This window comes from Mercurialis annua, linkage group LG5 (genome assembly GCF_937616625.2).
Source record: "Mercurialis annua linkage group LG5, ddMerAnnu1.2, whole genome shotgun sequence".
In the NCBI taxonomy this organism is placed as follows: Eukaryota; Viridiplantae; Streptophyta; class Magnoliopsida; order Malpighiales; family Euphorbiaceae; genus Mercurialis; species Mercurialis annua.
In genome coordinates this window covers 16,552,720-16,613,667 of record NC_065574.1, presented here as the reverse complement: position 1 = coordinate 16,613,667, position 60,948 = coordinate 16,552,720, and the positions used below count along the sequence as shown (strand labels likewise).

At 32.5% G+C, this 60,948-nt stretch overlaps 3 protein-coding genes across 4 annotated transcripts in view; 1 reads left to right on the top strand and 2 right to left on the bottom strand.

Moving 5' to 3' along the window:
- The first annotated feature begins 508 nt into the window (after nucleotides 1–508).
- On the top strand, nucleotides 509–34,543 carry LOC126681137 (serine/threonine-protein kinase TOR). Of its 2 annotated transcripts, none has more exons than XM_050376549.2 (57): nucleotides 509–794; nucleotides 927–1,265; nucleotides 1,363–1,437; nucleotides 1,627–1,799; nucleotides 2,928–3,026; nucleotides 7,815–7,974; nucleotides 8,125–8,268; nucleotides 8,391–8,560; nucleotides 8,644–8,848; nucleotides 8,923–9,117; nucleotides 12,064–12,216; nucleotides 13,610–13,731; nucleotides 13,872–13,971; nucleotides 14,049–14,144; nucleotides 14,999–15,129; nucleotides 15,721–15,823; nucleotides 15,909–16,091; nucleotides 16,164–16,256; nucleotides 16,386–16,421; nucleotides 16,900–16,998; nucleotides 17,085–17,183; nucleotides 17,320–17,482; nucleotides 18,462–18,586; nucleotides 19,040–19,092; nucleotides 20,011–20,134; nucleotides 20,267–20,452; nucleotides 21,820–21,972; nucleotides 22,040–22,192; nucleotides 22,271–22,342; nucleotides 22,465–22,599; nucleotides 22,711–22,772; nucleotides 22,881–22,978; nucleotides 23,492–23,601; nucleotides 23,678–23,851; nucleotides 23,946–24,011; nucleotides 24,387–24,455; nucleotides 24,555–24,665; nucleotides 25,133–25,273; nucleotides 25,348–25,476; nucleotides 25,603–25,768; nucleotides 25,890–26,104; nucleotides 26,620–26,826; nucleotides 27,561–27,674; nucleotides 27,749–27,952; nucleotides 28,613–28,693; nucleotides 30,249–30,323; nucleotides 30,400–30,466; nucleotides 30,554–30,714; nucleotides 31,222–31,395; nucleotides 31,853–31,981; nucleotides 32,066–32,149; nucleotides 32,848–32,909; nucleotides 32,983–33,055; nucleotides 33,138–33,272; nucleotides 33,607–33,780; nucleotides 33,862–34,127; nucleotides 34,380–34,543. In XM_050376549.2, exons 1-57 carry the CDS (start codon nucleotides 666–668, stop codon nucleotides 34,396–34,398), a joined length of 7,434 nt encoding a protein of 2,477 aa, XP_050232506.1. In that variant the 5' UTR covers nucleotides 509–665; the 3' UTR covers nucleotides 34,399–34,543. The 2 variants fall into 2 exon arrangements, with proteins under 2 accessions (XP_050232506.1, XP_050232505.1); XM_050376548.2 differs by having other exon boundaries at nucleotides 13,869–13,971.
- Nucleotides 34,544–46,709: 12,166 nt separating this feature from the next.
- On the bottom strand, nucleotides 46,710–51,250 carry LOC126683102 (protection of telomeres protein 1b). Its single transcript, XM_050378937.2, has 10 exons — nucleotides 51,038–51,250; nucleotides 50,823–50,959; nucleotides 50,041–50,230; nucleotides 49,241–49,305; nucleotides 48,981–49,069; nucleotides 48,366–48,647; nucleotides 48,169–48,245; nucleotides 47,913–47,971; nucleotides 47,196–47,348; nucleotides 46,710–47,058 (listed from the first exon to the last, which is right to left on the bottom strand). Exons 1-10 carry the CDS (start codon nucleotides 51,156–51,158, stop codon nucleotides 46,843–46,845), a joined length of 1,389 nt encoding a protein of 462 aa, XP_050234894.1. The 5' UTR covers nucleotides 51,159–51,250; the 3' UTR covers nucleotides 46,710–46,842.
- A 452-nt stretch (nucleotides 51,251–51,702) lies between these two features.
- The window catches only part of LOC126682595 (terpene synthase 10-like), a 10,981-nt gene continuing 1,735 nt past the window's right edge, over nucleotides 51,703–60,948 (bottom strand). Inside the window, exons 2-7 of the mRNA XM_050378320.2 lie at nucleotides 60,898–60,948; nucleotides 59,982–60,375; nucleotides 59,009–59,227; nucleotides 56,982–57,120; nucleotides 53,401–53,649; nucleotides 51,703–52,420 (exon numbers count right to left, since the gene is read on the bottom strand). The exon at nucleotides 60,898–60,948 is cut by the window's right edge and continues 220 nt beyond it. Of these exons, the coding sequence (XP_050234277.1) occupies nucleotides 52,121–52,420; nucleotides 53,401–53,649; nucleotides 56,982–57,120; nucleotides 59,009–59,227; nucleotides 59,982–60,375; nucleotides 60,898–60,948 (1,352 nt within the window). The 3' untranslated portion in view covers nucleotides 51,703–52,120. The remainder of the gene's footprint in view (nucleotides 52,421–53,400; nucleotides 53,650–56,981; nucleotides 57,121–59,008; nucleotides 59,228–59,981; nucleotides 60,376–60,897) is intronic.

Below are 60,948 nucleotides of genomic sequence, written 5' to 3'. Positions count from 1 at the left end.
AATTTATAAACAAGACGATATTTGGCTTTTGTGTTATTGTATTTATTAAATTGTGTCCCTTTATTGTAGTTTGTATAAATTAAGTCCCTACACTTTAAAACATATAAACATTAGATTCCTCTGTAATAAAACGTATTAATAGTGTCGAGTTAGATAAAAAAACCGATTGAAAGACTTATTTTTAACAAAAATTAAACTACAAAGATTCAATTTAAAATATCAAAGTAAAAAGATGAATCAAAAATTTATTTCAATCGCATTAACGGTATGGGAAGTATATGCACTTTATTTTCATGACGGAGGAATCTTAACGCTATAGAAAAGTATAGTGATTTAATGTCGACAAACAATAATAAAGGACTCAATTTAAAATAGTGTGATAGGACAAGATCCAACTATGCTTTTTGCCTAATTTATGTCCTTTTAATATTTTGGGGGCTATATATTGTTAATTCTCAGAAGTTTACGGCTTTATTTGGACCTTTCACCACGACCCAAGCTCTATCGTCTCTGTTCTAATTAGGCATACTTCATTCTTAAACCCTTCTCCAATAAAATTACACTCTCATAATTGCTGTATACAAAAATTCATAAGCTAAAATTATTCCATCAACCGTACAAGATTCCAGGTTTTGTATGGAGTTTGACCCAAATTGATAACGACAATGGCTTCTACTTCGCAATCGCTCCGCTTTCTAGGTCCGGCCTCCGTCGTTGCCGGTGGCAGCACCAGCAGTAGCTTCGATGCTCTCAATCGCATACTCTCCGACCTCTGCACGCGTGGAAACCCTAAGGTATTTATTTTTCTTCAAAGCCGCGGTTCATTGGATTAAGTTTCTATAGTTCATTACTGAGTCATATATTTTGTTGATTGATTCGTTTAATTTTAGGTTTTTAATAGACATTTTTTATTTTTGTATGTACAGGAAGGTGCGGCGTTCGCTTTGAGAAAACATTTGGAGGAAGCAGCTCGTGATCTTAGCGTTGAAGCTTTTTCGCGCTTTATGGACCAGTTATACGAGAGGATTTCTCATCTGTTGGAGAGTAATGAAGTTGCTGAAAATTTGGGAGCTTTACGAGCTATTGATGAGTTGATAGATGTGGCAGTTGGTGAAAATGCCTCTAAAATCTCTAAGTTTTCTAATTATATAAGAAATGTGTTTGAGGTTAAACGTGATCGCGATATATTGACCCTTGCCAGTAGAGTACTTGGCCATCTGGTTAGGGCGGGTGGAACAATGGCTGCAGATGAAGTGGAATTTCAGGTTTTACTTGATTACTTGTTTGTATTACCGTTTCAGCTGTTAGGTTAATAATATACTTCTCTTTGTAGTGGTTTCTGACTTTTCTTTGTCATTGTAGGTGAAAATGGCTCTAGATTGGCTCCGCAATGATAGAGCAGAGCATCGTCTTTTTGCTGCTGTCTCAATCTTGAAAGTATGGCATTCTTTTCCTTCTTTGCTGTCAGCAGTTACTTACTGTATTCTGTTTCTTAAATAACATTTTTGTTCAGTAACCTAGTTTGTAAGAGTAGCATGTACCATCCTGGGGAAATTAAGTTTGTTTTCACTACTTTCATGAATTTCTCATTCCTTAGATGTACTATTTGCATTTTGACCATGGCAGGAAATGGCTGAAAATGTTTCCACAGTATTCAATGTTCATGTTCCTGAATTTGTTGACGCCATCTGGGTTGCTTTGAGGCATCCTACACTAGAAGTTAGAGAGCGGGCAGTGGAGGCATTGCGTGCTTGTCTTCGTGTTATTGAAAAGCGCGAGACACGTTGGCGTGTGCAATGGTCAGTGCATTATGTCTTACAAAAAAAACTTAGTTTTATGGATGTAATTTAGAATTAGCAGGGTTTTAGATGATTGCTTAACTTGTGGTATTCCATTTGGCCTCTCTTTAGGGACAGAATACAAAACTAAGATCTTTGAAAGCCTAGTGTGAAGGCTGAAAGAAGCTACTATGTGAAAGAGGCAATTTGCCAAATCGTAATGATTTACTTTCATAGGAAGTTCTATGTTAATTTCTATCTTTATTCTGCAACCTGAAAGCTGAAGCTAGGATAGATAACAATTAAGAACCTTAGGAATATCAACATAGACATCCTTAGGGAGTGGATTTGAAGATGTTCGACTGTGTAGGGGAATTATTTACAAGATTGTGAATTTGTGACAGTGATTAGTTATGGTGTAGAAGACAATTATTGGTTTTGTAGACCTTTTAGTAATCTGTGTGATTTTGAGTTAAAGGTTTATAGATTGGGTGTTAAATAATGCATTATGTAATTCACAATAGAAATTTTTCCTTCATTACTTTTTTGCCATACTGATTGTGTGAATATTCATTTTTAGTTATATGCCATATTGTTATTTCAGCGGTTCAAGTTTTTGAAATGGGTGCGACTTTAGAGTTTATACTTCAATTTCACTTGTGCTGTCAGGGCTATATTATTCTTTTAAAAGAAATGGGTTTATATGTTGGTACCTTTCAATACATAAAATAATTTCTATATTCACATATGGAACATATAGAATTATTTCAATTTTATTGTTAATGAAAATGAGTACAAGACTATAAGTGCATTAGTACAATTTTGCCCTTTGTAGTTGAGCTAGCTAGAAAATTACACAGTCAAAGGTAAACTATAGTGGTTTTTGGTGTTCGATGGAAAATAATAGTAGTTGCTGGTTGCTTTCCCTTCTAGTGAATGGAGTTTTATGCAGGTTCATGGATCTTATGAGAAAATGTGAGCCATTAGCTTTCCTATTCTTGACATGATTGGTGGAACTGGGTTCCATGAATTATACTTTATGTTTCAGATCTGTCAATTCATTACAGTGATATATTATATGCCATTTTTTATCACTGTTTTTTTTTCATTATGTGCATTCAACGGTAAATTTCTTTTTGTTTTTGACAGGTACTATCGTATGTTTGAGGCCACACAAGATGGCTTGGGTAAAAATGCTCCTATTCATAGCATACATGGTTCTCTACTTGCAGTTGGGGAGCTTTTAAGGTTGGTGGATACCTCTAAATTTCTTTCTTTGGTTAAAATTTTGTCATGACTCAATCTGAGCCATGACTGACATGTGGAAATGAGAACTATCGGTTTCTAACCTATAGTTCCAACCCAAACTTATTTTATAAGCTAGCACTAATATTACTACAATAATCCATAGTTAAATATAGGTAACAAATAAAATCCAAGGACGACAACATAGACATACATATTGCTTCAGTTTTCATAGTATCTTGCTTCTACAACTACTGTGGTGCGTGCTATAGTTAATTTAGAATAAGACTGTAGAAAAGTGCCATACGTTAGCTACCTGCAAAAGAAGGGATAGGGATTAAAAGAAAGAAAGTTGAGAGATCCTCAAAGAATACCGTCTGAAATATAAGTTGGGAGTAGTACCCCATTAAGTGAATTAATACTATATCATGTAATGCATTATGCACAAACAATTACAATTACAAGCAATAACATATAACATATTGTAATTCATAATATAGATCATGTATGCACCCTGATGAGCAAACAATATATTGAGAACTGAAGTGGGGTCCGAATCCTCAATCCCCAACTAACTCAATAAGCCATTAGACTCCCTTGAATCCAGAGCTAACATATAAATCATATAAACATGTTGATAAACAAACATTGTGGGACCCTAATCCTCAATCCCCAACCAACTCATTAGGCCATTAGACTCCCTTGAATCCAAGGCCATCACCCTAAGAGCATACAACTCCACCGAGAATGTCTATAGGTCACTTATCTAAGTGCTAACACCAAGATTTTTAATAAGGCTCAACTGATTACCATGTGAAGAGCATTAAAATAAATTTTAACGGGTCAACTAGTGAATCATAATACATATTCTGAGAGCATATAACTTAACCGAGAGTTTTTCATTATTCGTAAATTTAAAATATATACTCGAGTCCTAATGAGATATTAACATGTACACAGTCCTAACGTTACCTAACTGGTAGCACGTTCCATGAGCGTATTCAACCATATTATAACATATAGTATGCATTATCCAAATATATGTGTATATAAAATTATTTATACGTACTATGTGCATTGTGCACAAAGGTATACGATTTAATTACAATGATTATGTCCTAAAATAAGAAAATAAATTTATATATGTGCAACATGATTGCACGCTAAATGCAATGTAGAATATGATATAAAATTAACTAACTGTGATAAGAAGGATAAAATCACCTATTATTGTGAAGCTACAGCCAGTTGTTTGAAATTGATGAATTTATATGTAACTAAAATAAAGAGATTCAAAATTCTAACAAGATATTCAAATAATTTAACGTACATGTAAAATTAATTAAGTAAGAGTATCTCCAATAAACTCTTTAAAAGAGTGTTAACTTTTTTATTTTAAAGAGTTTTATAGGTAAATAAAGGTCTAATGGACTCTTAATAATACAATTTAAAATTAAGAGTGAACTTGGCTCTCTACATGTGAAGAGCCAAACTCACTATCTATATCTTATTTCTTAAATAAAATTTTAAATTCAAAACACATTGACTATCCTTTTGGTTTTAAAAATATGTATTTTGATTTTCTTTTTCAACATAAACAAGTTAAAAAAAATTAAGTTATAACAATAGCAAATATTTATAATAATTAAATTAATTAGTAATTATAAAAATAATAAGGCCTAACTATTTTTAAAAATTCTTGCGTATTATATCAATTACAACCTAACCTTTCAATTTTTATAATTTTGTCCAATTTGAAAACTTTTTTTACAATTACGAACCTAAACTTTAAATTTTAGTTTTTAAATTCAGACCTTTGTGTTATTTATTAAGTGCGACCAAATGTTTATATTAACTCTTTTTAGAAGTTATACAAAAAATTTAAAAGAGTTAATATAAACGTTTGGTCGCAATTGGGACCCGGTCAAGGGGTGGTAATTGATTTCCATTAGGGAACACTTTTTGTGTATGTTAACTAAACTATTAACTCTACTTGTTTGGATGGATATTCACCCCAAAGTGTTCCCACCAGAAATCAATTACCACCCCTTGTGCTACTTGGGGCCGGTCCCGATCAAGGTGGTAATTGATTTCTGGTGGGAACACTTTGGGGTGAATACCCATCCAAACAAGTAGAGTTAATAGTTAAGCATTTAGACCGCAACAGTTAGCAACAAAAAAATCTTTAACCCAACATGTGTCTCTTCGAACCAAGCTAGGAGAGATTCGGAAGGAGGGCAGGGAAAAGAGTCGAGTCGATCAGGTTCGACGATCGGGAGAAGGAAAACGAAATTATTGATTCTTGAAATAAAGATAAATTTTGGAAAACTAAAATTATAATATTTTCTTTTGGTTAAAGTGATTATTAATAATGAATAAGAGAATATAATAGAAGTGTTTGAAATTAATGATGGACAAAATTGGTATTTTAACTAGACTAATCAGATTAAGATAGCAAGTTTGCCTATATTATGTAGGATGAATGGTTATACATTAATATATTTAAAAAAAACATACGTTTAAATTCATTGTTATGTCAAATTTCACAAAAACAGTCTTGAAACTCAATTTGAACCTCCAAGTTACACAATTGTACTTCCAATTTATCATACTGAAAATTAAATATTAATTATTTCATAACTCCAGTATTTCAAAATGTTCTTACTCTTTTCATACACTTTCAAGTTCAAACTTTCAAAATTAAAATACAATTGAATAGTTCAAAAATTAATATCAATATTACTCAATTAATACATCAAGTTCAATTTGTTTTCCATCTTAAAACCAATTGGTATCAAGTGGAGAGGGTCAACTGATATATAAACACATGTACATTCACACTTATAGCAGATGTGGGATTATCCCACTTTAACACTTCCCGTCACGCATTGCGTGGCTTGGCCAGATACAGATTTCAGATTATGTGAATGGACAAGGCTCTGATACCATGTTAGATTCCATCTTAAAACCAATTGGTATCAAGTGGAGAGGGCCAACTGATATATAAACACATGTCCATTCACACTTATAGCATACGTGGGATTATCCCACTTTAACACAATTAAACTCAAAATCATTTTTTATCAACTAAATTAATTAAAGTAATTTTTTAAACATTAATAACTTCAAAAATTCTTATAAAATTATTAGAGGATAATCTCAATAAATGTTAAGTTTTGAAGTTGCCTAAATTAATCCCTAGAATATCTTGGAAATTTCAGATTGGTTGAAACAAACTCACCAAAGTTGTCTCACTCTTTGGCAAAGCGTGGCTTAACCACTATCCTTGCGAGCGAGCTCTGGTGGTGGTCACGCGCTAGAATGTGCTATGGTTTGGACAAAATTGGCTATCAGAAGTTTTAGGTGGCCAAAACTCCTTTACTGCCGATCAGAATGATGTCGGAGCGGCGCCTCCGGACTCCTTTCGTCACGCTGGAGTTGGTGGTGGTGGCTATGTGCCTCACCTTCCTCTAGAAATGGTTGGTTTGGTAAAATAATCTGAATATGCTTAAATTTCAAATTTCATTAAGTTAACCCTAGTAATTCTCTCTAAGTAATGCTTCAAACATTATTCATAGGTGATGTTGATATGTTTAGTGATGTTAATTAAGATCAGGTGTAGTTAAAATTGAATGTTTACAAAAGGAAATGTGTATGTGTAAAAAAAAGGAGGAAAATAAAAATGAGAAGAAGAGGTGAAGAAGAAAAATATGTAGTGGAGAACTGGAGATGGCATTTTGGTCATTTGACCAAAATTCCAGCTTGAAGTTTCCTTTTCTTTTTTTTTTTGGGTAAAAAGATAATTGATAAAGTTTTGGGTTTAACTGTAAAATCTTCCAACTCTAGAAATTGACTTTATAGTTTAATGACTAAATTAATTAATATACTACCGGACTTATTAAAATATTAATAAAACAAATGGGGAATTACATTTTTTCCTCCCACAAGGAAAAATTGTCTTCTGATAATAATAAGCTAGCGCATCACATATTAAACAAAATTGGATATTTTTGCGTTTGTTCTGTCGCCTACGTGCACTCCTTATAAGAGTGGTTCCATAAAACTTTAACCATCAGTAATGGAACATATGAATTTGAGCATATACTATAGCCGCCTAATCCTCCTTGTTAGTCAGCTCGTGACTCACTTTAATGCTATGCACAGCTGAATATTATGAGAGGGATTTGAAATGTACTTCCAGAGCATGAAAATGTAAATACTAGGTAAACTTCTGACATGTCTGCGGACACTGCTAGCTTGTAAGCAATTGCACCCACTCTGTCCACAATATTGTGCGGTCCAAAAATATAGGCGCCAGTTTGATTCCAACATATTGAATGAATAAATTGCTAGGAAGAACACTGATCGATAAGTTTTCTTCTCAAGTATATGTTAAGAAAAGAAGAGTGAAATGTGAGAAATGATTTTTTCATAAGTCATTTTGAGAGTTGATAAGAGGCATTGAGGGGACCAATATTGATTATGAGCTCTAGATGCAATTCTGCAATCTCTTGGCGGTCTCTGTACAAGGATAAAGCTTTAGGAGGTTGTTTGACATTTGTTACTTTTTAAGATTTCATCTAGAAGTTACTAGTATGTGCTACTTAGATATATGGGGATCTAAGTTTAAGGATTATGCATGTATATTCTCTTCAGGATTTGACCCTAGGATTAAGGTCTTTGCGCTTATGCTGGTTTATTATGGAACTAGACTAATATAAAGGACTTGAATATTGTTACTTATTTGTTTTGAGCATCTTCTAATGATTTAATTGAATCATCATTTGGCAGGAATTCGGGTGAATTTATGATGTCCAGGTACAGAGAAGTTGCTGAAATTGTACTGAGATACCTAGAGCACAGAGATCGGCTTGTTCGCCTTAGCATAACTTCACTTCTTCCTCGCATTGCTCATTTCTTGCGGGATCGATTTGTTACAAATTATTTAACGGTTTGTGAACCTTGCCATCCTTCTTTATTCTCACTAGGTAGCCAGCATTAAGTTATTATAGAAGAAAGCATGCTGCTCTCCTAACATGTACTTACAAGTTTTCACTTATCTTCTTCATTATCAATGATCTCTTACTATGATCTTTTGCAGATATGCATGAATCACATTCTTGCTGTGCTGAGACTACCGGCTGAACGCGGCAGTGGTTTTATTGCCCTTGGGGAGATGGCTGGTGCTTTGGATGGGGAACTTGTTAACTATTTGCCGACAATTATGTCTCACATACGTGATGCTGTGAGAAATTAGCCAACTCATCTGCATTGATTTTCATTTTCTGTTCCATCTTCTATGAAGTTTGGATCTGCATTTTATTTTGTGGCAAAATAATATCATTTCTTCGCTCTACCTTCTTGTAGATTGCTCCACGTAGAGACAAACCTTCCCTCGAGGCTTTGGCATGTGTTGGAAACATTGCTAAAGCCATGGGCCTTGTCATGGAACCATATGTTCGTAATTTGTTGGAGGTTATGTTCTCTGCTGGTCTTTCCTCAACATTGGTTGAAGCCCTTGAACAAATAACCATCAGGTTTCTGTTTGATACTAGTATTCTTGAAGATCATTTATTCATATAATTTTCTTTTAACAAATGTAATACCTGTGCTGTTTCAGCATTCCATCATTGTTGCCAACTATTCAAGACCGGTTGCTCGACTCCATTTCTTTAGTCCTTTCAAAATCGCATTATTCCCAGCCAAAGACAGCAGCTCCAATGGCTCGAGGGACTATGGTGAATTTGCCTCAAAAAGTTTCGGACCTGAATGGTTCAGTTCTTGTCCAACTCGCTTTGCAGACTTTAGCTCGTTTTAATTTCAAGGTTAGTAGAAAATACACGTCTTGTTGAAGCTTGGCTGCATCTTTAAAATTTCTCTAAAGCTAGTTCTAATTTAGGGTCATGAACTCCTTGAGTTTGCAAGAGAATCAGTTGTTATCTATTTGGATGATGAAGATGGAGCCACACGGAAAGATGCAGCACTTTGTTGTTGCAAATTGATTGCAAATTCCTTTTCTGGTATCACGTCACAACAGTTTGGTTCTACTAGGTCTAATCGAACTGGGGGAAAGCAGCGACGCCTTATTGAGAAGGTTCAGTTTTTGTTCATCTTATGCAGTGTTTAATTGCTCTTATCAGATATTGCTTTTGTTGTTGCATGAGTAGTATTCTTATTTATCAATAATGTGGCGTGACCTGTTTCATCTGCTTTGCTTTCCCTCCTTCACATTGCATGATGATCATTTTTACATGCAGGATAACGTTAGTTACATAATGAACTTCTTTGAAAAGTTTATCAAGAATAGCAAATGTTTTAATTTCTAAGAGTCATGTTTTTCTTTTCTGAGCTCTGTAATTATCTGCTTAACATGATATCTGGGCCTGAATTTAAAGTTGTATTAAATTATTGTCAAATGACAAATAAATCCAAAAGTTTAAGCTGCTAGTTGAGGCTCTAACTATAGTTTTTATCATCTCTAACACACCCTTGCACGTGAATGTTCATCGGATTTGAAGTGTTAACAGGTAAATGCCCACTTTACCTTGTGTTCTAATAATTAATCAAATAAAGTTGCCACGGATGCTTTCTGATCATAGATACTTTGATACTATGTCAAATACCAATCAACTTATTTAAGATATTAGGTGAGGTTCCAACTATGGTTTTCTGGCTAAACCCATATTAGGCTTGTACTGTGCGGTTCTTAATTAACTAATCCCTGCAAATCAATCTCACTTTTCTGGTCTCTGTATATCTATTGTTTTGTCAATTGAACTCCTTTTAACAGCCCGTTAGCTGTGTTTGCTCCCTCTCTTGCAACTAACAGAGCTCGCCATTAATCATGCCTCGTTGGAAAAATTTGCTGGCGTGAAAGTGTATGACTTGGGTAAGAGTCAAAACAAACAGCAATATAAAAAATAATTTCAATCACCCAAAAAGCATATCAGAAGCTTCACCCAACTTCCTTTTTTTCTAAACCTTCTCCTGCCCAAATATGAAGATTCCTCACTTTCATCCCTCGAGCTAGTGATTGAAGTTTGACAACACCAAGAACTCATGATAAGCTTACACCAGAATGTGTATAACCTCATGCACAGCAGATGCTATAGTTTCTCTTATTAATAAAGCAAACCACAATTTATAACCACCATAAATTAATTAGCTGAAGATCAACCATATAACTATTCTTTTCTGTGATTGCTTTAGCAGAATGAGAGTTCATTTTGAAAAGATTTCAAACCTAAAAAGTATAGTTTTTATCCATCTTTCTGACTTCATTGTGGAAATTTATGAAAGACATTATATGAATACTAAAAAACAGCCACACAAATTCAATAAATAATCCTTTTCTTTACCATTTTTGTTTACCGAATCACTACAAGCACATTAATTTAGTAATGATCACACAAATTTAATAACGATCTCTGTCTCGACTAAGGTCTCAAGTAAGCCCGGTAACCCTCAGGTGGCCTTTAAGCACAAAAAGTATTGCTGCACGTGCTTTGCATTTTTCATTGGTTATATTTTTTTTCTTTGATTTGATCTCCCCATTCATACATTTTCTGATTCATTAACCATTAAAGTTTCTTTGATCGGGCTGATCGTTGTCAGTTTTAATTCTTTGTTTTTTTTTTCAAATTGATTAATCAGTTAGTGATTTTGATTAGTGCGTGTATCTGTTTTGGTGCCAATGTGTAAATGTGGTAGCATTTTTAGTAAATTTGAGTCGAAATATGTGTGTTCGTCGAAGAGAAGCAGAAGAAGAAAGCAGACGACGAAGGTATATATGGAAATGATGTTGTCTTTTATTTCTATTAGCAAAACTTCACCGTTTGGTTAATCCAAGTCATTGATTAAGTGGCTTGTACTGTTCCTATGTGTGGCTGATTTGGAAAAGCATTTTATTTCTAACACTTGCAGAAATGGAGAGTGAGCACACGCAACTAACCAACTGTTAAAAAGGGCTCCGTTGATGAAACAATAGATATACATGGACTAAAAAAATGAAAATGATTTGCAGGGACCAATTAATTAAAAATCGTATAGTAAATGGGCCCCAATTTGGGGTTAACCAAGTTTTATTATCTCTAACAACACGTAAGTAACGAACTGTTAAAATAGGGTTCAATTGATAAAACAATAAATGTACATGGACTAAAAAGAGTGCAATTGATTTGCAGGGATCAATTAATTAAGTACCAATTAATTAAAAACCGTATATTAAATGGGCCCCAATTTGGGGTTAGCCTAGTTTTATTTTCTCTTACAACACGCAGCTAACAAACTTGATAAAACAATAAATGTACATGGACTAAAAATAAGTAAAATTGATTTGCAGGGATCAGTTAATTGAAAACCATATACATGAGTCCCAATATGGGTTTAGCCTAGTTTAATTATCTCTAACAGTTACTAAAAAATAAATTTTCAGCATGTTTTGTGTACTTGTATCCCAGTGCTTCAGTGATTTTTCAGGACGAGAATTATTAAGGATGGACCATTAGTGAGTTTGATTGTCTCAATAAGAGCAGGCATAAAATTGCTTATCCTTGGTGTTTTATTTTTTTCTCCTATGCTTATGTTTTATGGTCTTTGAAAGGTCGGATAGCATAAATGTAGATATTTTTATTTCAAAATTTTGTAGAACTAGAAAAAGGTATCTGTATTAAGAAGCAATTTCCAGCCAGACAAAATTCATGTTAAGTTGGCAAGATAAAGTAAGTGCATATGGAAGTATGCTGTAGGAACACGAAAAGGACGGTGAAGGAGATGCAATTTAAATTTAATATAAAGTAGCAACTGAAACGAACTTAAAAATAGAAGATATAGTAGTTGAGATTTGGCAGAAGTCCTGGTTGGCTCTTGTATCGAGGGCCGTACATGCACTCTGACAGCACGGCACGGTGGTACAAGAGAAACGTGCTTTCTTTACGAGTTTCATTCTACTGTGTAATTTGTTGGGTCTTGATTTATGATTGATGTCTATGATCTGAAATGCATATTCTTGCTTGTCAACTAAATCCTGCTTGCTTTGCAGCTTGTTGAAAAGCTTCTCATCTCGGCAGTTGCAGATGCTGATGTCACTGTTCGTCATTCTATTTTCTCTTCTCTGCATGGAAATCGAGGTTTTGATGATTTTTTGGCACAAGCTGATAGCCTCAGTGCAGTTTTTGCTGCTTTAAATGATGAGGTACATGTGTGCCGGAGGTGTTATTAATGTGATAAACAATTTCCTTTGTAGCTGATACGATATTAAGAATTTCTGTTATACTTGATATAGTGTGAATATAACAGCTTATTTATATTACTCCCTTTGACCCTTTTGATACAAAAAGTTTTTTTGCTCATGCGTTGAGAAAGTGGATGTTTTAACTTGATTTAATTATTTTCTCTAAAGTTCCTATCTTTTAGGGTGAAACATACTCCATTGCACTCTTCTAGATTATAATTCACAAAAATCAAAGCATTTACATCAGTGTCATGCATTGACACTCAAACTAAGTTATTTTATTTTCAACAAACCAGGGTAAAGAAATAATAAATTGTGATGACATATATATATGTTAGTTTATAAGGATATATTTGATAATTTGCTACTTAGCCAACACTATTCAGTGTCCACAATAAGGAAAGCTTTCAATAAAAACTTGCTATATACGAATGTAGTACGTGCTAAAAACTTGTCCTCAATGAAAGCATATTGGATCTTAAAGCTTGCTTTAAATTTGTGCTGGTGTCTAATGACAGCCTTTCTTCTTGTTCACTTCTAGGCTGTGTTTTTTTTTCTCATGATGTTTATTGTTTCCCCTCTAGGTATTTGATTGAAATATTTGCATCTGAATCTCAGAAGTAGTAGTAGAATTTGATTTGTTCCATGACTATATCTCTTACTTTCAAACCTCTTTGTCCTTTTAGCCAATGATCAATTAAGCGAGGGAAACTCAATGGAGTTTCACTGTCTCAATGTTTAGTTTTTCATTGTTTCTGCGGAAGCTATGGTGAACAAGAGCTGATCTTGCTTTTTATAAAATTTATATTTTCCTTTCTAAACTTTGCATATTTAAAGGTTTAGCTCCCCAGAAAGTTTCAGATTGTTGTACAAAATATATGCGACCTTCTTTATAGTTTTCGCGTGACGGATAAGACTAGTTTCGGCCCTGCTTGTACTAACTTTCTGTCTCCATTACTGCTATCAGCTCTTGTATGCATGATTATAATTAGCTGTCTAGAAATGCCAGTTCCACTAACATGCTTTGCTAATTCACTGTAAAAAGATTGCAATTTGATATTGGACTGTTTTCTTCATGATATGTGTGCGACTTGGGTTGTCACCCTTATGACATGAATACAGTTATGATTTGCATGTATTCGTCTCTGGATTTTTCCATGGTTTAGTATTTGCCTGTGTGGACATTCCTTTTTATAACTGCATTCAGGTGATCTATTTGGTTGTATATGTGCAGCCTGCTCTATGAAGTGTGTTGCTTAATGATGGGATACTTGAATAAGACTTCTCATGCATCCCATTGCTTGGTATCCTTGTTTAGCGTTATTAATAATCATAATTTTTTTTCCTATGCCAGGATTTTGACGTTAGGGAATATGCAATCTCACTGGCTGGGAGATTATCGGAAAAAAATCCTGCATATGTTCTTCCAGCACTTCGTCGGCACCTGATACAGTTGTTGACTTATCTTGATCAAAGGTGATGTTATCTTAACAATCTTTTAGATCAAAATTCCAGTACATTGTAATGCAGGATTTTCATTTGGATAACAAGCTAGTCTCCTCTCTGTATAAGATGCAGAAGAACCTGATATATATTTTTCATTGCAATGTCAGCAGTGCAGATAACAAATGCAGAGAAGAAAGCTCAAAGCTGCTAGGTTGCTTAATACGCAATTGTGAAAGACTTATACTTCCATACATTGCACCAATACACAAGGTCTAATTTTCATATGATATTTGTTTTTTTTTCATTGGCCTACATTCCTTGCTATAACAAAAATGACTTCTTTTCAGGCTCTTGTGGCAAGACTTAGTGAGGGTACTGGAGTGAATGCAAATAATGGTATTATCAGTGGAGTTCTAGTAACTGTTGGAGATCTTGCTAGAGTGGTATGTAAACTCGTACATTGTTTCTCCATGCATAAATTGAACCAACAATTAGGCTTGTATCAATACGGATAACCCCAATACATCGAAACTCATTGCCCATGGATAAAGAAAACAGTTTCAACTTACTTTTGCATGCCATAATGTGTTTTGTATCTTGCTTTTGATTGATAATAATGTGGAATTTATTTGGGTGGACGGATTCTTATTTACATATGTTATGGTAGGTATTTGTGAGATTTCTCCCTCATATCTGACATATATTTTGACAAGAATGTGAATTAGCAGAAGGAACTGGTCAGCCCATCATCTGATGTTATTGATGCTGGTCTTTTGTTGTTCACCTAATCATGATTACATAGCTGTTTCCATAATTTATAACGTGAAATGTCATTAAGCTCTTTTGGCACTCTGTTGCTTACATAGATGAGCTTCACTATGCTATTGGAGGATCATACTCTGCCTTTGAGGCATACACATGACATTTCTGTATGTGCAAGTGATTTTCGATACTAGATATTCACATTCTTGAGAGATTCTAGTCGTTGCTCCTAAATCTTGTAGAAATTGATCTGTATAGCTGCATGGCTGGCCTTCCATACATATGCTCATTTTTTTTGTTCTCTCAAAGTTGCTTTTAAACTTTTTTAAGATGCAACATTTTGTCAAAAATCCAAACCATCTATTTGGAAATCTCCAAGCTGGAATTTAAGCAAGTGCCTGTTGCACTTTTAACTTTTTTTTGCTGCTTTTTCTCTATGACTATCTTAGCCTGGTTGCCATATGACAATAACAAATCTTTCATATCTTATTTTATATTTGCTAATTGGTTAGTTTGGATTCTGGTGCTTGTTTAGGGTGGTTCTGCTATGAGACAATATATTGGGGAACTTATGCCATTGATTGTTGAAGCTTTATTGGATGGAGCTGCAGCTACAAAGCGTGAAGTGGCTGTTGCAACACTTGGCCAAGTTGTTCAGAGCACTGGGTCTGTAACTAATTTCTATGTTATTTTCCGATCAAACCTTCAATCAAGGGCCTGTTTGGAATTTCTTTTTGGGGTCAATAAAGTGCTTGCAAATTATTTAATCAATTGATTGATTTTTCTTTTTTCTTTTATTTTTTACCATCTGCTTTTTCCTAATTCTGTTTTTTCGTAAAGTATCAATTTACCTACTTCCAAAGCTTCCAGACCTCAAAATTTTAAAAACACTTAAAACTTTTATTTTTCCAACCTCAATCCCGAGTACACCCATAGTCTGTTTTGATTTCTTGATATCAGTAGGAATTGCAACATGAGGGTGCTATTTTGCTCTTGGAAAGAGCAATTCAAATTTACTTTCAATTTCCAATTAAAAGATGCAATTTTATTTTTATAATACTATTTCAGTTGTTGGCATTATAATTGGTGTATGAGTTAAATTCAGTTAGCAGGAAATGGGACTTGGATTAATCCACTCTTTTTTTGTGTTCTTACTTTTTGTAATATGTAAATGTGTTTCATGTAATTTGAATCTAGGTTCCTTTCTGATCTTGTATTTGTCTTCTATGTGATTGTTTCTTTCCTTTTAACTGATAGGTATGTCATAACTCCTTATAATGAGTATCCACAGTTGCTGGGGTTGCTTCTGAAGTTGTTGGATGGTGAGCTGATGTGGTCCACTAGGCGTGAAGTACTAAAGGTGACAGAATCAGAATGCTTCGTTGTGGCCTTTTGCGTTTCTTTGATGCTAGATTTATATATATACACATTATATTTTGTACCAGGTCCTGGGTATCATGGGAGCCTTGGATCCGCATGCACACAAGCGAAACCAGCAAAGCTTGCCTGGATCACATGGGGAAGTTGCCCGTGCAGCCAGTGATTCTGGCCAACACATTCCATCAGTAGATGAACTTCCTTTAGACCTTTGGCCATCTTTTGCTACTTCTGAAGATTATTATTCCACGGTAGTACTTAAACTGCATTTATCATTCTTCTCAATCTTGATTGTTATAAAAAATTCCATCTGATAAATTCAGGTTGCTATCAACTCTCTTATGCGAATTCTTAGGGATCCTTCACTGGCTAGCTACCACCAAAAGGTGGTAGGGTCTCTTATGTTCATTTTTAAGGTAAATCAACAACATTATTTATATAGTTATCTTGCTTCTTTACTAGCTTTATTTTCAATGTTTGATTTTATCAATTCAATGATTCTTTATTTTTATTTTTTATTTTGTTTGGTGGTTCTACAATGTTAGTCAATGGGCCTGGCTTGTGTTCCATATCTACCCAAGGTTAGTGCATATTTTAACTTTAAGTTATACTTATCTCTTCTGCTCTTATACCGTCCCTTTTGCGAAACCCTGAAATTGTACTGAATATATTAATAGCATGAGATTTGATATATCTGTATGATAAGGCAACTATTTTCCCAAAGTGTAATTATCAAATAGGTAGGAGTTTTGTCTACAATGTCCTTAACAGCTGTGTCAGCCTATTTTTTAAAAATTCTCTGACTGCATATACACAGTAAATATATAATTCTCCAGCATATTGACCATTTAATAGAAAAAAGGCAGAAATAATACCAATTTGTTGCCCATGACAATGTATGTAACTCAGATTGACTAAACTGCTTTCGGAAATCATCTTTTAAATTGCATATTTATGATCTGTTTGCATCTTGGTGCTTGTTTCAGTTTTTTTTCCTTGAACAATGTCATACAATCTTGATGGACATATGGGTTTTTGCTAATTGTTTACCTGCTTTAGGTTTTGCCTGATCTCTTTCACACTATCCGTACCTGTGATGATTATCTTAAGGACTTCATAACATGGAAGCTTGGAACTTTGGTTTCTATAGTACGACAGGTGATCTGTAATTTCTTAAAACTCTCTGATGCATACGGCCTTCTTAGAGATGTTCATTATGATGTATGGAACATGTGTTTATGCAGCATATACGAAAATATCTTCCAGAATTGCTGTCGTTAATATCTGAATTATGGTCATCTTTTAGTTTGCCTGCTACTACTCGTCCCGCACGTGGTTTTCCAGTAAGTTAATGCTGTCCCTGTTCTTCATGTAGCTACAATCATTTGAATGTCACATTTTCAGTTCATCGTTTTGCACTGTATCAGTCTGCTAATTGTTCCTTCCCCTTCCTTCATTAAACTCATCATGTCTTATCAGATTCTGCATCTAGTCGAACAACTTTGCTTGGCGCTCAATGATGAGTTCAGGACACATCTTCCAGTTATTCTTCCATGCTGTATTCAGGTTTTAAGTGACGCAGAACGGTATAATGACTACACCTATGTGCTCGACATACTGCATACGCTTGAAGTTTTTGGTGGTTAGTACCTTATTGGGCATACTATTTGTCTTCTATTTTAAAATATAATTAATTTTTTTTGATTGAATTGCATAGTCAACAAGACAAATGTAAGAGAATAAGACAATATTTTCTGTTTCTAAAAGACTCCCAAAATTTGATGCTTTAATCTCCTTACAGAAACAGCCAAAGTAGCCTAATCAATTAGAGAATTGAAAGCATAAAATGCCTATACATTTAAAGAAAAACTCCCATGAGAAGTTGCTGCAGTCAAGCAGTTTGAATTAGTAGAGGAGAGTGTATATAAGAGCGGCTATCATCTTCTTTCTCACTAGCAATATGAGAGTCACATATTTCTAAATAATTTACTATTAAATGAGCCAGTTCGCAAATTTCAAAGTTCAACCGAGCTTGGGAGATCAACTTAGCTGAGCATCACTAAGTTCAAGATTTGCTCGTTTATGAAACGGGGTTTTAAACTAAGCTTCAGCTTGGTTCGTTTAGTTTTATAAACAAACTTGAACAGATTATTTTTGAGCCACGCTCCAAATAGCTTGCAAGTGCCTTTGTTTATTTTTCAGCCCTAGGAGTTCATATCATTAAGATCTAGTGATCCCTAGCTTGTCAATTAATGGCACTTTCTTTTGAATGAACACAATTTTGCACTTCTGTCAAGGGCATTAACTGAGATTATAAAGATTTTATTTCTTGTGGATGGCCTCTTATTTTTGAGACTTCTAATAAGAACATGTGCAAATCTCTTGTGTTTGAACTTGTGAACAGGCATTTGTAATGAAAAATCATTAGACTACTATGTGTAGAGAGATTAGACAAGTTTCTAAACCTTTGTTTGAGAATAGCTTGTAATGTAAATATCCGAAGGGAGAAGAAAAGGAACTCTTAGGTTTCAGCCTTTGGAGCTCAAGTTACTAAAGAAGTCTTGTTCTTCTGACTCTTTTTGTTGCAATTTTTAAAGACTTCCCACAATTAAATGATGTAGGGACTTTGGATGAGCATATGCATCTACTTCTTCCTGCACTTATTCGGTTGTTTAAAGTAGATGCTTCAGTGGATATAAGACGTGCTGCTATCAAAACATTGACAAGATTGATCCCTCGTGTACAGGTGGCTGTTCCTTTTTCAGTCAATTAGTATTTAGAATGCTCTCCTTTATCCTCAGTTTCTTTTTATAATGTTGTTCTTTGTCCTCTGTTTCTTAATAGAATGTTCTGTTATCCATATGTATTTGTTGTCTTTTACTTTCAACTTTTATCCTGTATATTTCTTTGTGGCTAGCGAATGCCATATAGGTTTAAGCAGGAAAAAATGGTTCCTAAAAGTGCAGGTTTAGGAGTTATTTCTATAAATCTATGTCTAAAAGTTATCACAAAAGGGTTCAAAGTTGTGTTTGATTTAAATAGCATGTTTTAAAGGAGAAAACGCAATCCCAGACAGACTTAATTGTTTCTTCACAATATGTCGGTCGACATTATTTTCTGCTTATGTCAAAGAACCTCTAAATGCATGTATGTGCTTAAGTAAGTGGCTGATAACTTCTTTTCAATATTTCTTCATCAGGTTACTGGTCATATTTCTGCTCTTGTTCATCACTTGAAGCTAGTCCTGAATGGGTAGGTCTCTGCATGTAAAGGAAAAATGTTCATCTTTATATACAGTTGTGTTTTTTCAATTTTTAGACATTCTTTGGATGTTAAATATGTTACCATTTTCTGTGCATTGCAGTAATGATAATTTATGCATCAGAAATACATGTACCGATCTAGAAGACCTCAATTTAATAAGAATTCTTAGTGTTTACTCTGTTTTTTCTCTCCTAAAATGCTTATATTCTCCTTGGATTAAGTAGCAGTTTTCTGTTTGCGCAGATCCCTTCTAGGCCTTCCCCTGCTATTACTAACTAAGTTGTAATTTTAGCCAAATCCGCTATCATTTGATCTAGATGGAGTAATATTATAGGGCTATTCTATTATTTATTTACATCTTTATTGGACTTTGTTCAGCAGGCCAGGACTCCAATTAATAAGGGAATGAAACAACTTCAGTTCTCATTTTTGTTTTTGTTTTTTCTGAGTCAGTGGGAGCTGGTCTAATTCTTGGACCTTAAGTTCAATTTTGGTTAGCATTAATTATGGATTCTACTCTCCATCTAGGATGTAAGCTAGGATCCTGGAATATAGGAATGAAATGAGAATTTGCTGGTGTAACTGCTCCTCTTACTTTTCTGTTTGCTTTTCATAGAAAAGAAAAAAGCCATAAGGTACCTCTAAGTTTGTAGAACAATTTTTTTTCTTTTCGTTTGAGGCTTGCCACTTTTAACCATGGAGGAAAAGTACTTTTGTAGTTCCTGTTTAAATTTGCACTTCTGTTGTCTTCTCATATCCTCTTAAATTTCTATGGTTTTATTTCCTCAATAGTTTGGAGAAGCTAATGCCTTCACTATATTTTTCCGATTAGCATTTTGTCATCCCCTTTTTCGTCAATGGAAGTATTCATTTATCTCATCTCTTAATGTAAATTTTTATCAACAGGAAGAATGATGAAATAAGGAAAGATGCTGTCGATGCACTTTGTTGTTTGGCACATGCTCTTGGGGAAGACTTCACCATTTTCATCCCATCGATTCACAAACTCTTACTGAAGCACCGACTGCGGGTTAGCATTCCAGAACTACTATGATCATTATTTTTTCTTTCTTACCTTTTATTTCTCTTTTTTCCTTGGTCATTATAGGTATTAAATGATTGTCTTGTGCTACAATAATTTTAGTGTCTCATTCATCTTCAGCATAAAGAATTTGAAGAAATTGAAGGACGTTTGCGGAGACATGAACCTTTGATCTTGGGGAGCACTGCTGCCGAAAGGTTAAGCCAACGACTTCCAGTGGAGGTTATAAGTGACCCTTTAAATGATATGGACAATGACCCTTACGAAGATGGGACTGATGGGCAAAGACAAACTAGAGGACATCAGGTAATTTTTTTAATCATATGTTTGGGGAAATTCTTTCTACTGGCTGTGAATTTATCTATGCTGCAAATATGTTTAGGTAATTACTAAGCCTTGTCGAGTCCTAAGGGAAAGAGAAAATAGGTTGTTATTTTAGACACTTTTCGACCCAAGGTGGATGTGTAGCATGACAAACATGATATCTCCTTATATTCATGTCTGAAATTTTTGTCGAAGTGGAATATTTTGCATGGTTTTGATAATTAATTGCCTACTCATGTTTTGTTTGTCTTTGATTAGCATGAGTTATGAAAATGAATTATTACAATCAATCTGACTGCCACGCCTTCGGTGTGATTTGGGAAAGGGGAATACTATGGTATGAGAAATCATATATGAAAGAGATGATTCAAGAGATGGACAACTCCATTGCACTGTAACACAACGTTGCTAACTTGCAGAAAACTGAATACGCAATCATTAAAATGATAATTCATCTCATTTTGATTGAATAGTTTCTTTTTTGAAGTTATGTAGAGAAGCATGTAGATAGTGTAATGTAAGATATGCATTTTGAAAGGGGAAAAAAAAGAGAAGGAAGGCAGAAACTAAATCTAGAATTGTTGATACTTGTGAAACCCAAGAAAGAATTCAAGAACTCTATGACTCTAGAGAATAACAAAGAATGTGGTGAAAACTTTTATCAAATTCGGTTTTGAATTGATTATTGCAACTTCAAATATTGGCTGTTCACAGCATGTGTAAGCACATATAACACAAGTCTTTAGGCCCTAGCCATGATAACCAAATAATTAAATTGATTCTGGCTGGCCTTTCTTTTATCCAAGTTGTCTTGCTGAACTCCTTTTCAATTTCCCTTTGCAATGTAGCTTTAAAGAAACTTCTAACGGACAAGAACATGTAGCATTTAGTGCTTACTTTCTATGGAAATAAAATAAATGATAAATAAAATTAAAAGAACTGCAGCTAATTTATTCTCTAATTTTCTGAGTATATTCTTTTTATATTGTATGTTAAGATAATAAAACTGTTGTCGGAGCCTCACTCAATATCTTGAGCTTATGAGGTTATATGCATAGTATCTGAGCCTATATGATCATGAGCCTAGAGTGTGATCCTTGACAACCCTCATTTGATTAATTAAAATATTTGAGCTCAAGGTGAGGTGGGCATGTGTGCTTGGCTGTTCATGCTTCAACTTCAACCTTGATGGGCATTTACGTATGGGGTGTGTGTTAAGATAATAAAATTATTGTTGGAGCCTCCCCAATAGCGTGAACTTTTGGGCGAATTGGTTATTTGACATTATAATAGTAAATTATTATTTTGTCTGACTTTACAAATTTCTGATTATAGAAAGCTTTGTTCAGGTTAATGATGGTAGACTGCGCACAGCTGGAGAGGCTTCTCAGCGCAGTACTCAAGAAGATTGGAAAGAATGGATGAGGCATTTCAGCATTGAACTTCTTAAAGAGTCGCCTGCTCCAGCATTACGAACCTGTGCCAGGCTTGCACAATTACAGGTACATCAATAATGTTCAAATATGCTTTCACTCTCTTCCTTGTCATTCTAATGCACAAATTCTGCAGCCTTTACTTGGCCGGGAGTTGTTTGCTGCTGGTTTTGTTAGCTGTTGGGCACAGCTGAATGAGGGTAGTCAGAAACAGTTAGTTCGAAGTCTGGAGATGGCGTTTTCATCTCCGAATATTCCTCTTGAAATTCTAGCAACACTTCTTAACTTGGTATGTCCGAGCTTCATATTAATTTAGGTCATTCCTGTTTGGCTTATAGAATTTTTAAAAAAATTTCTATCTTTGTAGGCAGAATTTATGGAGCATGATGAGAAACCTCTTCCAATAGACATCCGTCTACTTGGTGCTCTTGCAGAAAAGGTTTCATTTCCTCTTTGTGACTTGTGCAGTTGCAGAACCGTGATATTATTGTTGCATTGGATGTTCATTTAGAATGGTTCTGATACATTTCATGGATTTGTATATGATTGATGGTTCATCAGTGTCGTGCATTTGCAAAGGCTCTGCATTACAAAGAAATGGAGTTTGAAGGTGCTCACTCCAAGAAGATGGATGCTAATCCCGTTGCTGTTGTTGAAGCACTTATACATATAAATAATCAGTTGCACCAGCATGAGGTATTTTATCAGAAAATAAAGCATGAATATTTAGTTGTTTAAGCTTTTAGTTATGATATTTCCCTTTTCTGTCTTCTTCTAATCAGTTCTCTTTTTTAATGCTATTTTTAGGCTGCTGTTGGAATATTGACTTATGCCCAGCAAAATCTTGATGTTCAACTCAAGGAGTCCTGGTATTTATTTGTTTGAATCTTTTTTTCTTGTCCATGTGAAATATTGAAGACAGCTATGGTTTAAAAGAAAAATTCATCACTACCCTAGTTTTCCTAATTCTTGTTTAGGTATGAGAAATTGCAGCGATGGGATGATGCTCTCAAAGCATACACTGCAAAATCTGCTCAAGCATCAAGTCCACATCTTGTCTTGGAAGCTACACTAGGTCTGTATCGACTATGTCCTGTTAGATGTAACTGTTGTTTGGTTTATTATTATATTTTTTCCTGTTGTGTAGGTGACTTCTTAATGCACGTTGGGAATTTTTTGTGCGTAGCTATGATAACCTTTTTAAAATTACTGTAAAAGACGTGGTCCAGCTGTATGGGTCAAGTCTGCATTGTGTTAATGAGTATATATGATAGGGGTATCTATTATAACCCTCCCCCATATCCACAATGTTCAATTTATCTTGTATGGAATAGTTTCTTCACTGTTCTTAACTGGCTCTAGACAGTGTCATGTACTTGCTGGAACTGGTTTGACTTACATCCAGAATCTTTATTTCATGATATTCATGTACAGTTACTGCTTAAAGAGCTCATTCCTTTAAATCTTTCTTAATGTTTGAATATTGTTACTTATCTGATTGCACCTTTTCATCAATATTTTGAAGTTCAAAGATCCTGAGATATATAAAGTCCAGATATTCATCAGCTCAGTGTGTCTTCCTTTGTAGGAAGGATGCGATGCCTGGCTGCATTAGCTCGCTGGGAAGAGCTTAACAACCTATGCAAGGAGTATTGGACCCCAGCAGAGCCATCCGCTCGATTAGAAATGGCACCAATGGTAGCTTCTATTTTTTTCTTTTTGCACTTTAGTTAGCATCCTTGTGTGTGCTTATATTTTAATATGGTTGGCCCAGGCTGCTAATGCTGCCTGGAATATGGGAGAGTGGGATCAAATGGCAGATTATGTATCTAGGTTGGATGATGGCGATGAAACTAAACTCCGGGGTTTGGGTAATACTGCTGCTAGTGGCGATGGAAGTAGCAATGGTACATTCTTCAGGGCCGTCTTGTTAGTTCGTAGAGGAAAAGTATTCATCTTACCATATTTTATTTCATTTCGTTGTATTGTTTCTTCTTTTGGCCCTGTGTACTTCATTTGATGCATCAATTTTTTTATTGAAGTATGATGAAGCTCGGGAGTATGTTGAGAGAGCTCGAAAGTGCCTAGCAACAGAGCTTGCTGCTTTGGTAGGTTTCTCATGTTCTTGTGCTATCTTCTTGGCTTTAATTGCGACCAATTCCTGTAAATTTGTTTATATGGAAAGTCAACAGGGTTATCTCTATAGGGATCTGTCTGCGTCCCTTCTTACTTTTCCCATAATCCTGTCTAATGAAATTTAGTTTATTTTTAAGTACATAAAGATGCAATTTAAATATGTTCATACATTTTACACATGCCCTACCTAACTGAAACTACTTTGGAAGTATAATAAAGTGCAACTCCTCTTTGTCATTTATGAGTACAAGCCCATTTATTACAAGTCCCCATAAGGGGGAATCCTTTCTACTGACATCCTATTGATGTGTTTTGATCCTGATTCTGCCACACATTATCCTTTTCAGGTTTTAGAGAGCTATGAGCGTGCTTACAGTAATATGGTTCGAGTTCAGCAATTGTCTGAACTAGAGGAGGTTTCAATGTTATTTTTATTTTTTTTGTTATACTTTATTTATGTAAGCATGTAAACTTGAATGATTTGGAACTGTAAAGCACTAATGTGTTCTTCACAGGTAATTGACTATTGTACTCTTCCTGTGGGAAATCCTGTTGCTGAAGGACATCGGGCCCTTATTCGAAATATGTGGACTGAGAGAATTCAGGGAGCAAAGCGTAATGTTGAGGTAGATGTGATATGTAACTGTAGTTTTCTTTTATGTGATTGCAAAATAACAGCTATGTTGAAAGGGAAATTATTTTGGATATCCTTTCTTTGGCTGTAATGTAGTGCAATGAGCACTGGCCGGTAAAGACTAAAGAAAAAATCATGTAACTGTTTTTTACATGGAGTCTGGAAGGAAATACAGAAAATAAATTTATTGAATTGAACATGAGGAAAGATTAATCAATCGCTATAAGCTTGGAAGTATTTAATGGATGGTCAGTTTTTTAATATAACAAATATTTGAAGGCAAAAAACACAACTTGATGTTCCGTACTCCCAAACGGGTCGGTTGGGGCTAGCTAAAAGTAACTAATCCGGATTTTTTAGATTGTTCTATTGAATCACTTTTGTTCCTCCCCAGTCTGCTCCATTAATCTTATTCACACCCTAGTCATTTTTTTCTTCTTGTTTCTCATTTTCTGTCAGGTCTGGCAAAATGTATTGGCTGTAAGAGCACTTGTGCTTCCTCCAACTGAAGACATCGACAATTGGCTCAAATTTGCTTCTCTTTGTAGGAAAAGTAATCGAATTAGTCAGGCCAGATCTACTTTAGTTAAACTCTTGCAGGTCAGTGATGCTGCCTTTAGATAGAGCAAAAAAAAGTTATTTTATTTGATCTCTGCTCGTTTGCATTTATTCAGTATGACCCTGAGACATGTCCTGAAGATGTGAGATACCATGGGCCTCCTCAAGTGATGCTTGCATACCTGAAATATCAATGGTCACTTGGGGAAGATCACAAGAGAAAAGAAGCATTTGCTAGGCTACAGGTATGGATAACTTATCTCCCAGTTTCAGTATCTGTATTCATGAGTTTCATTTGTAGTGGTATGACCTGAAATCAATTTAAATTCTCTTCTTACATATTTCTGTTGACTCACAAAATATTGTAACAGAATTTGGCCATAGAGATTTCAAGTTACCCAAATATTCACTCTGCTCCAGCTACGGGGTTAATGAGTGGGACAAGTTCAAATGTTCCCCTTCTTGCTCGTGTTTATCTTGAACTTGGAAACTGGCAATGGTCCCTTTCTCCTGGATTAGATGATGATTCCATACAAGGTAACTAAATTCACGATCCGGCCATTTATAGAAAATAAATGATAAGAAAGAAAGTTTCTTGTGCAGAAGAAAAAGAATTCTCAAGTAAAAGCTTTGGTCTATTTCCTTGTTTTTGTTGTAGAAATCCTTGCTGCATTCAGGAATGCCACTCAGTGCACAACAAAATGGGCCAAAGCATGGCACACTTGGGCTTTGTTTAATACAGCAGTGATGTCTCATTACACTGTTAGAGGGTTTCCAAATGTTGCCTCACAGTTTGTTGTTGCAGCCGTCACTGGATATTTTCATTCAATTGCTTGTGCTGCAAATGCTAAAGGGGTGGATGATAGCTTGCAGGTAAAGAACTTCTCTGGATATAGGGAGCTGGTAGCAGTGTAATGGAGGATGGCTTTATGTTAAACTACCTTATGAGTGTTTTGTGGAAGCTGGGTGTGTAGATGAATTTTGGATTTGTTTGTGGGAAAATTACAAAGATAAAAAAAATCTTGTAGAACCTGGTGAATTGGCACTGTTATTTCTTTTTCTGCTTTCTCTGTTTATATCATTGATAGGATAATCTTCTTCCTAATTGAATATGAAGGTGTTCCTCTTCTTCTTAACTTTCTAGAATGTTGAATTTTTCTTCTTCTTTAATTATTGAATAAGGTATGCTTCTCTAAATTAGGCCAGTGAGATAAAGATGAACATGTGCTATGTATAATTGGTCAGACATCTTGTTAAAATGACAAATACAGAATCATGCAGATGATGTCTAGTTTCTTTTACAAAGTGGTTAAGCTATTGTTTGTTTATCTTATCACTTGCATAAAATGGCGATTCTCCATTATTCTAATCTATTCTTTCTGCTTCAGGATATACTTCGTCTTCTTACTTTATGGTTCAACCATGGAGCTACTGCAGAAGTTCAAATGGCACTACAGAAGGGGTTTGCACATGTTAATATTAACACGTGGCTTGTTGTTTTACCCCAAATAATTGCCAGGATACATTCAAATAACCATGCTGTTCGAGAACTAATACAATCACTTTTGGTTCGAATTGGGCAAAATCATCCACAGGTCTAACTTCTCTTGTTCCAATGAAATTGCATAGTATCTTAAGTAAATAAAAGTGCATCCAGCAAGTACTTAAAGTTTTCCATAGAGTAAATGTTATATTAGTTTTCTTGTTCTTTGAGTGTAAAATTTTAGTAAATTACATCAATATTGAGAAGTTTTTTTGAGAGAAAAATTTCCTAAATGGATGAAGTCTTATCTATAAGACCTGAAACAAATTAGGTGCTGATAAATTCTGCATGCTCCTGTTAAAAGTGGGTTGACCTTCTGCTCTCACTCATGCATATTCCCTGAAATGTAATTCAAGTTCACTTAATAATAGTTGCAAATGCAAGTAGTTTTTCTTTATATGAGATGTTAAAGTGGGAAATTCCACATTGGTTGTGTGTGTGAGTGGACATGTGTTTATATATTGGTTGGGCACCTCCACTTGATACCAATTGGTTTTAAGTTGGAATCTAACATGGTATCAGAGCCTTGTCCATTCACACAATTTGAGTTTGGCCCGGCCCACGTGAGATTTACGTGAGGGGGGACTTTGTTGCTCGGCCCGTACACCCTACGCGTGAGGGGGAGTGTTAAAGTGGGAAATCCCACATTGGTTGTGTGTGTGAGTGGACATGTGTTTATATATTGGTTGGGCACCTCCACTTAATACCAATTGGTTTTAAGTTGGAATCTAACAAGAATATCTTCTTTTAATTGATTTCAACATCTAAAAGTGTCATTATTTGCAGGCTCTTATGTATCCCCTTCTTGTAGCATGTAAATCCATCAGCAATTTGCGTAAAGCTGCTGCTCAAGAAGTGGTAGACAAAGTTCGCCAGCATAGCGGTGTACTTGTGGATCAGGTTAGTCTATTAGTCCACTCGTAGTTAGTCAAATGTTTGTTGCACTGTTTTCCTTACACATTTTGTACATGTAGGCACAACTCGTTTCAAAAGAACTAATCAGGGTTGCAATACTTTGGCACGAAATGTGGCATGAGGGATTGGAAGAAGCCAGTCGATTGTATTTTGGGGAACATAATATTGAGGGTATGCTGAAGGTTTTGGAGCCCTTGCATGAAATGTTGGAGGAAGGAGCTATGAGGGAGAATATTACCATAAAGGAGAGGACATTCATTGAGGTTTTCACCAATATTCTTACACTAAAGTTTATTTTCTTTTCTTATATCTCCGAGCATCACAGAGTAGTGATTGGTCATTGTTGGTACAATTTGAAACAATTAGAACAATCATTCAAATGTGGAATGTTGGAGTCAGCTGCCTTGACCCGCAAGGATAACTTCAGTCTATAAAGTTACTATACTGGTTGATTAGGAGTTCCTTATTTCACATGCATGGGCTGCATAGGGAATTTTTTTTACTGTGTAATACATTTCATAAATTAGCAAATATGTTATGATGATTTTCTTAAAATTTTCATTGTCATTGTTTCGTTTTCTTTCTGTTCTAGTTGTACATATTTATTCCTAACATGTCAGTAGGTGAGCTGCGGATGAATTAATTAAGAACTGATACTTGGCTATCTATTCTCTCTGTTTATGTATGTCTCTTTGACATGATGTGCTGTACACCTATTCATCCTTCATTTTATTGTATCTATATTCATATGATGTCATGTTCCTTTCCAGTCCAGAGCTTGCATGCACAATCTAATAGCTTCGTTTAACACCTTCATTTTACTAATTGAAACTTTCTTTTCAGTCCTCTATTTAGGGCTTTGTATGATTCCACATGCAATACATGGTGATCTAAAACTATTTTCTCTTTAATTATCAATACAGGCATATCGGCATGAATTGTTAGAGGCATGGGAGTGTTGCATGAAGTATAGGAGAACTGTAAAAGAAGCTGAGCTTACCCAGGTATACTAGCATGATATTTTGCTCAACATGATTCTTTATTTAGGTTTTTTTCTGCCTGGGTGATTAGATAGGGCCAACTTCTCCTATGTCTGTTTGTGAGGTGCTTGTTGTCAGATTGGATTTAATACCTCTCTGTGTGAAAGTTCCTCTCAATATATAGAAAATAATAGAGATTTACAAGGCTGATCCTCAGCAATTCCATCAACTAAATTTAGGCTGATTTCTGGTAATTATTTGAACTAGGCTGTTTTCAAGTAATCAGATCTACCTAAATAATGAAGTTATATTTTTTACAGCATAAAGAAGTTGTATATTTACAGCAATAAAGCTTGATATATACAGTCACATTCTCATGCCCATCTACTCAGTAATGATAATTCGGTCAGATACCTGAACACATTGCAGTCTTTCATCGTCTTTTTATTTCCATTTTGATGTTGATGTTGTTTATGGTCACTGAAAATTTCAAGGCATTTCAATCTGTCCTCTTATGTTCACTATGGCAGACCTATTCCTTGGATGGTTTGGAAATAGCCGTGTCTAATCACATATTTAATGATTTATTTTTACCAAATAAATAGTAGAAGTGTAGAATAAAGAAAAAAAGAAGAAATTTTATTGTTAAGTTATATATTACAATGAGAAATGCTTCTAAATATTTAAAAACAAGGACTTGAGCTAAGTAAGTAATATTCTAGAACATTCTAGAATGCTTGAATAGAATATCATGAAAAGGATCACTTCTAAATTTAAGAACTCCAAGAAATTCCTAACTTTGCAAACTTTATAAAAATTCGTAAATCTAAATCATGAAAAGATATCGGCAGACTGAGATCTTCTATACTGTAGCTTCGGGTAATCCCACATCATATGGCCAATTTATGACGGTAGTGACAGATCACATCTGTATTTTCGTCATATTTTCCACACAATAAACAAACAAGTTCTGAAATTTAAAAAATTCAGAAAATTTCAAACTCAACTAAACTGACCTGTATGAAACGTGCATCTCTGAGTAAACAAACTACCAACTGACTCCAAAAACGGGCTCTACAGAGCAAGGCAAGTCGGGCAAACAAAAATTAAGCGAACTCGTAAATCTTGAAACTTCTGGGAACTTTCTTAAATCTGAAAACTTAACTCATTGATACTTTGACAATTATCAATTCAAGCACTGAATGGATTAGGCAAGTATTTTAGTGGCCTCATGGTTTAGCGCAAAGCTTTGACTGGTTGCTCTTAGTTCCTTATCTTCTTTTTTATTTGGCTCATTCCTCTATTCCAAATGAATTTAATTTAAACATTTAGATTCGAGTGCCCCAAATCATGGTTACTGATTGATTTTTATCACTCACCATTGGAACTGGCTTATAGTGTCCCTCAATTAGGTTCTTCAGGAACAGTTGCTCAGTTACCGAAAGAACTTTCTTAGACAATGGAATTGGACTGTACATTTGTGTTTTAGCTGTACATTTGGTCTTTTAATGGAAGGAACAGTGTGTATCTTGCATTATTAAAACAAGGTAGTAAATTGTTTGAATTCTGCTATGTTTAGGCATGGGATCTTTACTACCATGTTTTCAGACGAATAGATAAGCAGCTTCAAAGCCTTACTACCCTGGACTTGCAGGTAATAAGCCTTTTATTATCATTTTATATTGCCTTTTCATTTCTGGAACTAATTTTTCATGCTTGTTCAAAAATAGTCTGTTTCTCCGGAGCTTTTAGAATGCCGTAATTTGGAGCTTGCTGTTCCTGGAACATATCGTGCAAGTAAGATTGAGCCTACTATTTCATGAGACTGTTCAGTGGTTGATTTGCATTTCTTAAACTGGAATCTTGATTTTGTTCGAATATCAGATTCACCAGTGGTCACAATTGCATCATTTGCACGCCAGCTTGTCGTTATTACATCGAAACAGCGACCCCGAAAATTGACTATTCATGGGAGTGATGGTGAAGATTATGCATTCTTACTGAAGGGACATGAAGATCTACGCCAAGATGAACGTGTCATGCAGGTAGTCTCTTTTACCTATTTCTTCTCTCTTGTGCACTGAGCTGGTAATGAGGTTTTCTTGCTCCTGTTGCCGAGGCCGTTTCAGTTGTACTGCATGTCTATTCTCCACAGATAGATCCTGACAAGAGAGACTATTTTAATTAAGGCTTGCTTAGTTATTAAAGGTGAAAGACGAACTGAGATGACGAGGGGTCCTAGGGCCCAAGGCGAGGCGTCCGCCTTTTGGAAAAAAGACGCATAAAGAAAATATTAAATAATAAAATACTGTTTAAATTTTAATGTTTTCTGGCTAAATTATTTTTAGGCAGTTGCTGCCTTGCTGGCTTTTTTTTTAGAGTCTTATTCCAATAAATCTCAGGTCAATTATAAGGTTTAGTTAAAAAATAAAAAAAATAAAATAGAGCCTGTTGTGCAATGAGGCGGAAGAGTCTGTAACAACTATGAAGGCTTGCATTTTCAATTTCTGACCTCGTAAAAGGATAAAAATTCCTGACTTTCTCATTTTCAGCTCTTTGGATTAGTAAATACTCTTCTGGAGAATTCAAGAAAAACCTCTGAGAAGGATCTATCTATTCAACGATATGATGTCATTCCATTATCTCCGAACAGTGGATTAATTGGATGGGTTCCTAATTGTGACACCCTACACCAACTCATTCGAGAGTATAGGGATGCCAGGAAGGTATGTCAGGTCTTACTTGCCAATGGATCAGTGCACTTAATATGTGTTTCTATAAATTAAAGGTTTAAATGCACCAAAAATCACCAACTTTCGCATGTTTTTGGTAGTTAACATAATATTTTAATTTTGGCATATTTAACATGAACTTTCCAATTTTTTGCAATTAAGACCACACGTGTTTTCCTTTAGAAAATAGTGTTATTTTACATCCAAAACGACGACGTTTTAATATAAACGGTGCCGTTTTACATTCAAAATTGTGCCGATGTCTTTAATTGCAAAATTTTGGAAGTTCATGTACTTTTTTGCCAAAATTAAAAGATTATGTTAAGTACTAAAAACACGCGAAACTTGGTGATTTTTGGTGTATTTAAGCCTAAATTAAATAGTTACGCTGTTGCTTTCTTGGTTAAGGAAGCTGAATTTTTTTTGCTGATTTATGTCTCTACAATTTCAGATAACTTTGAATCAAGAGCACAAATATATGCTCAGTTTTGCTCCAGATTATGACCATTTACCACTCATAGCTAAGGTGGAAGTGTTTGAATTTGCTTTGCTTAATACTGAAGGAAATGATCTAGCGAGGGTATGAAAGGATATTTATCTCTTTGTTCATGTTCTCCTTAACTGTGGACCTTGTTCCAGGTAACATATCTGTGGTTTCTGTTAGGTTCTTTGGTTAAAAAGTCGCACTTCAGAGGTATGGTTGGAGAGGAGAACAAATTACACAAGAAGTTTAGCAGTCATGAGCATGGTAAGTGTTTACATTCTATTTGATCACTTTTTTTTTAGTGACCTTATAACTATGCCAGTGTTTAGGCTATTCGCAGGCTTTAAATTAGTGAATATGTGATTGGGTCTGTTAATAAAATTATTGGGAGAATTGGTTATTTGACATGGTATCAGAGCTTCTATAATCAAAAGGTCTAGAGTTCGATTCTTGGCAATCCTTATTTGGTTAAATCAAATATTTGAGCATAAGAAGGTGAGGTGAGCTTGTGTGCTTGTTTGTTTACACTTCCAGCCCAATGGGCATTTGCATGCAGGGGTATGTAAAGATAATAAAATTATTGTTGAACTCTCACCCGATAGCTTGAGCGTTAAACTATTGGGTAAATTGGTTATTTGATAGGGCGTAATTTGGAAGATGATTATACATGCTGTTTCTGACAGTTGCTTCTTGCCTGTATAGCAATTTTCTACGAGGCCATTTCTTGGCTTTGATTTTTGACTGCAGATTTCTAAAAAATGTTTTTGGAAGTTGCTCAACTGTCTGTTGCATATGTAAGATGAATGAAAATGCAGAGTGTTTGGTTGGTCATAGGTGGCAAAGTGTTAAATGACTACTTTGCACCATTGTTAAAGGGTGCCTAACTTTGCCTTGTACAAGGCTTTCTCTACTATTTCCTTTTATTCCTTTCTGATAGATCAATTTAAGCATTACTGTTTCAGGTTGGTTACCTTCTTGGCTTAGGTGATCGACACCCAAGTAATCTTATGCTTCACCGCTATAGGTATGTAGCCATCAGAAGAATGTCATGTATGTGTTACCGTTTGAGATTTTATTATATGTTTTGTATTTGCTAGTGGGAAGATCTTGCATATTGACTTTGGAGACTGCTTTGAAGCTTCAATGAATCGAGAGAAGTTCCCTGAAAAGGTGATGTTTCAGAGAATTAGGCTATGGCTTAATGTCTTGTGCCTTTCGATGTAGTTAATTTGTGCTGATTTCTTTGATGTAGGTTCCCTTCCGGTTGACTAGAATGCTTGTGAAGGCTATGGAGGTTAGCGGTTTAGAGGGCAATTTCCGCTCCACCTGTGAAAATGTGATGCAAGTTCTTCGGATAAATAAGGACAGTGTTATGGCCATGATGGAGGTAGGTTTAGAAAAGTTTCTTGTTGTAATATATACTTATTTGAACCATGCTGCTTCACGGAGTCTGGTAAATATTGAATTGATTGCAACCTATTAAAATAACAGTAAAATTGCACATTTAGAGATGAGTGTCAGGGAAAGGTGGTGATATACAGTCAAAATAAAGGTGGTGATAAATGTTAGATACCATTATACTTTAATACTGATGAATTAATAATTTAAGCTAGAAAAAATCGACTAGAGCCTTACATTTTTCATGCCCTGGAAAATTAAAGTTAATGAGAAATCATGTGCTGTTATGATGGAACAAATATTTTCTTGGTTCAATTTTGTAGGCATTTGTCCATGATCCTCTTATTAATTGGCGTCTATTCAACTTCAATGAAGTCCCCCAAATGTCAACGTTTGCAAATACCCATGCTCCTGCTGCCGTAAATGCTGAGGATTCTGCAACAAGCAGAGAGCTTCTCCAACCTCAACGGGGTGCTCGTGAGAGGGAACTTCTTCTGGTATCTCAATTATATTGAATGATACAAATTCCAATTATGCTGCAATTTTGATGCTCACAATAAGCAATTGGGTACGTGCAGGCTGTTAATCAGCTTGGTGATGCTAATGAGGTTCTGAACGAGCGTGCTGTTGTTGTTATGGCGCGAATGAGTAACAAACTTACTGGTCGTGATTTTTCACCATCATCTTCATTATCTGCCAGCTCTATCCAACATGCAGTAGACCACACCTCCCTAATAGCAGGGGATACTCGTGAGGTGGAACATGGTTTATCTGTCAAATTGCAAGTTCAAAAACTCATTAACCAAGCCTCTTCACATGAAAACTTGTGCCAAAATTATGTCGGGTACGTTTCTCCCCTTCCTTTCATCCTTATTGACCTTGTTTTATATCCATTATTTGTGGTTTATCATATAAGCTGGTCAGAACTAGCTTCTGTTTGTTCAGGATTGAGATTTAGTTTTATGGTCATTTTCTGGAGTACATTTCTTTCTCCCCTCGCTGAAAACTTCAATTTACTGATGCATAATCATTGTATTAATCTATGACCCATGAAGGTTTAGTCTCTAATTGTCGCCACACTTGTATTCTTTTTCAGGTGGTGCCCTTTCTGGTGAAGTCAGATCACATTGTACAGTGTATCATGTATATAGTTAATTCATGGTGCTGACTTCCGACCTTAACAAGTTTTATTTTATATCTCATCTAATGTAATTTCTCTCTATATAGTATCTTACTTTAAAATGAGAAACTCTTGCTCTATATATCGGTTTCATTTGAGGTGATAATTAAAAGGAAATAGAAATTAAACTGTACTACGAGGATTCAGATTGGTTTGGTTTAATTTTCTATTTTACCGACATACAAGATTAATTATTTAAAAAAAATAAACAAAAGATTTAAAGATGATAAAATTTGAAATTAAATGTAGGTCATATAATATATTATACATTTTCATCAATTTAATATTCCAATCCAACCCCTAAATGAGTTTGTGAATATGTGCGTTGACATAGAAATACATTTGACTGTTAAATTATATAATTTTAACCTGTACAACCCTTTGACTATTTTTGTTTTGTATTGAGTATTTAATTTTTGTTAGAGAAGATAATAAAAATATTCAAAAAATGAAAGAAAATAATAAAAATGCTAAATTTGTTGAAATATTACATGAGCACCTCAAAAAGCTGAAACTTTACATTTAATACCTTTTCAATGAGGATGTAACACATGCCATACACAATACAAGTAAAAAAAAGTCAAAAACGTGTCGGAATAGGTCAAAAACGCGTCATAAACGCCTTTGACATGCGTCTGCCACGTGCATCAGAGCTGTGCGCCTTTGTCAAAACTATTCAAACATGTATCATTTATGTATCTGTTATGTATCAGATATGTATCAAGGACATTTGATTATTATTTTATTATTTTTTTAAAACAAAAATAAAAAAATAAAAAAATAAATATATTATTAATATGTATTATTTATGTGTCTCTGAGGTGTATGTATAATATATTTTAAATTAAAAAATATATGTATCACATGTTTTAATTAAAATTCACGCATTAAATAATATCAATAGCATTTTGATATGTTACTATTTACTATAAATTGAAACACAAAAATAATAAGTATACTAAACTTCTTGTTAAAAAAATTATTGAAATCATAAATTACCAAGAAAAAAAACAGATGAGAAAAATTAACAAATAGTAATTTTAATGCTACATCTCAAAATACACACATAATACATATGGAATCTAATTTTAAATACTACATCTCAAAAATATACAAATAATGCATATTAAATACAATTCTAATGATACATCTCAATATATACAAAAAATACATATTAAATATACAAATAATATCTCTCTCTACTACTGTAATCTAGAATATTAAATACACTATTGACCCATCAATTATATAAAAAAATATAGAAAAACAAATCAGCAAATAATAAAATGTTAATAAATATCATGTAATGCGTACATAATACACAAACGATACATTTTTGATACACTATTTGTACATAATACATATCAAAATATACAAATAATATATATTAAATATAATTTTAATAATACATCTACGATACATAAATAATACATATTAAATATAATTTTAATAATCCATCTATTTTAATATAAAAATTACAATGTATAAATTATATATTAAAGATGTATCTATAATGTATCATAACTTAACACTTATTTTATAAAAAAAATTATAATTTTACAAAAATTCAGTCTGTAATGTACCATAAGAGGGGATACTAAACTGATGGTCTCATTTTCTAACAACCTCTCGAGCGTAATAATTAAATAGACTTTGTATCAAAGATGAACTCGCGTTAGCATATAATTATGAGAAAAATTGACAAATACCCAATATGAGTAAAAATATTGTAAATTTTACTAGAGCAAATAAGAAAATTGACAAATACAATTTCTAATTTTGATTTTGCGGAAATAACATTTCAATGTTAAAAAATACGGTAAAAATAAAATAAGGAAAGAAGTTGTTACTAAAATCAAAGTCTCCTACAAAATCTCAAACTACCATAATCGAAAATATTTAAAAGAATCTTTAAGAATCATTGATTGTAATAATAGTGTATTTAATATTTGATTTCCATGTATAACGGCAGTTATAGAAACAAAATTCTCCTACAAAATCTCAAACTAACGTATATAGAAAATATTTTCAAATTTTTTTAACAATCATCAACTATAACAACTATTTGTTTAAATTAAATTCTCATATATAATTTTGTTACCTTATTAATTTATGACCAATTATTTTTTTTAAATGGTTTTAATTAATTGTTTAATGCTAAATTTTGTTATTATTTTTTATTAACGTACGTAACCCCTTTCCATGTTATATATAAATTTACTAATTTAACGGATTTTTTTATATGGACTAACAGTTAACTTTCAATTAACTAATAGTTTAATACTACTACTTATAAACATCAATTTGTCTTTTTATAATTTAATATTTTGTTGAAAAAATAAAAACAACCAAACTATGTAAAATAACATTATGCAGTTAACATAACATGCAGTTAACTAGTAGGATATTTTTAATTAATTAATCGTTTATTGTTAGCACACCTATAGTAAATACAATTTACACACAAACACATTTATTTAAATCAAATGAAAATATAACATGAGAAAATTGCCTAACTGGTAACCAAAATGTATTATATGTTCGACAATAATAAATGTTTTCATAAACAAGGCAATTACAACTGTTTTCGTTTGAAAATAAAATCAAAACTTAAATCTTCCAATCTGTCAAAAAATCTAATCCTATTGCATCCCCTTCAGCTTTGGTTTCGGTTCCACCTTTTTACCGCTGTCAAAGAAAAACATTGATGTACTGTCAGTTTACACATAGTTAACCATTGGTAAACTACATCTAATAAAAAATGTTATTAACATTATAAAGTAATTTTAGATAAATCTAACAACAATATATACAAACATTTAACAATACACCAGTAATTTAAAAAATGATTTAATATTGCAATAAAACAAGTTAATGATTAGTTAACCATCAAACAATATCTAGTATCCCTTAATTATTCCAAGTTAACATTAGTTAACCATCAGACAACATATAATCTTTAATTATTCCAAGTTAACTATTAGTTAACCATCAGCCAACATATAATATCCGTAATCGATACATGATTGATCCACACAGAAAAGTTACCACAACAACTATCAATTAATAGTGTACCAATAGTTACCTAATGGTTAACTAACATGGATACTGACATTAATTATTTTTTTAAAATGCAGGAATGACAACGTTAAAGGTTGTTGTTTATTATAAGATCAAAGGAATTTTAATTAAAGACGATGCGGAATTCTGAACTCTAAAAGCAATAACTTATAAGGAATTTTTAGAACAATTACCTTGACATCAACGGGCGGAGGAGCAATCGGTTTGTTCTTTTTCACGACATTGACAATGAAATCCTCGAAATCATTGTCACTCCCTTCTTCTTCTACATGAACTTCAATATAAAAAAACAAAGACGATTCAAAAACTTCAAAAATAAATTGTAGAAGAAAAATAACCCACCACTGCCAAGACCTCCTGCCGACCTCCACGTGCGTCATCGAATCTTCCAACTCTTCCACGACCGCCGTTGTATGTTTCGCAAGAGGAAAGGAGATGCGGACCGCCGTAGGAAAAGAAAAAATGGTTGGAGGAAAAGGAAAAAGAGAAAAACAATTAAAATAAAATAGAAAGATTTGGTTAATGGGGTAATTGAGAGAAATATGGCAAAAATCTATGAAAAATCTAAGAGAAATGGAAAGATGCAAATCAATTATGATAGGTTATCAATAATGAGAAAATCATGGGAGGTTACCATTTTGGGTAGTTGTATTTTATTAATTTAAAAAGTATCTTTATGCAAAGTAAAATCATGAAATTCAAATAAAAAATTTGTTAATAGTATAATTCAAAATGGATTTTTGCTCCAGTAAAATTCAAAATAAAATGCCTTAAACTAGTAATCTGAGTAATTTTCTCTATAATTATCTCTTGTATGGGCTAGTTTACTAGTATAAAAATCGATTGATATTTCTACGACGTATCAACGATGTATCGGTAATGTATTATTGATGTATTTTTAATGTACCAGTGATGTATATATAATGTACCGGTGGTACATCTATGACGTATTAGGTGATGTATCTATAATGTATAATTGATGTATCCAATATGTATATATATGATATATAGATAAAAAAAGATGAAACAATAATAATATATTGTCGTCAGAAATGTATTTGTGATGTATCTGATATGTATCATAAATGTATAAAATATGTGGGACCGAACCGAATTTCAATTTTGTATCCAACTTTTCCACCTCGACGCCAAGTATTTGCTACGCAGACTTAAAAAATGAAATTAGTGCATTTTAAAAATTATACCCAGTTCTCATATTTATCAAATCTCAAATTCATATCAAAATTACTTTTTCATTAACAGAAATGTAAAAATAATTACTAACGCTAATTTTATCTAATATAACATAACACCTTTATAATTAATAATTACCAACACTAATATTATTCAACATTACAAAATATCATCATAATCAACAACTCTATCAGAATCATCAAACTCAAACTTCTACAAGAGCAAAATATAAGTCATGGTGTGTGGTAAAATTCACTTTTAATTTAATCCCTTATAATTGCAAAGGGGTGATTATCAACATATGTACAAACATTTTCAAGCTTCAATCCAAAAAAGATTATCAACTGATTATCTATATACTGAAAATTACAAGTACATACTCTGAAATTCCAATCTCTACCTTTTTTCACATAAAGAAAAAGAGAAATAAAGTAGAAAGAAAATGGAAAAAAACCATAACCAAATCCTAGCTGCTCTTCACTTTCTCATCTTTCTTCATCTCCTTTAAATTTCTCCACTGAATATTTTCTACTAGCCATGTCAACAAATACCCAAAATCCATTTTGAACCATCTGCATTTAATAAAATCAAGAATTAAAAATCAAATACAAAACAGAAACTCGAGAAAGGAATAAAGAGCCAAATTTTGAAATTCAAAATTTGAATTACAAAAAAAATAAACATATCCACTTCAAATTCTTGATTAGTGTTATTATCTTGCAATGTCTTCTTCTCCAGCGTTGAATCATCGGAAATTGCACTTTCAATCTCCGACGACAATATGACCGTCCTCCAAGCAACATAACCAGCTAAAACCGCTGAGAAAAACACCAAAATAAATCTAAAGAAGGCACATCTTTTACTCTTTCTTGAAACACCCAGAAATTAAAAATGAAATTCCCCACGTGGTTGAGAGCAATCCTGATGCAGCACTCGTCTTCCTCTTGCTGAACCAAGCCCCGATCTCCAGCTTCCATTTGCTGATGGAGTCGTTTTTGATGAGCTGGAAACCAAGATTAAAGTGCTTGAAATTGCAGATCATCTTTCCTCGAGGGCCCTCCACCTCTATCACCTTGACTTTCACTTTTATTTTAACGTCGTATGGTATGTTCATCAGATCTCTTCGGAGCTGAAATTGTTGAGTTCGTCGTTGTTGTTGACGATGCGGTGTTGAGCGAAACTTTTTTAATTGGGCGTTTAGCTGTATTAATAATGGTCTTTTGGAGCAGGGTTAGTGGGGATGGTCGGAGAGAAGCCGATTGTCGGGCTTGAATGGTGATCGTCACGACGACGGTGGTGGCCGAAGAGATGTGAAAAGGCGTGGAGGCGTAACTAATCAGATGCAAGGGCTAGGTTTAAGTAGGTATTAATTGTAATAAATTATCCTTTTAGATATTTATTGTAAATGACAAATTAACAGTCAATGAAAATAATTCGGAAGCTTAGCATTTTTAAAATAAATGAGCGCTATTTGCATATTTCTGTAATTTTTCCTTTTTGTTATTTATTGTCAATTTAACATCTCAAATGATGTATAATTTATAAAGAGAAAAATGGTCATCTATGCTCCTAGTTTTGAGCCCTTTCCCTTGTTTGACACATTCTTATTATTTTTTAGAGATTTTGTTAGTGTGATTTTACATAATTAAGAGAAAAAGGTCATCTGTGCTTTAGTGTCTATAGCAAATGAGCATTTAACGTCTGAAAAGGTTTACTTATATCTTCAACATCTAAAAAAATGAACAGCCAGTATCATGACTTGATTTTGGAATCGCGACCGGCACTGGGGAATGGAAATATTAGTTCCAAAATCCATAGCAAGTTTAAAATTCACTAAATTTCTTTTGCAAATATTAATCTTACATTGACCTTATACACAGAAGTAACATATAAACATGTATACATTTACTAGTAAATCAATACAAGCTACATGGACTTATCGTTTTCGTATCCTGTACGTACTAGCCCAACACATATTACTGTTTAAGGTCACATCACACATCTACTTCCGTGGTATAAAATATTTAGCATAGCCTACAAAAAATACATATACATGACAGCAAGTAAGAACACATATATAACACATGTTGTCTTAGACCATGACTCTGTTACTACAACACTATGGAAGTCAGGAATTGTATATGTCAAAATCGACTTCCGGATCAAAAGATGGACACTAAGCAATATATCAACGGGTCAGTTTAAGATTGGTGAGATTATACTTAACATATTATCAAACTAGCATCACATTTTTAAACATTTCATACTTATACAAACACCTCATATAAGGCAAGTATTTGATCCGATCAAAACCTTAATCCTGAACCAAATCTTAACTTAGGTATCTTCTTAGGTTTATCGACAGTATTGTCTTCTCATGTCCTTTTTGGTAAGGTCCTGAGATAGTTCGTCTGAGTCCAACCTATACCAAGTAATACAGTCCCGTGATAGTTCCACCGAGTTCAACTCGTATCACACTCAAATCCAAACGAATCGAGGTGAGTCCCGAGATAGTTCCACCGAGTTCAACTCCCTAGACACAGGTCTAGAGATAGTTCCACCAAGTTCAACCTTGTGTCTTACGCAAAAGAGCTCGCATTTGTCGTTGAAGAGTTCGTTTATTCCTACTTCCTATTGTCTATGACTGACTCGACACTGTGATCACACAACTAGTACATTTCTTCGGATCGTATACAAATTATCATATTTACAAATAATCATTCAAGTCATATACAAAGTAATACAATCAAGTTGTATACAAATCAATACAATCTAATCCAATTATAACAAACAATCCAATCCAATCAAATCTAATACTTATGGGATGTATTTAATACTAGTCATATAATGTATCAAATAATTTTAATATGATAATACGTGTAAGTAAAATATAACTCACGACTTGCTATCCAGTTAATTTCAATATTTATGCGTTGGCCGAATCCCACTAAGTTGATACCGTCAATCTTGAAGTTCGTCAATACGTCTGTCACACACACCAATCAAATATGTTTAATTCATAAACGTATAACCGATATAATAATCCTAAGTTTATAAACTTAGGTCGAATTCTTTTAACCCCGACATATCCCTTTAACTCGATATCGTTTTACTATCGACCTTAAACTTTCACACTTGATAATCACGTTTTAAAGTCGATAACGTATTTAACCTTTTAAATACGTCTAGCTTGATTCCCGACTCCTAATCCTTGCATATTAATGGTTCAATTAACTAAAACAACTTTTACATATCCATGTCATGTTATCCTTTCCTTATCATAACAATCGATTTCAAAAAAAAAACGGTTTCTAACTTACGTAGCGTTTTGTTAAAACGCTAACCGAACACGACCGAGTTTTGGGGAAAGGGGCTTAGCCCCTATCCCTTAGCTACTACCTTCCCCTGTTTGGCCAAGGTGAGGAGCAGCCATAGCCATGCCCTGGTGTGTCACACCAGGACTGTCTTGGCTCAGCTCCACCGTGCCACACTTGGCACGGTGGCCCGCCGTCCAGCAGGTCCGGTAATTCACACCTCCGAGTCTCCAACCAGCCATCCTTAAGCTCAACACCAAATTCCAAGCAAAGCACAACTCTCATATCTCACTCAACAATCTATTAAAGTCAGCTCTAACCATCAATATTATAACATAAACACCAAACTTAGCTATTAAATCATCAACATCATTCTTCATCAAAATCGAAATTAAAACTCAACAACCCTAAAAAAACTGAGCTCTTTACCTTTATTTGAAGGGCTTAATCAGTAGGTATCAGTCTCCTCTTTCCGTTTCCGCGAGAATCGTCCAAATCGAATAAAAAATGAGTGAGTTATGGCATTTGGAAGATTTGTTACATGTTCATCAAATGGGGAAGATGATGGAAGATTTTATTTCTTCAGCTGAGAGTTTGTTCTTGCTGAATTAAATCCAAATGTTAAATGTATATATAGTTTCAGCTAAGAGTCCTCTTTAGTCCCTTAAGATATCGACTCAAACCACTTTAATTTCTAGCTTCTGTTTTGCCCAATTTCGCCTTCGGATCGCTTAAATAGTTAAGCTCGATAAATTTCATATTATTTATATCCAAATAAATAATATTATTCCAATATCTTATTATTTCATTTTCCGATAATTTATTTTAATAAATTTCGGCTAAAAACGCTCAATTTCCAATTTGAGCTAAAACGCATATTTTTCTTACTTTTCCGTCCTTATTTTGCTTTAATAAATATTGATATCCAAATAATCGATCTAATTTTCTTGAATACCAATTCCCCTCAATAATTTATTTAAATTATATTTTTCGGGAACCAAAACATTATTTTCCAAATTCGGGACTTAAACTTAACTTAATTCCATTCTTTTCCTACAATATTCTTTAGTCCCGTTCTCATTTCCTTTATTGAATTTTAATAGCCAATTCTCTTATTAGAACTTCAATATCGACCTACTCGGGTCCTTTTTTATTTAATTCCTTCGATAATCTTTTATTATTGCCACTTTAATGATTCAAAATGAGACACATTGCCTACTTTAGCAACGTTAAACTTTTGAGGTATTACAACCAGTCTCCCTAACTTTTCATTGCTTTCTAGACTCTGCTAGTGTGATCTTGGATCAATGAGACGGTGTTTAACTAGTGGCTTGATTGTTCATTTTTTTTAGACATCGGAGTCATAATTGAATCTTTTCAAGCGCTGAGAGTTTACTTGATCGTGAAACCAAACCTTAGAGGCATAGATGATTGTTTTCCCTTAGGCACGTAGGACCACACTAATAGAGTCTTGAAAGCAGTGAGACGGTGCCAAACTGAGGGACATGATTGTTTATTTTTTTTCAGATGTTAGGGGCATAGGTAAACCTTTTCGGACGTTGAGAGTTCACTTGATCTTGACCCTAAACTTTAAGGGGATGTATGATCTTTTTCCCTTAGAAAAAAGTGTAAATGTGCTCCTCATTTTTACACAAAACATCAATGTCTATTTTATATATTATTTGACTTGAAAATCAATTTAATATTACCAAAGTAGAGTAACTTATCATCTTTATAAATACCGTTAAAAAATAGACAAATTTCATTTGTCATTTTTGAAAGGCTTAATTATTTAAAAAAATCCCAACTTTAATCTTTATTTCGTTTATACCCTGACCTAGGAAAAATGACACATATACTATTGACGTTGTCTTTTGTTTCACCTCTACCCTCAAGGTATTAAATTGACCTTTTTTCTATTGAAAAAGGTGTAAAATAATCCTTCATTTTCAGCATATATTCTAATTACAAGTTAATTTTATTAATTATACCAAAACACCTTCTTCTCTAAAAAATTCACCTCATGCTTTTTAATTAATTTATATTAACTATTAAAAAAATTAAAAATTTAAAACCGTTAAAAAATAATTCAATTCCGGCCTACCACCATACTCAAATTTAAAAACCCGCTATTCAACAAAAAAAATATAAATTAAAAAAATTCAATTTTCCGGACGATTGCCGGAAAGAGGAGCAGCAGAGGAGCCGCTGCTCCTCATTCACGGAAGGAGGAACAGATCGTTCCTCTTCCATGAAGGAGGAACAGATATGTTCCTCCTTCACAGATCTGTTCCTCCTTCAGGAGCAGGAACAGATCATTCCTCCTTCAGGAGCAGGAACAGATCATTCCTCCTCCTGAAGGAGGAACAGATCTGTTCCTCCTTCAAGAGGAGGAACAGATCGTTTGTTCCTCCTTCCACGGAAGGAGGAACAAATTTTCCTCCTTCCGTGGAAGGAGGACGGCGGCGGCGGTTTCAAAAAATTTCGGCGGCGGATTTTAAAAATTCGGGTGGCGGAGGAAGTCGGATGATGGTTCGATTTTTGTTTTTAAATAAAAAAAATTAATTAAATTTTAGGACTTATAAGCGTTTTTAAAGATGAAGGGTTTGTTTATATTTTTATTAATTGAAAAAAGTATAAAATAATCCTTATATTTAGTTGTTTTGAATAAATCTTTTTTTTTTAAATTTTGGGGTAGAGGTGAAAAAAAATCACAACGTCAATAGTATATGTGATAATTTTTCTAGGTCAGGGTATAAACGAAAAAAAAGTTAAAAATGAGGATTTTTTTAAGTAATTAAGCCTTTTTGAAATGGAAAAATTAAATAAATTTACATGTACAGGTCTACAATAAACTTACTTAGTTGACTTTTTTTTTTGAAGATAGTTGACTTGAAATATTTTTATTACTTTCTTTCTAATTTCTACTATTATTAACAAATTATAAAAATATTATTAAAATTTGAAACATTTTTTTGTCAGCGTCCATAATATCATTTTACATGTTTATATAATTGAGAGGACCAATAATTTTTTTATTAATTCTCAACAAATAGAACATTTTTATCAGTTTTTATTTTTTAAAATCACTTATTTAAATTATAATTTATTTTAATTAGTGTTCTAATCTATATTATTTCTAATCTCTACACATCGGTGTTCTAATATATATTAACTTCTAATCTATATAAATCATTTATCTCATAAAATTTTAATCTTTTAAAACTAAAAATTAATCTATACTTTTAACAAGCTCATATTTTATATAAAATATTTATTTAATATTTAATATTTTAATAGTTTATTTAATTTTTACCTAATATAAAAATTGTTATTACAATAGTATTAATATTAGAGATAGTTACTACTTTTTAAATTATATTTATTTTAATAGGTGTTCTAATTTATATTAAATTCTAATCTATCATAGTATTCTGATATGTATTAGCTTCTATTTTCTACAAATCATTTATTTTAAGCTAAACCTATTTTAAGGTTCATAAACTATACATTTTTCGTTCATTAGGTCCCTTAACTTCTATTTGACTTCTTCTGGTCCTTAAATTTTTATTTTTTGGTTCATCAGGTATTTCAACTTTTATTTGCCTTTATCAAGTCCCTAATTATTTGTTTTTGGTTCATTGGATCCTTATATGGATCTTCGTTTAAGGATCTAATGAACCAAAAAATAAAAGTTTAAGGACTTGAGAAAGTCAAATAGAAGTTGAGGGAGCTGATGAACCAAAAAATAAAAGTTTAAAGATTTGAAAAAGTCAAATAAAAGTTGAAGTACTTGATGAACCAAAAAAAATGAAAATTTAAGGACCTCAAAATGGGTTTAACCTTTCTTTTATTATATTAATCTTAAAAAATATAAAATTTTGGCAAGCTCACATTTTATATAAAATATTTATTTAATTTTTATTATTTTAACATTATAGTTTATTTAATTTTTACTTAATATAAAAAATATTGTTAAAAGACTATTGATATTAGAGATTGTCTTTCATATTTTTAGGCACTGTTTGGATTAATGGATTCTAAACGATGGATTCCAAACAATCCATGGATTTGGATAAAATTCATCGTTTATCTAGGAAAAAAATTAATAAAATCAGTGGATTTATAAATTTATTCATTTTCTACAATCCATCATTTTTGAGGGTTTTGATTTCCCACCTACTAAGTGGGAAAGTTCAAATCTACCATTTTTTATAAATGATGGATTGTTATACTATTTATTTTTTCCATAAATAATATTAAAAATTCATTGATTTTGTTTTCAATCAAAACGATGGAATTTTAAAAATCTATGGATTCTAAATTCCATTAATTTAAAATCCATCAATTTTGTGAAAAATATGGATGTTAAAAATCCTTAATCCAAATGGATTTTAATAAATTTATTATTTAAATAAATATAAATTTGATTCCGTGTAAATACACAAGACTTGTGACTAGTTTTATATGCTTTTAAGCATTTATGCTAGACATTATATGATTGCAATTTAAATATATGTATCCTCATTTAACTTAAAAAAATTAACTCATTTGCTATTATGTTATTTAGGAGTTCAAATCTTCTATTTCCCAACACCCTTAAGATTCTTCTGCTCTTCTAATTTTTTGTGATTTATAAAATAAACTTGTCTTCTCATCATCAACTGATATGACATAATAATAATATTAATATACAAATTGTCATGCTGAGAAAACTCCTACTAAAACTGTCTGCCTGAGATTAACGGATATGACATTCTGAATGCTACAAAAATAAAACAAAATGCTACTTAGGCTACATGCTTGGTGGCAAAAATTCTAAAATGCCTGCTTCCCCACTTATTATTTATATCAATATAATAAGATTTTATGCAACATTCTATCCATGGAGGATTTCTGGGAGCGCCCGTAACTTCCTTTCCCTCGTCGTTTACAGCTACGCCAAGCAACGTGTTTCTCTTGTTTCTCAGTACATCAATGGAAGGATGACCACCAAAAAACTCCTCCTGTCACCAATTCTCAATGTCAATCCATAAGGAACAACTAAATCTCTCAACTTCCGGAAAAAACTAGAGTTTCATTTTAACGTGTTCACTGGATTTAGTAAATAATACATGTAATGAAACATGTTTATGGTTCTCACCCCATCTTCTGCATATATATAAGCATGGATTCTGGCAGTTGGATCCTCGATGGTCAGTCTGATCCCATAAGTTCCATCAGAATTGCAATAATCCTCTACTTCCCATGGAAATGCAGCCACTGCCCGAACTATACACTTGAATTTAGCTGTTACCTGATAAGTTAGAAAATCAAACAGCAACAAGTCATGTCAGGTTGTGGCGGATCCATTTAATATCATTTCCAGATACACATGTAGTAGGAAAACATAGTTAAATCGCTTTACATGACAAGATTACAAGGCAGTTTTCAAAACAAAATGATAGCTTATACCGACTCTTTTTGCTTCCAAAATAGCAAATCACAAAAACAGGGTTAACCAAACAGTCTAGTCTTATCAACTATATATTCTCATCTTCACTTGTTGGAAATGTAAAATTGGATATAGCTGTAAATTCCAATATATTATAAAATGGGCTTATAATAGTAATGCCTGGCTAAAATTTCAATGCACCAGGTCAAATACTTGTCAATGCAATATAATGCAAGGGCGCAATTCTTCCCATAGAAGAGCAATGCCGTATGACAACACACAGATGAAATGAGAAAACCTCAGACAAAAAAGAGTCTGTAAATAGAGTGGCACAACGAAAACAGTCCTGAAGACATGTTAAGACTGCATGAAGCATACAACATATCAACAATGATAAGCAAAAAAGTCTGCATACGAACATCATACCTGTGAATGGGTTAGAACATCCATTAATGTGACAAAAGTCGTACCGTCATAATCAATCTCTGAGAGAAAACGGGAAATATATGAATAAATTAAAAACTCCAAGGGAAGAAGGCAAGATAGGAAGATACAAAATGGATCAATTATCACTAAAGCTAAGATTTACTATAGAACTGTTAAAGAAAAGTGGATTATATGACGGCTAATCAGAAAAGCATTCTAAAACTATAATCATTCACAAGACAGTACAATGTGAAACCTGTAACACTTGAATGCCAAGCAAAGCACCAATATGGGATGCGCCTAGACCTTGATGACAATCGGGCGTCGGAAGACCTGACTCGCATCAAGTTCATAATGCAAAATGCATATCAGATTTGGTCAGAAACACGTGGCAAGAACATAAAGAAAAATAGTTTACTCTAAGTAAGACACTCGCATTGAAAACATACTCACTTCTGGCATGCTAAAGCAATTGGACTCTCATTTGAAATATAACGTAGCTTTGTGAAGGGCGTCAACACACCACGCCACAATCCTACGTGCACTTCACAAAGTATGCTGAGAAACTTCACCCATTTGCCGATATTCAGTAAATGTAGGACATGCTTCTCATTTTCTTGGTCAATCATAACCCGTAATATCGTACCAACAGCTGGAAATGTACATGATATATCTCTCGCCAACGGAAGGGGCTCCACTTGTAAGGGAAATGGCTTTTCCCATTTATTCTCCAATCTAGTGAAAGTAGACAGTGTTAGTGGATTAGGAAGCAAACAAATTAAACTTAGTTCATTAAGATGCCCAAAGTTGGTGTGCAACAGTTTATTAATCAAATTTAAAATCATCCATGTTTCAAAAGAGGAATGTAAAGGACTAGTTAAATATGAAAGAAAGATTTCCAGACAAAGTTAAAGAAATAAAGTCTGCAAATGATTAAAAAAAAAGTGGTTAAGCACTCCAACCCTTTTACAAATAAAAGAGATTTCAATATCACTGAATGATAATGCCATGCTTTTTGTGTCAATGATCAAAACTAATAGTTATACAACTTTTAATAAGGGAACTCACTTTGAGTCTATCTTATTTGGTGGAGAATCAGTCCCATCCCATAGAAGCACCATCCATTGTTTTTCAGAAACTTTGCATATGTGAAGCACCTATGATCAAACATTGAAAGATGAAGCCGTGAATGCTAGTGAGGTGAGAACAATGAAAGGAGAGATAAGAAGAAAATACAAATACTTTTCACTCTGAAAAATCTTCGAAGGGGTAGAGATGCGTTCCAAAACCCAAGTAGCATAAGAAACAGATAAAATCAGTTGACTCACTTTGCAAGCTAAAGTAGCTTGTTCTCTTTCTTTCATCTCTCGCAAGAAAATGAAGCTATCTGAACCTATAGCAGAAATGCATATCAGCTGTTAAACAAGATGAAGAAAGTACAAAAGTACAGCATTTTAAAGTTAGATAACACAAATAACTAATTTACAGGAAGCATGTGTAAGGAACTGAAACTTTCTCTTCGACTTTGTGGAAATCACCACCATCATGGAACATCAAATATTTGCAATTTGCAATCTAAGTGGCAACATCTTGCTTTCAGAAATTGTGCAAGGGATCAAATAAGCGAGCATCGAGATATAGCAGATGATGAATTTGGGCTTTGTAATGTGTCTTGATGAATTAGTTCAGTTTCAAGATTCATTCATTAACCAAACAAGCTGCACTATGCAGCAACAAAAAGGCTTTTGCATTTCTAAGGAATAAAAGAATATTGTATCAAGTATATCCTAAAGAACAAAAGAAGCTTGTTGGATAAACCATTTTATATACAAGTCTGATAATGTGATGAAAAAACAATTATGGTCGTATAGCAAATTGAATACAGTCGTTTTATCAAAAACTAAGTGCAGAAACTTAGGATCCAAACATCAAATTAACAGAATGGTCTATGAAAAACCATTTTAACAAAGACAAATGCAGGCTAATACCAAGTTCTTTTCAATCATCAAAGCATTATTCTCCCAAAAGCGAAAATTGTAGCGACCATAAACATATAATACCAAATTAGCAATGAAAATACCATTATCAAATGCTCAAGATTCAAATAAAATTTGGGTAAACGAAATACCATCATCAAGACGAAAGTCAGCAAGCCATTTTCTCAAGGCCGAAACATAATTAAAGTTATCGTCTCTTGGATTATATTTTGGGGAGCATTGATAAGGAAGAAAGTCTCCATCAATTTTTGCTTCATATAAAGCAAACCAAGAGTAGGACTTGTTAAAAACTGCATTGGCTTCTCCATGATGACTCTTGATCTGCATAAACACATACCCCATGTTTTGGCATAATTAGGTTCCATTTTCAAAAAACAAAAAAGATTTTTATTTCTAAGAGGCAACAGTCACAATAGAAACTAAGACGTAAAAAAAGAGCAGTAAAATCAATTATACGGGAAACGAGCAAATTGTTTGAACCTAACCCTAACCCAAATCAAAATTGTGAGAAAGAAGTTGATGTAATGTGAAATCATGCTATTATACACTGATTTTATTGCTTTCAAAATGTTCTTTATATTAAGTTGAGAGATACCAAATACTACTTCCTCAAATGTAGGATGTCAATTCACAAGCTAAATTTTTTGAATGTGTTTGTGCAAGAATTCAATTGAATGGAAATGTGGCACAAGATATCACTCTAAACCTAGGTAGCACGGACACTTCATTCAATTAACGTGTCCCGTTTCGGGACACTTTGGCGTTTCGGATACCAAACTTAATTTTTTACATAGAAACCTTAAAATAACACCGTTTCTCCGCGTCTCCCATTTCCCGTGTCCCGTATCCCCGTATCCGTGCTACCTAGCTCTAAACAAGGCCTTTCAAGTATTAGAGATTAAGGTGAATGTACCAGAACACGAGAGAGCTGAATAATATCACCGAGAGATAGTATACGAGGAAGCATTTCCACAGTGGAAGAGAACATATTAACTGTGAGCCCATTTTTGCAAAACGAGTCGTCTATTATTTTGAGAGTGCAAACCCAATCTGTACAAAAATAATAATAAGTTAGTAAGCATATACTCATTTCAAACAAAAAATAGAGGCTCAGAACCAGACTCATACCGGTGCCTCTGGTTTTCCTTGGTAAGCCGATCTCGATAACGGAACCGAAGAGACTGACTTTTTGGTTAATGGAAGTGAGGGCGTCTTGTATTCTATGGTATTTGTAATCTTCTCCCTCCATTTCTTTTCTACTCTCACTGCTACTCAGCCCTACCTCTTATATACCAACTCCACTCTGATCCACTTAGCCATTAAAGGAGAACGAAATATGAAACGACGTCATTTCCACACACATAAGCTTTAGGGAAGGAAAAAAAACGGCTATTATTCATATGCCACTTCTTCAACTTAGAACAAAGGATTACTTTACTCCCTTAACTTGGCACAAAGTATCAAAAACGTTCAAATTAGAAAAACCGGATTACTTTTACTTTGAACTTGGCAAACCCGTCTCAAAAACACCCTTATGATGACGTGGCACCTTAATTGGAGAGTGGATTTCTAATTAATCATAATTTATTATAATTAATCATATTTAAATACTAATTAGGCATAATTAAACTCTAATTAATTTTGTGTATAAATATGATAAGAACCTGAAATTGAACTTTGAGTCACGATCGCAATGCTCATAAACTGAATTAAACTCAATCCGGATCGCCGGGGTTGGACATCCAGATCGATACAACGGAGAAGAAACAAATCAATAAATCTGAAATCACGGAACTGCTGGGACTGGACATCAAGTACAGTTAAACGGGAAAGAAACACTCAATCTGAAACGCGGCAATGCATGATCCCGGGCCGGACCTGCTCTGATACCATATCAGAAACCAAACAGAGAACTGAAATATATTGATTGAAGTTTTAGAATTACAAAACTTTGATTAATTAAGATGAAATCTAATCTATATTTATACACAAAATGAATAGCCGTTTTACACTATACTAAATAAGTTGTTGCGAGCTCCTATCTAGTTGTATCCAGTCGGCCATTACAAGTCCGCAACAGGAGAAGCTTTGAGCAGCAAGAGAAGAGCTTTGGTGCAGCAGCAGATATATTCTCTATTATACGTGTCTTTTTATTTTACAAATAAACAAGCAAAAAACAATAGAAAAAAATTGTATATTTTGAACTATAGATTAGTCTATCATAGTAATGGGTTGAATAAATAAAGATGTGATCTGATCCTTAATTTTGCGATCTTCACCACCGAATCCATCTCCACTCTGATAAATAAATTGAGTTGTTCTTGCCATGTTAATTAGTAGTCCCATGAATGCTTGCGAGAATATAGTATTATTCATTTTCTCCTTATTTAATTTTTTCCACGCTTCACCAATAAGATAACGTAAATGTTTACGAGCTTCTTCTTCTGAAGCTCCAGTTTCATGCATGTAACATTGAATTGATTTAGGATTATCTCCTCTCTTTATCTCTAGCTGAATATATAATTAAAATAAAAGATTATACGGCCATATTTAGATGTTTGTATTTCGTCACATTTCAAACTAATAAAGCAATCGAGTAAAATAATATTATTTCATGTCGGTCTGGCGTCTTACATAATACTATATTCTTTAAATTTGTAGTTCTTGATCTTATTGGAATTCAAAAAAAAACAGTATTTAAACTTAAAATAAAAAATAATTTTATATAATTTCTTTTTTTCAACATTTCACCTCGATACAATACCCTTTTGCTTTATTTGTCTTTCTCATTAAATTTAGATTCAAATTTATTTTTTTACTTCAACCATCAAAATTAGAGAATTTAGAATTAGATATTAACGTTATTTTCAATTTGTTTATATTACAAATTAAATTTGAAATTTTGAAGCATGAATTTTACTAATTATTGAGTTAGTATAAAAATTCAAATGAAAATTGAATAGAATCATAATGAAAGAAATAAAATTGGGATAGTATTATAAAATGAAAAAATATAGTTTAAATTGCAAACAGACAAAGGTCGGATTTTTCTACAATTAGGCCAAGATTTTATATGCAGAAAAAAAAGCCTTTTGTATTAAAAATAACAAATCTCTTTGAGAAAAATCAATTCTAGTCAAAACTTTCAAAAATACTAATTTTAGTCAAGTTTCAATAAGTATAATCTAATTTTAGTCTATTACTCATTCGTTTTAAAAATATTAAATCTTTCATAATATTTTTAATTCTAACCCAATGTAACCTTTATTCATTGGGAAAATACTTTCTAATGAATCATTTGGAAAATACTTATAAAAATTAGTATATAAATTCCGAAATGGTCATAGTAGAAACAAATAGAAAAAGGTAAAATTGAAATATGTTAATTGAAAATCAGCTAAAATTGATATTTTTAAAAATTATAATTAAAATTGACATTATTTAAAAACGTCGGGTATTTTTAAAACATTAAGCTAAACGGAAATACGTACCGAGGATGTTCCGAGATCATCTGCAAGTCCACAAATCAAAGATGAGAGCTGAATCATATCGGGAGACCCTTCTAAGCATGTTATTGTTTCCTCTGAAATTTGATTTGGGATTGTAAAAAAGGCATGGACGAACACCAATGGCATAGCAATGGAAACCCATCTATTTTCCAAATATTCTTGCAAGCTTGGTATGTATCCACTATAATACCATTTCGCCTCTAATAAATATGCCTTACATATACCTGCCCACTGCAAATTCAACATGTTAGAATTTTTTTATTATTATTATAGCGTTTACAAGAAAAAATTAAACTATAATTTTAATAGGATGTTACACCATTAGACCAATAATTTATTGATAACTCTTATTAATTTAGTTTAGACCTATTGAAATAAAAAAATTACAAATTTATTGGGTTTATCAATATTAACAATTTCTTATCAATTATAGTATTGTTTTAATTGTATGTAAGTTTATCACTTTTTTCTCAATTGAGTTTGTTTTATTTATGTGAAATTCACTTAATAGTTGTCCATCATTGTTAAAATCACCCAATTAAAATTAGAAAAAAGAATAATTCAATCTACAATTGTAAGGTAAATTTAATTAACCTTAATTAGTTAATTTGATAGAGTTAGCTACAATTACTAAAAGATTTTTTTAATCATAGCTAAGGAAACCCCATCTTTCTATGTTTAAGTTAATAAATATTTAAGAACATTAATTTTTTTATTTGAAATAGTTTATGTAGATAGCTAATCCTTTTTTTAATTTTATGTAAGGATTACTCCTTTCGGTCCATAATATTTGTCGCATTTGGCCATTTCACATAAATTAAAAAAGTAATAAATATGTCTTTATTTGTATCTACTTTTACTAAATGTCCATATTAATTACTACTCCCTCTGTCCATTTTTAGTTGTCGCTTTAGACTAGATTGCTAAGATTAAAAAAGTGCTTCTTTTGTTTTAAATTATAAGTATAAAGACTAATATAACCCTATTTATGAACTCCATTATTGAAAATTTAGTTTTGAAAATAGAGTTATTAACCTACTATTGGATGATTTTAGTTTTGAAAATTGAACTATCGTTTAATGAAGTGATTTAATAAGAAGGTCAAGTTTGGAATACTATTGTAAAAATCACATAAAAGTCCTAAAATGACAACTATTGATGGACAAAATTATTTGCCTAAAACGACAACTAAGAATGGACGGAGGGAGTACTATTTTTATGTTCGATTAGCTCTTTAAATCTTATTAAGTTATTTATTACTAGGGCTAAATTTGATAACTAGCAATAAATGTTTTATTAAAGACAAATATTATGAACCAAAAATAATTTTCAAATGCGATAAGTATTATGAACCAGAGAGAGAGTAGCTATCTATTTATTTGAAATACTTTATGTGAGTGTCAAATAATTTTTTGTTTTTGAAATGTGATGACTAGTAAGGACTAGCTATCTACTTATTAGAGAGTTGAAACTCATACTATCTTAATACTAATATTTTACAAGATATTGTCCTTAGGTACAAATATAGATGTAAATTTATGAAAAGTTTGATCGAAAATTGTATTTTATTAGCAAAACAGTTAGATAATTTATTTTTTTATTTTCGTAAATAGATCTACAATTAAAGCAGTATGTTGTTTATTCCATATCAGGTCATCGAGTTTAGTTTTTGTATTTTTCCGAATTTTTTAAAAAATATAACTGTTTCGTATTCGATTTAATGAAATTTGGTGAATTCGAAAAAAATACAAATAAAGGGTAAATCTGGTAATTTGTATTTTAAGATTAAATAAATTATTTTTAATTTTTTTAATCAATTAAATCATCAAACTTGTATTTTTGTGTCAATAATTTATTTATAATTTTTTCATTAATTAGATTCCAAACTATCTTAATTTAGATTAGGTAATTCCTTATATGTATACCTAAAGTTCGGACTCATCTGACTCCCAGATACAAGTTTTGTGACCTAATTGACTAAAATGATCTATTTGATTACGAAACACAAGTTTTTTTAGATCTAATTGACTGAAAACAATTAAAAATAACTTTTTTGACCCCGACAAATAAATTTGAGGGCCGAATTAACTCTTATTCTTTCATAAATACTCTAAATATCATATTTTCAAATCCAGAAGCTAAATTACAAGTTATTCTTCTTTTTTTCTTCTCAATATTAAAGAAATAAGTACATATCCGGAAAACCAAGTCCAAAATTTAGGGTAAAATATATTAAGCATGCTATTTATTTGAGGGAAAGGGCTAAAAAATAATTCTAATACTGTCACCCAGGCTCTTATAGCGATTTTTATTTTTTGAGATTTAATTATGACTACCATATTACTAAAATCTAAAATTTACACCCCTTTTATATTAACGTTTTGAATAACAGCATTTTAAAAAGGGGTGCAAATTTTAAATTTTAATAACATAAATGTCATAATTAAACCTCAAAAAATATTAACAGGCTACAAAAGATTTGATGGCAAGATTAGGGTCATTGTTTAGCCTTCTCTCTTTATTTGACCATTTGTTTATTCCTTGTATTAATGCAAGTTGTTTCATATACGCATATGATAAAATTTTAAGAATATTGTATTAAACTGATTTTTTTAATCTATTTTAAGATTAATCTTTTTCTTTTATATTCTAAATTGAGCCGATGAAACATATCTATCTATCTATCTATACTATATATAAAAGTACGGATGGGGGGGGGGGGACAGGCAAATTTACTGAACAATCCTTTTCAATTTACTACTAAATAAAGGTTTTATAGTCATTAACTAATTAGTTATTTAATTAATCACTATTGTAATTAAAGTCCTAATTAGAATAAATAGCTAAATTATCTCCAATTGAATAGGTAGCTAAATTATTTGGAAACAATTTAGTTATAAAATACTGTATTTCGTCAATATATTATTATATAAATTTCTATTTTATTATTTTTAAAGATATTATTAATAAATTTAAGTTAATTATGGTTATTATGGTTATTATAAAACCAAAAGAAGAATAAATTCAGTATGAAAAAAATTTAATAACCGAATATATTATATTTACTTTTACAAAATTTCTTAACTATTTAATAATAATTATAAATAAAAAAATTGATATAATTATAATAAATTTACTAATATATTCATTGAAAAATTACGTTACGAGCCACGTGCATAGCACGTAATGCGAAACTAGTATTTTTAAAAAGGCAGAAGGTGAAAAAAAAAAACACTCTTCAAGTTATTCCAAAAAAGTAGATAATATTTTTTTTTATTTTTTTTGGCCATTTAAATCTTTAATGTTTTTAAATGGCTCAAATAAACCTTGTGCATGAAAAAATTTACAAAAATAACTAAAAATTTGAAGGATTAAGTGTTAAAAAATATATGAAAAGGGATTAATATTTTTTCCAAAAACTTTAAAGAGTTTTGTGCACTATTTAAAAGTCTTGAGGGTCAAATGGTCAAAAACAATTTAAAATCTTATATGCTCTATTTAAATAACATGAAGAATTTTTTTTAAGCTTTTAGTTAAAGAAGATGACAGAAAAGAAGCATTACCTCTTTCTTTAAGTAAGAGATAATGTGAAGATTTTGATTTTTGAGAACATCAAAAGCCAATTCATTGATGCAGTTGTAGGTAGCAAGAAAACATATTTTCATATAGTCAGGGAGTCCATCCATGGCATTCGTATCCCACCTAAAATAAAAATATGCAGCAGTCAAAATAATAGTAAAACAAAATAATTATATATATAATTTAATTTGTTAATTTAATACTCCCTCCGTCTCAATAGAGTTGTCCACTTTACCTTTATCACACAGTTTAAGAAAATCAATTATTATTTATGGATTTTATAAAATTTTCCTTACTTTTTTTGTAATAGGGTCCACTTGCAATTTACTTTTAATTTATTTATTTGTGGATTTTAAATAGGGATAATAAAAGAAAATTGAGTGTAAAAGTTAGCTACTTTTTGAAAGTGTATAAAACATTTTAGGATAAATTTGTTTTTTTCAAAATGGACAATTCTATTGGGACGGAGGGAGTAAACTATAATAATTATATCAAATAATTTATATTAATCATCCACGAACTATTTTTTCTCTTCAAAACTGTTTTTAAACTTTAATTCGTGTCCAACTTTTCCTAAATTGACGGATTAAATTATCATAATTTTTAAAATTAAATATATTTATCACAAATTACAAAATTATATTTATCATAATTATTTATAATTTTTATTGAAAATATGATAGATAAAATCATATTGCATAACATTTGTAGTACTTATATTTATCCTATTATGATTTTCTTTTTCAAAATATAAATGTTTTAATTTTTTAAAATTTCTCAATATTGTAAATCTTTAAAATATTTTAATTGAATGTCAAATTATCTTTAAATTCAAATCTTTCGGAGTTTTTTTATCAATTGCAATTAAATTTTTAGTTTTTGTAATTATAGAAAGTTTGTTATAATTGAGTCTCAATCTTTGTTTTTCACTTTTTAAATTCAAACCTTTACATCCTTTATCAATTTCGATCAAACCAAAATATAATCAGATATTTTTAAATATTTAAATTAGAACATAAAATATTTTTTAAATATTTCTATTATTTCATACATTAAAATAAAAGACATCTCATCAAAATTTGATATAGTTTTAAAAAATTGGTCTCAATTGATATAGAACGTAAAAAATTGAATTTAAAAGGTGGGACGTAAAAATTTGAACTTGCAACAAACCTTTCAATTAAAACAGGATTGAAAAAAAATTAACAAAATTAGTCGCAATTATTATAAGACGTAGATATTTTAATTTAAAAGGAAATTTTACCTTAATTGAATTAGTAATTAACACTAAACTAGATTGATCATAATTTTATGATAATATTACTTAAATGATCTTTGATAATGTTAATAATCAAAGTAATTTTATGTGTATTTCATGAATTATTTTAAATCAATTATTTTACTTATTATGTAAATTACTTATTTAATAAATGTAGTAAAGATAGATATTATAGAGTAAAAAAATTAAATTTAGTAATTTGTGTGTAAAGTTAAATTTGTTCATCGAATTGGGACAAATTTGAACACTAAAAAGATAAGACGATAAATTTTATGGCCTTATTTTTTTGCTATAACTAGGTGGTGTGATTTAATGGTGGGGCTTTTTTTTTAGAGGGTAGAGATCTTGCATTCAAGCATTCACATTCACATTTTAACAGATTAAATCTCAACATATGGCCTCAATGATAATAGGGTTAATTACATATAAAATCACCACATTTATAGGAATTTTCAAAAATAACACGGCCTTTAAAACGTGTCAATTTTCAAAAATACCACTAAAAATGTGCTCATGTTGTTTTTGAAAAGAAATGAAAGGTGGTGCCCTGAATTGCCACGTTTTAAAGGTCGTGTTATTTTTGCAATTTCGTGTAAAGGTGATGATTTTATATGTAATTGACCCATGATAATATGATGGCATTAAATTTTTAACTATTAACATCTGAGATTTTAGCATTCAAATTACATCTATATAAAATATATTTTTGCTGTTCAAAAGACATGAATGTACCTTATAATTGCATCTGTAAACAACTCCAACTCATCCAAGCTACCATATATATCATAAATGTCATCAATGACTGTTAAGAGTTCTCCTAATTTTGATAATATTGTCCTTGAATATCCATATTCAGGCTCGGAAATTGCCCCCACACTCCAAAAGAAAATCTCCACCATTCTGTCTCTAGCAAATCCCAACTTTTCACCTAATTCAGTCTTTTTCCACCATCTTATTTAAATGAAAAAAATTAAGTTAATGAAAAATAAAAATAGATGAATAGCTTGAATTGAAGTTAATAAAAAATAGATGAATAGCTTGAATTGTACAAGGCTTGCCTTTTTCCCTCTACTAGTGGAGGAGGTTTGAAACCAGCTTTTAAGCTTTTAAACAAGGAGAATTTCGGCCAATGGGTCATTTCAACCCTCAAAATTATATGAACTTTTCGGTAAAGAAAGTTCATTTTAATCATCTAAATATTATGAAGTATGAACTTTTTGGTAAAAGTTTCATATCAACCATCTAAACATTATAAAAGAATTATTTAAACCCTTAAAGTAAATTTTTAATCAATTAAATTTTGGGTTAATCACATATAAAATCACCACCTTTACACGAATTTTCAAAAATAACTCGACCTTTAAAACGTGTCAATTCATGGCACCACCTTTTGTTTCTTTTCAAAAACAACATCGGCAATTTTTAGTGGTATTTTTGCTGACGTGGCAGGACAAGTGGCAGACCCTTCGGATGTCCTAGTCAGCAGAATTTTATCTAAAAACGTGCCCATATTGTTTTCGAAAAGAAATGGAAGGTGATGTTCTGAATTGATACGTTTTAAAAGTCGCGTTATTTTTAAAAAATCGTGTAGAAGTGGTGATTTTATATGTAATTAACCCTTAAATTTTAAATCAAAAACATTAATCATATTAACCGACAATCTAACGTACGTAATTAATCAAAAAAATAATAATATGATGAGTACCTGGAGACTTGTTTGAGATCTTGTTGGTGAATAGCTTGCACCATGTTGAATTCCAATTTGGCAAGCTGAAGAAATGTTGGTTTCATTTTCATGTCCTTATTATGCTCATACACATCAATGAACCACCTGGTCTCCAACCTTTGCATCCTCCAGTGCGAAGGAAGCTTTAAAGCATGACTTGCTAGCATTACCAAATATTCTTCTTCACCAATAATATTTTTTTCTTTCACAAATTCTTGAAGATGTTTGATACACAATACTTGGGCTTCTTCTAATACATTCTCACCTTCTAGCAAAACATATGAAGCTTCATACAGATTTAGTATTCCTTTCAAATCACCTCTATGACAATCCTTCAACTCTCTTTTCTCATCCATGAATCTAGTAAAAACATCTGTTCTCAAACAAAATCAATTTATTGGTATAAGAAAAATGTTTATATCTATATCACCTTTTCAATCTTTGCCAAATATATCCTCTATCGATCTGGAGCTAATGTGACGCGATTTTATATACACCACTCGAGATTTATTTTATACACATAGACGTATAGTATCGCGCTACATCAGATCCAAATTGATCGTGTGTATGTATATTTAACAAAGGTCGACAATGTGACGGTAAATATGAGATTATTTTAAAAACATGGTATATTTGACAAATATATTAGATTTGTGGGTAGATAAGACCATTGTACCTGTTTGTTTTAAAAAAATAAATTTATAATGTTATTTCTCAAGTATATTTGACAAACGTATTAAGACCATTGTACCGTTTGTTTTTTTTAAAATACATCTACAATATTATTTGTCAAGTATATTTTCAAGAAAATATTTTTACCAGTTTAGACAAATTATTTTAAAACTTATTTTTCCCAAAAACATAATTTAACTCGTAAGGATAAATCACTATATACCTTGATTTATAAAATATCCATGTTGTCTTAACAGTCTAAATTCAAGAGCAG

Coding starts and splice junctions, on each gene's coding strand:
- LOC126681137 (XM_050376548.2), top strand. CDS start 666: ATGGCTTCTACTTCGCAATCGCTCCGCTTTCTAGGTCCGGCCTCCGTC. Junction 14,145..14,998: donor TTGGAGATCTTGCTAGAGTG/GTATGTAAACTC, acceptor GTGCTTGTTTAG/GGTGGTTCTGCTATGAGACA. Junction 32,910..32,982: donor CTTATGCTTCACCGCTATAG/GTATGTAGCCAT, acceptor TGTATTTGCTAG/TGGGAAGATCTTGCATATTG.
- LOC126683102 (XM_050378937.2), bottom strand. CDS start 51,158: ATGGAGGGAGAAGATTACAAATACCATAGAATACAAGACGCCCTCACT. Junction 49,306..50,040: donor TGACTTTCGTCTTGATGATG/GTATTTCGTTTA, acceptor TTTCTGCTATAG/GTTCAGATAGCTTCATTTTC. Junction 49,070..49,240: donor AAGCTACTTTAGCTTGCAAA/GTGAGTCAACTG, acceptor GTTTGATCATAG/GTGCTTCACATATGCAAAGT.